This window comes from Triticum aestivum, chromosome 3D (assembly GCF_018294505.1).
Source record: "Triticum aestivum cultivar Chinese Spring chromosome 3D, IWGSC CS RefSeq v2.1, whole genome shotgun sequence".
In the NCBI taxonomy this organism is placed as follows: Eukaryota; Viridiplantae; Streptophyta; class Magnoliopsida; order Poales; family Poaceae; genus Triticum; species Triticum aestivum.
In genome coordinates, this window is record NC_057802.1 from 612,292,286 (window position 1) to 612,364,374 (window position 72,089).

At 48.6% G+C, this 72,089-nt stretch overlaps 2 protein-coding genes across 3 annotated transcripts; one reads left to right on the forward strand and one right to left on the reverse strand.

The window, feature by feature from the left end:
* Positions 1 to 3,830: 3,830 nt before the first annotated feature.
* LOC123075932 (uncharacterized) lies at positions 3,831 to 6,209 on the reverse strand. 2 transcript variants are annotated; one of them, XM_044498430.1, is made up of 3 exons: positions 5,200 to 6,209; positions 4,973 to 5,081; positions 3,831 to 4,605 (listed from the first exon to the last, which is right to left on the reverse strand). In XM_044498430.1, exons 1-3 carry the CDS (start codon positions 6,164 to 6,166, stop codon positions 4,572 to 4,574), a joined length of 1,110 nt encoding a protein of 369 aa, XP_044354365.1. In that variant the 5' UTR covers positions 6,167 to 6,209; the 3' UTR covers positions 3,831 to 4,571. The 2 variants fall into 2 exon arrangements, with proteins under 2 accessions (XP_044354365.1, XP_044354364.1); XM_044498429.1 differs by having other exon boundaries at positions 3,833 to 4,605; positions 4,973 to 6,209.
* Positions 6,210 to 34,465: 28,256 nt separating this feature from the next.
* LOC123075933 (uncharacterized) lies at positions 34,466 to 36,393 on the forward strand. The gene is made up of 2 exons (XM_044498431.1): positions 34,466 to 35,725; positions 35,964 to 36,393. The coding sequence occupies exons 1-2, from the start codon at positions 34,508 to 34,510 to the stop codon at positions 36,339 to 36,341; spliced, it is 1,596 nt and encodes a 531-aa protein (XP_044354366.1). The 5' UTR covers positions 34,466 to 34,507; the 3' UTR covers positions 36,342 to 36,393.
* The last annotated feature ends 35,696 nt before the right edge of the window (positions 36,394 to 72,089 follow it).

Here is a 72,089-nt window from a genome sequence, read left to right on the forward strand (position 1 = left end):
AACTTCCATGTGTTGTTGCTTTCAATGGAGTTCAACTCCTCTTTCATTGTAGACATCCAGCTAGCCTCTTTCTTAGCCTCTTCAAACTTTGTTGGTTCCTCCGCTCCCAACAAGCATAGTCCCGAATACTGGGCTGCTACTTCAACGGTTTCATCGTATATCTCCTCGAGAAGACGCTTCCCTTGCGGCCCTTGAGAAGAACTGCTCGCCGTGGAGTGCACACTGCCTGCTGTCCCGAAGTCTGGCGTGACAGGCGTTTGTGCTGCCATGGCAGCCGTTCGGACTGATGCAACAGGGGTCTGCAGTGAGGCTGTCATGGCAGCATCTTCAGCTGAAGTGGTAGTGTTTTTATGCATGTTCTCTGTCACAGTACTTGCTGGAATCTAAATTATGGTAAATGTCTCACTTGCGGCCTCACCTGCAAGTTGAGCTGGCTTCACCCACTGCCATGACCTCCCCTCATCAAACACTACATCTCTCGAGACATGCAATTTCTTGAGGACTGGATCATACATCCGGTATGCCTTTGATGGTGTATCGTACCCAAGAAACACCATGGGAGTACTCCTGTCTTCTAGCTTTGAGAGATGCCTTCCAACATGCTTCACAAATCCCACACACCCGAATGTCCGCAAATGTGCAGCACTCGGCTTCCTCCCAAACCAGGCTTCATATGGGGTCATGCCAGGAAGGCTCTTCGTCGAAGATTGGTTCAACAAGTACACTGTTGTCGCCACAGCCTCTCCCCAAAATCGGCCAGGTACTGACATGCTCTTCAGCAGGCTCCTGGCCGTGCCCACAATGGTCTGGTTCCTCCGCTCGACCACTCCATTTTGCTGAGGAGAATAAGGTGCCGTCAAGTGTCGCTTCACACCCAGCTCGGCACAGTAAACAGCAAACTCATTTGAGGTGAACTCTCCTCCTCGATCTGTACGAAGTACTTTCAGTTTATGTCCTGATTCATTCTCTGCTGCAGCTCTGAACTTCTTCACAGCTTCAAATGCTTCATCTTTGCACCTGAGAAGTATCACCCACATGAACCTCGTCATGTCATCAACCATGAGGAGGAAGTACTTCTTCCCTCCTGGTGTTGCCGGCGAAATGGGGCCGCACAAATCTCCATGCACTAACTGAAGTGGCTTCTCTGCCCGGAACTTGGCATGTACAGGAAATGGGTTTCGCCGTTGTTTTCCTACCATGCATCCCTCACAAACCTGCTCAATATGATCTAGCAGTGGCAGTCCCCGAACCATGTCTCCACTAGCAAGTTTTCTCAATGAGTGAAAATTCACATGCCCATACCTTGCGTGCCATAGCCACGCTTCGTCGCCGTGTACAGCCTGCAAGCACACTGGCTCTGTCTGCTGCACCTCGAGAATGTACAGACGATTTTTGGCTCTCTTCACATGAGCAAACGGCTTGCGTAGTGGATCAAGAACTGTCATAATTCCAGACTCAACTTCAGTTTTGCATCCAATTTCATCCAGCTGACCAATACTTATGATGTTACTCCTCAATCTCGGAATGAAATAGACATCTGTCAGGATTCGATGTTGTCCATTGTCTCCCTGCAACAGTACAGTACCTCGCCCACATATTTCAACAGCCGAACCATCTCCAAAACGGACTGTTCCCTTCACGGTTTGGTCTAACTCAGCAAACTTGGACACACATCCGGTCATATGGTTACTAGCACCAGTATCTAGGTACCAACTCACATTCTGAGCTCCAATCAGCTTCGGAATAACTCTTTCCTCGTTGAGTAGCACCTCCTCGGTCTGCCCTTCAGCTTCAGTGATCAACTCACACACTTCTGCGACCAGCAGTGCTGGATCGTCATCCCCATCCTGTGTAGCGAGGTGTGCCCTCTCCTTCTTCGGATGAGGACAGTTAGAAGAGAAGTGTCCCTTCTCCTCACAATTCCAGCACCTGACCTTGGTTATATCAAACTTCCGGTGCTTCTTCTGCTTGCCGTTCGTGCTACCCGCTGTGGGCTTCTTGCCGCGATCACCATGCCCACCTTGGTTCTGGCTAGGCTTGCCCTTTGACCCACTGCCACTTGCGCCGCCACTCCCTTTGTTTCTCTGCAGGAATGACTCTAGAGCGCGGGTGACTAGAAGCAGTTGATCGTCCTTCCCGCCGCGATCGTCCGGCCGATCGGATTCACTCTCCTCGAACGTGCGCAGACGCCCGACAGCCTCAGCGACCGTCATCTTCCCAATGTCACCCCACTGCTCAATCGTGCTAATGATCGGCGAGAAACGTCGCGGCATTGCGGCGAACAGGCGCTGCACCACCGTCTTCTCCTGGACCTTCTCTCCAAGGGACCGGATCTCGCCCACCAATGTGGTGAGCCGCCAGGAGAACGCGGTCACATCCTCCCCGTCGGCCATCGTCAGCCGATCAAAGCGCCGTAGCAGCGACTGGATCCGTGCCTGAACGGCACGGTCCTCGCCGATCCGCATCGTGCGGATGGCAGCCCACACCTCTCGCGCAGTGTCAAACTCAGCGATCATCATCATGACATCGTCAGGGATTGACTGCGAGATCGCCGCCATCGCCCCCTGATCCTTCTCCTCGTCGTAGTCGCTGTCGCCGTCGACAGCAGACCACACGCCCATGGGGCGCATGATGATCTTCATCTTCGCTGCCCAGAGCTGGTAGTTGGATTCCGTCAGCTGCGGTTACTGGACAGGGACATTCGTGGCCCTCTGCACCGGACGCACCACAACGGCCCCGCTCTCCTCTGAACTGCCGTCGCTGCCGGCGCGCTTCTTGGGCGGCTGATACTTTGCGCCGCCCGAGAGGTCCTTGACCTCAACCTTGTCCGCCATCAGCTTCACACCGCCGCTGCTGCGCCTCCAATCACCGCTGCCGTATCGCCACCAAACCTCGCGACCTGGCTCTGTATACCAATTGATGGTTTTCAGGCCGGGTCGAACACGCCGACGGTGGACTCACGCACACAGGGAACACACGCGAACACGGAGGCAAGAGAGATTTTGCGACGCATAAAAACCTGCATCTTTTCTGCTCCTTTTTTTTATTCTCAGGTGCACGACGTCTTAGCGATCGTGACCGATTCCTACGCCCTCCACGATCCTTGATTGCCTGTGCCATCCCACAAGACCGGATCGTGCAGCGCTTACAACTGAATAAGCGGAAACTAACTAACCTCCACGTGAACGCAGCACGTGTCAGGGTTATTTGCAACAAGCAAAACATAAAAACAAGTCTTTGACATGATCAGATAATCTGTCCATGTCCTACTGAAAACGAAATTCAGACTAAATGTGACACAACGCCACAACTAGCTTAGTAAGACTGACAGAGACAGCGTCCCTACTGAGCAACCCCTACTGAACATAGGATTAGGGTTCGTCGGGTTTTCATATCCACAGAACTGAAAAGGGGTGGGAAAAGAAACCGTATTTTAACTAGTTATTCATCCATTCATCCCTATCTAAAAAACAGATGATTAGCACAGAAAAAATAACTTAGTAGTCATTGTATATATGATTGTGCAAATAAAAACATTATAATCTAGCACAAAAAATTAATTAGTAATGATCGATTCATGGTATCGGAAAACAAAAAAACACTGCAAAAATCACTGGAAAAAACAGATGGACACATAGAAGAGGTCACCATTTTTAAATCATTTTATCAAAAGAAGAAAAGTTTCAACAAAAGGGGGTTGATATAACCCTGAGCATTGTACAACTTTTGCTGAACATTCACAAGGACTTGTATACTATCCACACAAAACAAGCACAAGTCGTTCACAGATGCCATACTGCCAGGAGAACGCACAACACACAAGTGTACACTAAATACTATCCACACAAAACTAGCACAAGTCGTTCACAGATGCCATACTGCCAGGAGAACGCACAACACACAAGTGTACACTAAATCTCATCTACATGGGAATTAGCAAATCCGTGCTTACTAATATTTATAAATCAACATCATTCTAGTACTCAGGACATACTTTTCAAGACAAATATGTACATATGATTTTCAAATTTCCAATATAAATAATTATTCATAGTTAAAGTTTTAAAAGTTTGACTTGTGACATAAAGGAGTACTAACCTAGCTAGCTTGATCAATCACTCCACTGAAAAATACGAAGGTGAGGCGACCAAGGAGCAGCAACACATGCAGGCATGTGCAATCCATGTATATTCACTTTTATAATGAGAAAAATGAAAATCCAAGATTTTAGATCTATCTCTGCCGACGCCGACGTTGTGGTGGCTGCCCCTCCTTAAGCAAGCTAACCTTGAGATGGCATCCATCCAAAACCAGTTCATTGAGAGCAGCAAGAGCATCTTCCAGATGGGAATGTGTCGTCTCTATGGTCACATGGCCAATACCCTGTGAGGCCCTGGTCTTCTTATAGCAAATCACCTCAGCATTGGACACTTTACCATGCTCGCTGAAAAAGAGCCGTAGCTGAGTGGTCTTCACCGTAAGAGGCAGATTGCGCACCAGCAATGTAAAACTGGGAACATGATGTCTCTCAACGTTAATGTTGTGTCGTCGAAGACTAGAAATTATTGGAGCTATCTGCTGCTTCGGTGACCCCTCACTGATTTCCTGGCGGAGAAAAATCAAAGGCATATTAGCACATGTACGGTTGCATTTGCTTGATGTGATGATATGGTCAACATAAGGATTTTGTTATCGAAAAATAAATGTGAGAAGGCTTATGCAGAGTTCCGGGTTAAACTCTTGTACCGTGTATTAGCTTGATGCGACCATTACATCAATATAGTATATAATACTCCCTCCGTTTCAAATTCTTGTCTTAGATTTGGTCACGTTTTAGTGTTAGATACATTCATATCTAGACAATTCTTAGACAAGAAATTTGGGACGGAGGTAATAGGAGATTTCATATCATAAAATAAATCCAACTTAAGAAATTCAAACACTTTTTAGCAATGTATAGGTAGTTAGGTACCTGAGGAGGAGTAATGATGGACTCGGGGTTGAACCACAGGCACATTTTGTAGTCCCAACATCGAGGCAGCCGCTGTACAAGCTCGGTCTTTCCGTCGATGAGGTTGCACCTGAACACGCCACGCTTCTCTTGTGTCAAGGCGCTATTATGGTGGTAGATAAAGTAGGCACACCCGCCGTGGCCGTTGGGCACCCGGCCTGCATCCACAACAAAGCTATGGCGCTTACCGAGGAACAGCACGCGGTCGGCGAGACTACGGCCATCTCTTCTCACCCATCTCATCTTCTCGAGTGCCGATGATTCGTACAACAGAGGCTCCTCGAGTGCCTGCACTGATACCTTGACGCTGAGAAGGCAGGGGTCAGGCCCCATGCGATACCTGTCATATTCCCGGGTCTTAACCGACACCCATAGAATCTCACCACGAGACTCAAGCACGTAGCTGTAATCGTATTTGTATGTGGATTCACCAAACCACACCTGCACCATAGGCGTCCCCTGGCTCTCAACAAGCTCATCGCGGGCCATATTGCTGTTTGGTGTGACAAGGTGCCATTGATCAGGCTTCATGACGATCAGGATCTTACCATCGTGGTATGTGACACACGACAGAATAGGTGGACGAGGTGACCAGCTCCAGGCGGGATGCTCGAGGGTCCTCTCGATGATTGTCCACTCTGCGTCGCCGGGGCGATGTAGAGCTGCCCTGAACGTGGCATTGGACCCGGCGCTGGAGATGCTGTAGAGAAGGGTTGCGCCGTCTTCGTAGATGACTCCGTGGGGATCGATATCCTTCCCCCACAGACCGAGGGATTGCGGGAGTTGAGGCAGGTGTGCGGCCGCTCCGGTGAGAGGGTCATGGAGACTAGGCCGGAGGCGTTCGATGGTCAGGCACCGGAGGGCGGTGCCGCCGGAGCTGGTCACCCAGTTCCACCAGGCCGGCTCAGCCAGCAGCGGCTGCGAGCGGTAGTTGTAGCCGGAGAGGACGCATCTCATCTCGAGGCGCGTGGCGTCTTCCTCCACCGCTGCGACGAGCCAGGGCAGAAACTGGCCCGCCGCCGTCGTCGTCCGGGAGTCTCGCCATGGCTTACAGACGGCGTGGAAGCGGGCTAAGTCGACGGCGTCGTGCTGCAGGCGGCCAGAGATCTCGCGGGCCAGATCCGGCGGTAGATCAGACCAACCACCTGCGTCCATGGCGGCGTGATCTGGGAGCAGACGGGATGAGCCAGTTATAATAGTCCGGCGTCAATTCCTTTTTTTAGCAGCCTATCGGGTCAGTTCGCCACGTTATAAAATCGCCCATAAGTTTGACCCAGGAACCGACATTTTCAAGGCTCGTACTAAGCGTTCTCATGCTTTGGTTGTTCGAGTTCTTTTTCTTTTTGAGCTTGAAAGATGTTGCGTTCAATCATCTCGGCAAGATCTGAGTTTAAACACGGACGAACACAATCCAGCGGAATACAAAACCAAGTTTTACCCAGTTCATTTGCATGACCCTCTAGCTAGACAATGAGCTACCCTAAACTCCTCACTGGTTCGGAGCAGACCTTTCACTTCTTCCACCATCGGCCCGGGGTCTGGGTAATGATGTGGCAATTTGCGTGCTACCGGATATCCAGAAGAGATATTAATTCGAGATGCTCCTTTTTCATAGACACACCTCGACAATTATCCGGCTGGCTGTTTACGCAGGCGGTTGAAGATGGATCACTGCAAAAAGAAAATGTCGGTTCAAGCGAGTCTCGGACTTCTTGGATGAACCTGGTGGATGGAATGTTCATCGGCTTCAGAAACACTTCTGGGAGGTGTATGTGCCGCAAATACTGAAGATCCCCATGTCGCCTAGGAACCGAGAGGATTTTCTGGCATGGTTCTCAGAGCGACATGGGAAGTTCATTGTCAAGAGCTCTTACCACTTCCCTACTTCATAACATGATGAATCATACAAGGGTGGGGGCGTCGAGCACAAATCCAGAAGGTGAGCGATCTATCTGGAGTTGTATGTAGCGAGCTAAAGTTCCTCTAGAGATGAGGATTACCGCTTGGAAGGCAGCATCGGGTGCCCTTTCAACGAACCAACGTAAGGTGAACTGCCATCTATCAAAACAGGGATGTTGTCTGGTTTGTGGTCTGGAAAGTGAAGGTGCCTTCCACGCGCTAGTATCTTCAGCCAGGTGAGAAGCGTGTGGGAGAGGATGCGGTCCATATGGCCACTGCAACCTAATGATTTGCTTGTTGACAATTGTAAAGAATGGTTATGGCATGTGCTATCGAGTTGTACTGCTTAGATCGGGGATATGTTCAGACTGCTTATAACAAGGATTTACAGTTATATACTGACGTAGTTCATGGCAAGCTTATTCCACCTGTTGAGACTATGGCGGAGTTTTGGTTACTTACTACAAGTCACTAAATCGGCCAGGAACTATAGTGTGGAGGAGATCATCAAGGGGAAAATGGAAGTGGGAGAGGAGAACCCATGTCAGGTTACGAAACATGCTTTGCCATCCCCTTCTTGCCCTCAGCAGCCAGCAAATTGGACAGCCTTGTTTGAAGACAAGTCCTTTTCAGTTCAGGAAAGCAAATGGGTGCTTGGAAGATCCTACGTCGGGAGGATAGCTCGGTAATTTTTGCTGCATACCGAGTCATTTTTAACTGTAACAATGCACTCGAGACGGAGGTACATGCCCTGATGCAAGCCATGGCCATGGCTATTCAGCACATTGATGAACCAATGATGGTTCAATCAAATTCCTCAAAGGCGCTCTGAATTATATCAGCGATAATTTGTATTGTTCATCATATGTGCATTTGGCAACGGAAAAAGACTCTTATGGAGATTAGGGAGTTTATTCCATGGAAGATTATAGTATTGAACAAAAAATAGGGTAGCAGATTGTATGAAAAATTTATAGCCGTACCGAGTCGTGCATTGTGGTATGGATGAGGAGATGTCCTCCATGTTGTGAGAATCTAATGCCTTTCAATTGTAACCATGTTACTTTTGAATAAACTCCCATTTTCTGCGCAATTTTCTTTGCTCCATTATGGCAGGGATGATTGGCACAGCCGATTTCATGAACTGTGTAAGGGAATCTAATGATGAAGCTCATACGTTAGCAAAATTTGCCCATGATAATGACATTTCTTGTAGTTGGGTCAATGAACCCCGGATTTCCGTGTTAGCTCTCTTAAGGCAACTCTAACCGATCCCTTATCCGGTCGTAAGGGAGTAATGGCTTTTTTCTCCTCTAAATCGCACCTAGCCGATCCCTTATAACTGTTAGTTGAGTAAAAAAATTCCCACTCTCTCTTCCTCTCCCCGCCTCCTCTTCTCTCCCCCTCCCCCCACCCCCACCACCACGCCCCGCCGCTAACGCGACCCACGCCTCGATCCGCTGCCCTCCCTCCTCACGATGGCCGGACGCGGTGGCTGCCGGTCCCCTCCGCCGATCCGCAGCGTGGATCCGTGCCGCAACACCCGCGGGTCGTCGTCCGCGGCCGCTTCCTCGAGCCGCCGCGGCCCCACGCAGTTTGAGAACTTCCCGGACCTCCTCCCGCTGTGGCCGCCGAGTAGGACCTACTTGGGCGTTCGACAGCGTTCGTGCAGGACGTGGGTGGCCGAAATCACCGACCGCGAGACCCACAAGTGGATATGGGTCGGCTCATTTCACACTGACAAGCTCGCATCCATGGAATACAACCGGTGGCAGGTCTGGTTGCACGGCCGCAACGCGAGGCTTAATTTTCCCATTGGCACGCGGCCGGTCGACCTCGATCCGCCGAAGCCAGGGGTTGGTGTCCACTCGGATGGCACGGGAGGACCGGGAGGCGAGGGAGCACCTCAAGGCCGAGGCCGCCGCCGAGGCCTACATGGACGAGCTCCGCCGGCAGTACACGGAGCTAGTGGAGGCGGAGCGGGCGATCTGCGCTATCAATGACGGCGAAGATATCGTCATCTCCGACGACGAGGGTGGCAACGCGGGCGGCGAGGTGGGCGGCAACAATGAGATCGACGTCAAGGAGTGGTGGAGTGTCTTCCCTGACGACAACGACGACGACGGCACCGGCCCGGACCCGGCTCTCGTCGACGGTCGCCTCACCCGGAAGGATTGGGTCGACCTCCACTTCGACCGCAAGTAGTTTTAGTTTAGTTTTAGTTTAAATACATGTTTATTGTTCGGTTGCAAGAACTTTATGTGTTGGACTTATGTTCAAATGCATCATCGTACGGTTCAAATTTGATCAAATTTGTGCAAATTTAGTTTTACCGCACTAACTTTAGGGGATCGGCTAGGTGCGGTCAAATTTTAGTGGAGTATATATACTCCACTAAGAGTTTTACTCTGCTAACTTATAATAAGGGATCCGTTAGAGTTGCCCTTAGGAAAGATGTAGGAGTAGTATTTTTCCCAATCGAATAAAGGGCCATGATGGCTTTCCATAATAAAAAAGGAAAATAATGAAAAGGGAAAGCCATAATCTTAGATTGGGCAAGTCCATATGTATGCCGAAGATTTCTGCCAGTTAAAAAGCCTTCCGGTCCAATCGTGTCGAGACTCGCCCATCTCCTTCGCGGCCCTCTGATCTCGTCGACGCATTGCGCCCAGCTGCTCCTCCTCCCTGGCCTACCCGCTTCTAGCAGAGGTAAACTCGCATCTCCTTGTTCACTCTTCTTCCCTGTGCGTGCAACTCGCGTCTATGATGGTGCTCAGGTCGCGTCGACTTGGCAAATGATAGTTCCTTTTTCTCTCCTACGGCGCTATACGCACAGCCGTGACACCGTCGTCCGTCGCCGGAGGGGGTGGCTGCTGCTTTGGTTAGTGTTCTGGTATGGAGTACAGGCGGGCTTAAGGCTTCTTTGGTTATATTCATGGTTGATATGTGTTTTTCAGGCTTTTCAGCTATACACTTGGAACTGAGAATAGGTTGCAGTCTATTGCTTGGATCAAACTTCACAGTTTTAGGCCTAATTTGATACTCTGCGGGAGGCCCATTCTGTGTTGAAGAGGACGCGCGTCTGATCCCTAGCAACGTATCCGACCAGTGCATGGCCGTTTGATCCATTGCTGCTGGAACGTCAGATTAGATGCTTATTAGTTGAGCTTGTGGCCCACCCCTTTAGGTCGTTTCCATATTTACTGGCCGGCTGCATCCAAACTTGATTTTTTGTTTCCTTCAATTCATTAAGAGCATCTCCAATAGACGGTCCAAATGTAAGAATACCTAACTTTTGAACAGTCAGGGGCAAAAAACACTGTTGATGTAAAATACAACACCTCGCGGTGCAAATTTGCAACACGGGATACAACTAGTCCAAATTCGGCGACCGCCCGTCAACACCCAACCGCTCTTCATTTCATTTCATAGCCGCGCCTGTCCGCCCGCCCGAACACCAGTCGGCCGGAATCCGCCGCCGCCAGCGCCAAATCCCCGCCGCCGTCGCCGCCACCGCCCCAAATCGCCAGTGCCGCCCTCCGCCGCCCTCGCCCCCGTCGCCTCCCTCGCCGGAAGCCGTCTCGCAGCCGCCCGGGCGCCGCCGAATCGGGAGGCAGCCGCGGTGGGATTCGGCCCCTCCGGCGGTCCGGTTGCCCATGTAGGCCTCCGTCGGGTCCTTAGGCCGCCGCCTGCCGCTGCTCGCTGGCTCGCCCCGTTACCACCGCCTCCCGGCCCCGCCGCCGCCCCGCACTGACCCTGTCCAGCCGAGCTGCCGTCGCTGCTGGCCCGTGCAGCGTGCTTGTTCCGCTGCTCGTGGTGTTCGCGTCGGCTGCTGCCCGCCTCCATCGCTGCTGGCCGGCAAAGGAGCACGTACAGGGGAGCTCGGGCTCTGGCCATGGCGACCACGGACGAGCACGAGAGCGGTGGCAAACGACACGAAGGGGGAAAATAGGGGGATTGGGGGAGGAGCTCATCACGGGGAGGATGGCGCGCTCGGGGAGGTCGGGGAGAGCTTGATGGCGACGGATTTGACGAAGGCGGCCGACGTCCCGAGGTTGAAGAAGACGATCAAGACGATCAAGACGATTTTACATCTTCGTTTTGGACCATTTGTTGGAGTTGCTCTTTTACATCTCCGATTTGGACCATCTGTTGGAGTTGAGCATTTTTCGAAGCTCCAAAACGCACTTTTTGGCGGTCCATATTTTACATCTCCGGTTTTGGACCGCCAAAATTTGGACCATCTATTGGAGATGCTCTAACTGCTTCAGAAAATCACCCAAGAATATACTCGTTTCTTCTCGGAAATTTTATTGAACGATTTTTTTGGACGATAGTAAAAACTGCTTTCCGATGAACATCATATTTTCTGTACGACGTTTTTTATTCCAATAAACAAAATTTTGCTTCCACTTATGAGACATAACAAGAGACAATAAGGTCAGTGTCTCACTGATGTAGTGCTTCCTCTGACCGGCGGTGGAGGCAATGGTGACGCGTCTCTCCCTATGGGTTAAGAGCATCTATAGGCGCGGCCCCAACAGGTCCTTTCCAGGCGTTTTTGCCGCGCCGACGCCCAAAAATCGGCCCAGTCGTGCCCCAGGAATCCGTTTTTCGCCGGCTTGGGCCGAAATAGGCGCCGGCGGCCCCAGGCCGAACCCGGCGCGCTGGGGGGCGCTCGGGGGCGCCGGGGCGAGTGGTTTTGGCGTGAAAGCGCGGTGGGCCCGCCGAGTCAGCTGCGCGCGCCTCGTCTTCCCCAGAACGCCTCGGTTTCCTGCGGGGAATCAATGGCAAGGCTGCCGCCGGTCAGCCTTGCCATTGATTCCTCACGGGCGGCGCGTCACGGGCTGGCTGGCGCGGCGACGCCTCCCCTTCCGCCACGCATTCACACGGCCTGGGGCTATATAAACAGAGGCTTCCCCTCATCGCTGGCCACACCAGCCCGAGTCCGCCGAGCCCAAACCAGCCGCCATCCCTCCCTTCCACCGGCGAGCTCTGCCGCTCTCCCCTTCCCTCCCCTTCTCCTTCCTCTCTGCATGGCCGAACGCTTCCCCGACGACGCCGCGGCGGCCAACGGCTTCGGCCGCCGCACGCTGCAGGAGTGGGAGGCGTGGCTTCTCTTCGAGGCCAACATCCCGGCGCCGCCGGACATGCGCGCCGGGCCGACGGGGTGGAAGCTCAGCAACGGCGGCGTCCCCATCCCCCCGGTGCCCGACGTCGACACACGCCCCGGCCTCTTCGCCGCCGAGGTCGGCCGCGTGTGGTCGTCCCTGACGGAGGAGCAGCGCGCCCTCCCCCAGTACGCCGCTGACAACCACGCGGCCTGTACGAACTATTTCCAGCGGCGGCAGGCGCAGCGGCTGGTGTCGACGAACGGGGCGCCGGTGGTCGGCGACATAAAGAACAGCGACGGCCGCCGCGTCTGATGGGGCGTCCCCGGCCGCACCCTGCATGAGGTGATTGCACACCTCGAGGGCGGCAACAACCCACCGCTGGCATACCCAGCCACGACGGTCGTGCCGGCCCCCCGCCGGAGCGCCGGGCCGTGGGTGCCCAGGAGATTCGCCGCCTCCTCCTCCTCCCACTCTTCCTCCTCCTCCCACTCCTCCTCCCACTCATCCGGCTTGCCAACGCTCCTCGGCGTCAAGGCCGAGCCCGCCGCGGAGACGCCGCTCGGCCGGTGCACCCGCAGCGCCGGCACCGTCATCATGGGCGGCCGACGTGCCTCCTCCTCGGCTCCTCCGCGTTTCGTCAAGCCGAAGACGTAGCCGGGGCTCGCCGCCGTCAAGCCGGAGCCGGTGCTCCCTGTCGTGAAGATGGAGCCCGGGCTCGCCAGCGGCGTCAAGGAGGAGGCGCTCGACGACGAAGCGGCCCTCAAATGTGCGCGCGACGACTGGGCGCAGGCAGAGATGGAGCGCCAGTGCGCCGCCTTCGCGCGGTTCAAAGCTCGTCGCCGTGGCCCGGACGAGGGAGGCATCGTCGTCCTCGACGATAGTGACGACGACGACGCGCCGCCACCGCCGGTCCGCTATGGAGACGCCGGGCAGGGGTCCAGCACGGGCGGCCGCGCCATAAAAGGAGAAGGCCGCCGACGACGACGAGGACGGCAGCAACGTCGGCGACTTCGCCGCGCTGATCGACTTCTTCGCCCCGTAGATGCCTTTTTTTAAATAATTTATGTAAACACCGAACATGTTGAATATGAATGTCAAGTTTGTCGAATTTTAGACGAACTTTGCCGAATTCAGATTTTTTAAAATAAAAAAACACGTCTGGGGCGTGTTGGGGAACGTAGTAATTTCAAAAAATTTCCTACGCACACGCAAGATCATGGTGATGCATAGCAACGAGAGGGGAGAGTGTTGTCCACGTACCCTCGTAGACCGAAAGCGGAAGCGTTAGCACAACGCGGTTGATGTAGTCGTACGTCTTCACGATCCGACCGATCAAGTACCGAACGCACGGCACCTCCGAGTTCAGCACACGTTCAGCCCGATGACGTTCCTCGAACTCCGATCTAGCCGAGTGTTGAGGGAGAGTTTCGTCAGCACGACGACGTGGTGACGATGATGATGTTCTACCGACGCAGGGCTTCACCTAAGCACCGCTACAGTATTATCGAGGTGGACTATGGTGGAGGGGGGGGGGCACCGCACACGCCTAAAGATCAACAGATCAATTGTTGTGTCTCTAGGGTGCCCCCCTGCCCCCGTATATAAAGGGACAAGGGGGGAGAGGCGGCCGGCCAGGAGGGGCGAGCCAGGAGGAGTCCTACTCCCACCGGGAGTAGGACTCCCTCCCTTTTCCTTGTTGGATTAGGAGTGGAGAGGGAAGGAGAGAGAGGGGGAAAGAAAGGGGGGGGGGGGCGCCACCCCCCCTCCTTGTCCAATTCGGACTTGGGGGGGGGGGGGGAGGGGCGCGCGGCTGCCCCTTGGCCGCCTCTCCTCATCCACCAATTGGGCCCATGAGGCCCACTAACCTCCGGGGGGGTTCCGGTAACCCCCCGGTACTCCGGTATATATCCGATAACCCCCGGAACCATTCCGGTGTCCGAATATAGTCGTCCAATATATCAATCTTCATGTCTCGACCATTTCGAGACTCCTCGTTATGTCTGTGATCACATCCGTGACTCCAAACAACCTTCGGTACAGCAAAACATATAAACTCATAATATAACTGTCATCGAAACTTTAAGCATGCGGACTCTACGGGTTCGAGAACTATGTAGACATGACCGAGACACGTCTCTGGTCAATAACCAATAGCGGAACCAGGATGCTCATATTGGCTCCCACATATTCTACGAAGATCTTTATCGGTCAGACCGCATAACAACATACGTTGTTCCCTTTGTCATCGGTATGTTACTTGCCCGAGATTCGATCATCGGTATCTCAATACCTAGTTCAATCTCGTTACCGGCAAGTCTCTTTACTCGGTCTGTAATACATCATCCCGCAACTAACTCATTAGTTGCAATGCTTGCAAGGCTTAAGTGATGTGCATTACCGAGTGGGCCCAGAGATACCTCTCCGACAATCGGAGTGACAAATCCTAATCTCAAAATACGCCAACCCAACAAGTACCTTCGGAGAAACCTGTAGAGCACCTTTATAATCACCCAGTTATGTTGTGACGTTTGGTAAACGGGAGTTGCATAATCTCATAGTTATAGGAACATTTATAAGTCATGAAGAAAGCAACAGCAGAATACTAAATGATCGTGTGCTAAGCTAACGGAATGGGTCAAGTCAATCACATCATTCTCCTAATGATGTGATCCCGTTAATCTAATGACAACTCATGTCAATGGCTAGGAAACATAACCATCTTTGATCAACGAGCTAGTCAAGTAGAGGCATACTAGTGACACTCTGTTTGTCTATGTATTCACACAAGTATTATGTTTCCGGTTAATACAATTCTACCATGAATAATAAACATTTTATCATGATATAAGGAAATAAATAATAAATTATTATTGCCTCTAGGGCATATTTCCTTCAGTCTCCCACTTGCCTAGAGTCAATAATCTAGATTACACTGTAATGATTCTAACACCCATGGAGCCTTGGTGCTGATCATGTTTTGCTCGTGGAAGAGGCTTAGTCAACGGGTCTGCAACTTTCAGATCCGTATGTATCTTGCAAATTTCTATGTCTCCCACCTGAACTAAATCCCGGATGGAATTGAAGCGTCTCTTGATGTGTTTGGTTCTCTTGTGAAATCTGGATTCCTTGGCCAAGGCAATTGCACCAGTATTGCCACAAAAGATTTTCATTGGACCCGATGGAGTAGGTATGACACCTAGATCGGATATGAACTCCTTCATCCAGACTCCTTCATTTGCTGCTTCCGAAGCAGCTATGTACTCCGCTTCACACGTAGATCCCGCCACGACGCTTTGTTTAGAACTGCACAAACTGACAGCTCCACCGTTCAATGTAAACACGTATCCGGTTTGCGATTTAGAATCGTCCGGATCAGTGTCAAAACTTGCATCAACGTAACCATTTACGATGAGTTCTTTGTCACCTCCATAAACGAGAAACATATCCTTAGTCCTTTTCAGGTATTTCAGGATGTTCTTGACCGCTGTCCAGTGATCCACTCCTGGATTACTTTGGTACCTCCCTGCTAAACTTATAGCAAGGCACACATCAGGTGTGGTACACAGCATTGCATACATGATAGAGTCTATGGCTGAAGCATAGGGAACATCTTTCATCTTCTCTCTATCTTCTGCAGTGGTCGGGCATTGAGTCTTACTCAACTTCACACCTTGTAACACATGCAAGAACCCTTTCTTTGCTTGATCCATTTTGAACTTCTTCAAAACTTTGTCAAGGTATGTGCTTTGTGAAAGTCCAATTAAGCGTCTTGATCTATCTCTATAGATCTTGATGCTCAATATGTAAGCAGCTTCACCGAGGTCCTTCATTGAAAAACTCTTATTCAAATATCCTTTTATGCTATCCAGAAATTCTATATCATTTCCAATCAGCAATATGTCATTCACATATAATATCAGAAATGCTACAGAGCTCCCACTCACTTTCTTGTAAATACAGGCTTCTCCAAAAGTCTGTATAAAACCAAATGATTTGATCACACTATCAAAGCATTTATTCCAACTCCGAGAGGCTTGCACCAGTCCATAAATGGATCGCTGGAGCTTGCACACTTTGTTAGCTCCCTTTGTATCGACAAAACCTTTCGGTTGCATCATATACAACTCTTCTTCCAGAAATCCATTCAGGAATGCAGTTTTTACATGCATTTGCCAAATTTCATAATCATAAAATGCGGCAATTGCTAACATGATTCGGACAGACTTAAGCATCGCTACGGGAGAGAAGGTCTCATCGTAGTCAATCCCTTGAACTTGTCGAAAACCTTTCGCAACCAGTCGAGCTTTATAGACAGTAACATTACCGTCAGCGTCAGTCTTCTTCTTGAAGATCCATTTATTCTCAATGGCATGCCGATCATCGGGCAAGTCAACCAAAGTCCACACTTTGTTCTCATACATGGATCCCATCTCAGATTTCATGGCCCCAAGCCATTTTGCGGAATCTAGGCTCACCATCACTTCTTCATAGTTCGTAGGTTCGTCATGGTCTAGCAACATAACTTCTAGAACAGGATTAGCGTACCACTCTGGTGCGGATCTTACTCTGGTTGACCTACGAGGTTCAGTAACAACTTGATCTGAAATTTCATGATCATCATCATTAACTTCCTCACTAATTGGTGTATGTGTCGCAGAAACCGGTTTCTGTGATGAATTACTTTCCAATAAGGGAGCAGGTACAGTTACCTCATCAAGTTGTACTTTCCTCCCACTCACTTCTTTCGAGAGAAACTCCTTCTCTAGAAAGATTCCAAATTTAGCAACATAAGTCTTGCCTTCAGATCTGTGATAGAAGGTGTACCCAACAGTCTCTTTTGGGTATCCTATGAAGACACATTTTTCCGATTTGGGTTCAAGCTTATCAGGTTGAAGCTTTTTCACATAAGCATCGCAGCCCCAAACTTTAAGAAACGACAACTTTGGTTTCTTGCCAAACCACAGTTCATAAGCCGTCGTCTCAACGGATTTCGATGGTGTCCTATTTAACGTGAATGCAGCCGTCTCTCAAGCATAACTCCAAAACGATAGTGGTAAATCAGTAAGAGACATCATAAATTGTACCATATCAAGTAAAGTACAATTATGACGTTTGGACACACCATTACGCTGTGGTGTTCTCGGTGGCGTGAGTTGCGAAACTATTTCGCATTTTTTCAAATAAAGACCAAACTCGTAACTCAAATATTCTCCTCCACGATCAGATCGTAGAAACTTTATTTTCTTGTTACGATGATTTTCAACTTCACTCCGAAATTCTTTAAACTTTTAAAATGTTTTAGACTTATGTTTCATTAAGTAGATATACCCATATCTGCTCAAATCATCTGTGAAGGTGAGAAAATAACGATATCCGCCTCGAGCCTCAATATTCATCGGACCATATACATCTGTATGTATGATTTCCAACAAATCTGTTGCTCGCTCCATAGTTCCGGAGAACGGCGTTTTAGTCATCTTGCCCATGAGGCACGGTTCGCAAGTACCAAGTGATTCATAATCAAGTGGTTCCAAAAGTCCATCAGTATGGAGTTTCTTCATGCGCTTTACACCGATATGACCTAAACGGCAGTGCCACAAATAAGTTGCACTATCATTATCAACTCTGCATCTTTTGGCTTCAATATTATGAATATGTGTATCACTACTATCGAGATTCAACAAAAATAGACCACTCTTCAAGGGTGCATGACCATAAAAGATATTACTCATATAAATAGAACAACCATTATTCTCTGATTTAAATGAATATAACCGTCTCGCATCAAACAAGATCCAGATATAATGTTCATGCTCAACACTGGCACCAAATAACAATTATTCAGGTCTAAAACTAATCCCGAAGGTAGATGTAGAGGTAGCGTGCCGACCGCGATCACATCGACTTTGGAACCATTTCCCACGCGCATCGTCACCTCGTCCTTAGCCAATCTTCACTTAATCCGTAGTCCCTGTTTCGAGTTGCAAATATTAGCAACAGAACCAGTATCAAATACCCAGGTGCTACTACGAGCATTAGTAAGCTACACATCAATAACGTGTATATCACATATACCTTTGTTCACCTTGCCATCCTTCTTATCCGCCAAATACTTGGGGCAGTTCCGCTTTCAGTGACCAGTCTGCTTGCAGTAGAAGCACTCAGTCTCAGGCTTAGGTCCAGACTTGGGTTTCTTCTCCTGAGCAGCAACTTGCTTGCTGTTCTTCTTGAAGTTCCCCTTCTTCTTCCCTTTGCCCTTTTTCTTGAAACTGGTGGTCTTATTGACCATCAACACTTGATGCTCCTTTTTGATTTCTACCTCCGCAGCCTTTAGCATTGCGAAGAGCTCGGGAATCGTCTTATCCATCCCTTGCATGTTATAGTTCATCACGAAGCTTTTGTAGCTTGGTGGCAGTGATTGAAGAATTCTGTCAATGACGCTATCATCCGAAAGATTAACTCCCAGTTGAATCAAGTGATTGTTATACCCAGACATTTTGAGTATATGCTCACTGACAGAACTATTCTCCTCCATCTTGCAGCTGTAGAACTTATTGGAGACTTCATATCTCTCAATCCGGGCATTTGCTTGAAATATTAACTTCAACTCCTGGAACATCTCATATGCTCCATGACGTTCAAAGCGTCATTGAAGACCCGGTTCTAAGCCGTAAAGCATGGCACACTAAACTATCAAGTAGTCATCAGCTTTGCTCTGCCAGACGTTCATAACATCTGGTGTTGCTCCTGCAGCAGGTCTGGCACCCAACGGTGCTTCCATGACGTAATTCTTCTGTGCAGCAATGAGGATAATCCTCAAGTTACGGACCCAGTCCGTGTAATTGATACCATCATCTTTCAACTTTGCTTTCTCAAGGAACGGATTAAAATTCAACGGAACAACAGCACGGGCCATCTATCTACAATCAACATAGACAAGCAAAATACTATTATGTACTAAGTTCATGATAAATTTAAGTTCAGTTAATCATATTACTTAAGAACTCCCACTTAGATAGACATCCCTCTAATCCTCTAAGTGATCACGTGACCCAAATCAACTAAACCATGTCCGATCATCACGTGAGATGGAGTAGTTTCAATGGTGAACATCACTATGTTGATCATATCTACTACATGATTCACGCTCGACCTTTCGGTCTCCGTGTTCCGAGGCCATATCTGTTATATGCTAGGCTCGTCAAGTTTAACCTGAGTATTCCGCGTGTGCAACTGTTTTGCACCCGTTGTATTTGAACGTAGAGCCTATCACACCCGATCATCACGTGGTGTCTCAGCACGAAGAACTTTCGCAACGGTGCATACTCAGGGAGAACACTTATACTTTGATAATTTAGTGAGAGATCATCTTAAAATGCTACCGTCAATCAAAGCAAGATAAGATGCATAAAAGATAAACATCACATGCAATCAATATAAGTGATATGATATGGCCATCATCATCATCTTGTGCTTGTGATCTCCATCTCCGAAGCACCGTCATGATCATCATCGTCACCGGCGCGACACCTTGATCTCCATCGTAGCATCGTTGTCGTCTCGCCAATCTTATGCTTCTACGACTATCGCTACCGCTTAGTGATAAAGTAAAGCATTACAGGGCGATTGCATTGCATACAATAAAGCGACAACCATATGGCTCCTGCCAGTTGCCGATAACTCGGTTACAAAACATGATCATCTCATACAATAAAATTTAGCATCATGTCTTGACCATATCACATCACAACATGCCCTACAAAGACAAGTTAGACGTCCTCTACTTTGTTGTTGCAAATTTTACGTGGCTGCTACGGGCTTAGCAAGAACCGTTCTTACCTACGCATCAAAACCACAACGATAGTTTGTCAAGTTGGTGCTGTTTTAACCTTCGCAAGGACCGGGCGTAGCCACACTCGGTTCAACTAAAGTTGGAGAAACTGACACCCGCCACCCACCTGTGTGCAAAGCACGTCGGTAGAACCAGTCTCGCGTAAGCGTACGCGTAATGTCGGTCCGGGCCGCTTCATCCAACAATACTGCCGAACCAAAGTATGACATGGTGGTAAGCAGTATGACTTATATCGCCCACAACTCACTTGTGTTCTACTCGTGCATATGACATCTACGCATAAAACATGGATCGGATGCCACTGTTGGGGAACGTAGTAATTTCAAAAAAAAATCCTACGCACACGCAAGATCATGGTGATGCATAGCAACGAGAGGGGAGAGTGTTGTCCACGTACCCTCGTAGACCGAAAGCCGAAGCGTTAGCACAACGCGGTTGATGTAGTCATACGTCTTCACGATCCGACCGTTCAAGTACCGAACGCACGTCACCTCCGAGTTCAGCACACGTTCAGCCCGATGACGTCCCCCGAACTCCGATCCAGCCGAGTGTTGAGGGAGAGTTTCGTCACCACGACAGCGTGGTGACGATGATGATGTTCTACCGACGCAGGGCTTCGCCTAAGCACCGCTACAGTATTATCGAGGTGGACTATGGTGGAGGGGGGCACTGCACACGGCTAAAAGATCAACAGATCAATTGTTGTGTCTCTAGGGTGCCCCCTGTCCCCGTATATAAAGGAGCAAGGTGGGGAGAGGCGGCCGGCCAGGATGGGCGCGCCAGGAGGAGTCCTACTCCCACCGGGAGTAGGACTCCCTCCCTTTTCCTTGTTGGATTAGGAGTGGAGAGGGAAGGAGAGAGAGGGGGAAAGGAAAGGGGGGGCCCCTCCTTGTCCAATTCGGACTTGGGGGGGGGGGAGGGGCGCGCGCCTGCCCCTTGGCCGCCTCTCCTCTTCCACCAATTGGGCCCATGAGGCCCACCAACCTCCGGGGGGGTTCCGGTAACCCCCCGGTACTCCGGTATATATCCAATAACCCCCGGAACCATTCCGGTGTCCGAATATAGTCGTCCAATATATCAATCTTCATGTCTCGACCATTTCGAGACTCCTCGTTATGTCCGTGATCACATCCAGGACTCCGAACAACCTTCGGTACATCAAAACATATAAACTCATAATACAACTGTCATCGAAACTTTAAGCGTGTGGACCCTACGGGTTCGAGAACTATGTAGACATGACCGAGACACGTCTCTGGTCAATAACCAATAGCGGAACCTGGATTCTTATATTGGCTCCCACATATTCTACGAAGATCTTTATCGGCCAGACCGCATAACAACATACGTTGTTCCCTTTGTCATCGGTATGTTACTTGCCCGAGATTCGATCGTCGGTATCTCAATACCTAGTTCAATCTCGTTACCGGCAAGTCTCTTTACTCGTTCTGTAATACATCATCCCGCAACTAACTCATTAGTTGCAATGCTTGCAAGGCTTAAGTGATGTGCATTACCGAGTCGGCCCAGAGATACCTCTCCGACAATCGGAGTGACAAATCCTAATCTCAAAATACGCCAACCCAACAAGTACCTTCGGAGACACCTGTAGAGCACCTTTATAATCACCCAGTTACGTTGTGACGTTTGGTAGCACACAAAGTGTTCCTCCGGTAAAAGGGAGTTGCATAATCTCATAGTCATAGGAACATGTATAAGTCATGAAGAAAGCAATAGCAGAATACTAAACGATCGTGTGCTATGCTAACGGAATGGGTCAAGTCAATCACATCATTCTCCTAATGATGTGATCACGTTAATCAAATGACAACTCATGTCAATGGCTAGGAAACATAACCATCTTTGATCAACGAGCTAGTCAAGTAGAGGCATACTAGTGACACTCTGTTTGTCTATGTATTCACACAAGTATTATGTTTCCGGTTAATATAATTCTACCATGAATAATAAACATTTATCATGGTACAAGGAAATAAATAATAACTTTATTATTGCCTCTAGGGCATATTTCCTTCAGGGCGACCCTGGGGCGAGCGGCTGGGAACCCGCTCGCCCCCGCGCCGATTTTAGCGCCGGCTCGCCCCCAGGGGCGCGTAAAATCGCCGCCTGGGGAGCCAACGGCTGGAGATGCTCTAAGGTCGGATCTGTGGCGGCCCAAACTGCAGCTATGTTTATGGACGAAAAAATAGATGCATTGTGGATTTACTATTATATTGCCCAACCACATGTCATTGTATGCACGATGCACATCAGACAGGTAGACGCTGGTCCCTCAAAAAAAAAAGGTAGACGCTGGTCCGACACATTGTTTAAATCAGATGTCTGGGTAAAAGTGTTTCCCTACAGAATAGCTGCCGTTGCTTTAACATGACCTAGCTAATTAATTATCTTATATTCGTGGGGGTGCAGAGATTCGTAGAATTAATTATATATACACCCAGTCCTTGGTCCGGTGTAATCTGTTCACCCCATGTAACCTCCATCGTATTGGCTGTTAGCAGCGCATGCTGGCAGCAAGACTGCTTGAGCTTTTTTGGTTTTTGCGTTTCATGAAACTTGTGGCACATTTGGATGCCGTGTTCTCTTTGTTTTTGTTCCGTTATCTTATTATTGTAGAACCTGATATATTTTTTCGGACCGTATTGAAAGAAAAACAGTCCTAGTATCATTGTTTGGACATTTAGGAAAGCGTGGAAATAATATACAGTTTTTGTACCAATAAAATTTCATGTATTCTATGTGTCAACTTTTTTTTCTTTCAGGTTACATTACATAATACTTTGAAGAGTTGCCTTGTGACAACCTGAAATCATGGTGCCATCGGATCAGATAGTCAACCCGAAGGGAGACAGGACCGTACCCCGTGCTATTCAGTTGGTAATGAAGATGTAGGGGAGTGGAACAAGAAGTTCAGGGTGAGCCGTGTTGTGACGTGGATACTGGTTGTTTGGATATCATCCCTTTTCACTGCGACCACGGCAGGTTGGTCCTATAGCATGTATAACAAACCCATCTGGGCCGCCGGCTTCCCATGGTGGTTGCCGGTGGTCATCTTGTTGGGCGCCTACATGACAGTGGTGTACCTGGCGATGGGCTACTTGACCCTCTTCTTGCCGCAGGCACCATTCGCGGTGTGGAGAGCTCTTGATGATGTTGGTTTCAGGGAGATTGGCTTTGCCGCCATCTTAACCTCTATCCCTGTTTTGTTGCTGGACCAGGCGTGGCTACACATCACCTTTGCTTGTCTTCTTGCCATCCTCATTGCAGCCGTCCTTGCCTTGTGTGTGTGTCTTGATCGGACGTATGGCCAGTAGCCTCTTGCTACGGACCAGGGCGCCCTTATTAGATGCCTTCTTAGATCCGTACTCAAGGCGAAGTCACTCCTTTTCTGTAAACAGTTTGTGCTACAACTTACAACTTACAACGGGAGGAAAAATAGTAATCAATCAACATGATGAAGCAGAGTGGGTTGAAGGAAATGGAACAATTGTATCATTTCAGGCGCCTTCTCTCTCACCAAAACATGATCGAGCACTCAGTAGGTATAAATAAATTGTCTAACTAAGCGAGATAAGCGCAACTTAGCAACATCGATTGCAACAGGAACTCAGTTCACAAGAGATTTCGGAGCATAAGTTTTGGAAATTTCAGCAAATCTGAAGCATTCTCATGACAGGTAGGAATTTACCCTTATATTTCCTTCTCTTCAGTAAAAAGTACTATTTACTAAGATAAAGCAAAATCTCACCTCACAACCTCTGCATCATGGTTCGCACAACCAAAGTAAATTAGTACTACATGATGATAGCTAACATGCAATTTATGAATCTTTCTTGATAATGAGGATGATCTGAAATCATATGAAGGCAAAATTGATGTGTTATTTCACACAAAGTAGTGATCTTCTCCTGAGTGCCAGATCTACCTCCTTTATCTCCCGAGGTTATGACACCAGTGCCATTGTCAATAACAATGTCCCATTGGAAGCAAACCAAATAAAAACATGTGAAATCACGGAGCCCCTGTTGAGGCGTCGGGAGGGCGACGCCCGACCAACCGAGAGACCGGCCCGCCGGCGGGCAGATCCGACGAAGGGAGGCAAGATTATGGAGGGACTGAAGGGGAAAGAGATCCGGCGATCTGGGTGGACTTGCTGGGCCTGCGGGAGGCATGGCTATGGGCTAGGAAAGCGGTCAAGCAGATCGCCATGGAGGAGAAGAAGATCGGGGATTTACGATCTGGGATCGTGAGGAAAGCACAGACTATTGATGGTGTCGCCATGGAAAGAATCAGAGAGAGAATACATGCCATGCGGAGATCTTGATCTCGGTCTAGGGAGGAATGCTACCAAAGCCACGATCCCGGAGTCGGCCTACCCAAAGGATACAGATCCCCCAGACAAGAAAGGAGGATCAGCGGAACAAGGAGGAGGCGATAATAGTCAATCAAAAGGGAAGGAATCAATCACGATTTCCACAGAATCGCGGATTTCAGATCGAGGGAAGGGGTGCATAAAGAGAGGAGGTGAGATGAGGGCCAGCACACAATCCGGCACTCCATCACCACCCAATTTTCTGTCTGTGAGCGCACAAACACCAGCGATGGTGAGCCAGGATTCCCGGAAGGACAAGGCCCCGATGGAAGCCGAGGCGGCCACCGGCCGTTCCGGCGGCAGGAACATGGCGAGGGTGCTGCTCCGCGGTGACTCCTCCCAAAACAAGGGAGACAGGGCTACCATGAGGAGGCTCGGAGCGGGCAGCGACATTGTGGCGCCAAGGTTCCCGACCCGCTTCGATCCTCGAGGTGAGGATGTGGTGGAGCTGGACCTATCAAAGGAGCGAGCCGCCATGAGATTCCGGTGGGTTGCTGTGGGGCTCTTCTTCTCGCCCCCGCCTTTCAGCTATGAATGGCTCTTCGGAGAGCTCAAAGGCAAGTGGGGCCTCCGAGGAGGCATGGACTACAAACCTCTGAAGAACAGCCGCTTCCTCATCGAGTTCGAGCGGGAGGGAGATCGTCGTTTCATCCTCGACAACGGCCCATGGATTCATCAGGGGGATGCCTTCCTCATGGTTTCTGTGGACGGAGGTGCACCCCCGGGTGAAGTGGAAGTTGCTCACATGCCCATCTGGGTGCGCGTTCACGACGTCCCACCGATCATGCTGGATGAAGGAGTCGCGTGGAAGCTCGGAGCTAAGTTGGGAGAGGTGCTGGAGGTAGACACAGATAGCAAAGGAAAGGTATGGGGGGATTTCATTAGGATTCGTATAAATCATGATGTAGATGAGCCCCTCAGAGATAGGATCAAATCGCGTGACATTCCTAGTGATATTGTGTACTCCCTAGAGGTTAAGTATGAGAGAGTGCCCCGCTTTTGTGGGTACTGTGGTTATCTTGGGCATGGCCAACGCGATTGTAAGTTGCCGGAGGACCTCCATGAGATGAGGTTCACGGCAACAATGCGAGCCTCCCCGTACAAGAAAAGTAACAGTAGAGGGGGCTATGTTGCTCCGGTAGAGAATAGTGCTCGCCGCCTACTAAGCTTTGGAAAAGAAGTCCAGAGAGAGAGGAACTCAACCCAGGGCAGGACGGGCCGAGAGAAGATCCCGGATGATGTGCTGCTCAATCCACAAGTGCACGCTTCCATAGCTACAGTAAGTGCGCTCAGAGTCTCCGATGATGGTGGGTCCATAAGGTATCAGGCGACGCAGAGGTCAACTACATCATCTCGGACTGGAGGGATGAACGGAAAGAGCTGCGAGGGCGTGCAAACTGCAATGAGCATGGCCACGACAGTGCATGAAGCAGACGAAGGCGGCACCAAGCAGAACCTGGCTCCTTATGTCCTCGACGACAAGGCTGCAGTTGGCGCGCCCACACCAGGCCTGAATCAGACTCTTACTATGAACCCTGCACCCTCTGAACCTGGTAAGGGCAGGGACGTGGAGCCTGTAGGTTTGGCAGGGGCGACTGTGCAGGTGGCGGAAAAGGCTGAGAGGAAGATCGGGACAGAGAGCCTGGACCCTGAGGGCGACCCTATGTACCCACCGGGTTTTGGCCCAATCCCGCAGTTCACAAAGCAGGAGGCGGCATGGACTGCGGAAGGCCTTTTCAATAAGAAGGTTGTGAAGAACAAGAGGCCTAGGAAGGAGAGAGCAGGAAAGGTGGCGTCAGTCTTGGGAAAGAGAGGAGGAAACGCAAGGGAGGAGACAATAGATGCAGCAGCGCCTGGACAGGGAGGGGATTCGGAACAGAACAAGAAAGCATGTGCTGCAACTGGTGGTGTGGAAGGAAAAGAGATCAGCAAGGAAGCTACCGGGCCAGGGGCTCCCGGTCAACTGGTAGACGCCGAGAAGGGCGCCCACTAGGAGCCATGACGATCATGGCGTAGAACTGTCGAGGCCTCGGGCAACCTCGCACAGTTCAGGAGCTAGTGTGCTTAGTGCATACCTATAAGCCCAAGCTCGTCTTCCTCTCGGAAACTCGGCAAAATAATAAGTATGTTAGGAACCTGAAATGGAGGCTAGGCCTTTGCCATTGTATCATGCAACCCGGTACTGGAAAAGGTGCCGGCATTGCCCTATTCTATGATGAGAGTGTTGAAATAAAGAAGATTGCCGTGGGGGCGAGGTACATCGACGTGTTGATCCGTTTAAATCCGCAAGGCATACAATGGAGAGGAACCTTTGTCTATGGGGAACCAAAAGCGCACGAACGACACCACATGTGGACGTTGCTAAGAAGGTTAAAGGACAGAAGCAGCTTACCTTGGTTGATGATGGGTGACTTCAACGAAACCATGTGGCAATCAGAACACTACTCAAAAGCGAAGCGGTCTGAAAGAAACATGGAAAATTTTCGTTTGGTTCTGTCGGATTGCAAAGTGTATGACCTGGGCTTCAAGGGACCGGGCTGGACATACAATAATAAACAAGATGGAAGCAACAACGTTAGGGCACGCCTGGATAGATGTGTGGCATCGAGCGAGTGGTCTGACTACTTCAACCAAGCTACTGTTGAGCACATCTGCTCCTCGAGATCGGATCATTTGCCTATCCTACTGAGAGTGGGAGGGAGAAAGGAATGGAGGCCAAAAGAGAAGGGGTCTGCACCTACTTTCAGGTACGAACATATGTGGGAAAGAGTGGAGTCCCTTCAACCAACCATTAAAGCAGCCTGGAAAGAAAAGGGACCGGCGGCGAACCTGAAGGAAGTGTGTTCAAAGCTGAACCAGATGAAGGGGGAGCTACGCAGCTGGGCAAATCGTGACTTTGGCTCGGTTATCAAACAATCAGCGGATATTAGATCAAAATTGAGCAGAATATGGAACTCGACTAGCACACCCGAGACGCAAAAAAGAGCAGATGAACTAGCTCGGAATTTGGATGAATTGCTACCGAGGGAGGAGCTCATGTGGAGGCAGCGCTCACGTGCTACTTATCTCAGAGAGGGGGACAAGAATACCAAATGGTTCCAACAAAAAGCTACATGGAGACGGAAGAAAAATACCATTGGCAGGCTGAAAGATGATTCAGGCAAGTGAGTCGAAGATGACAAAGGAATACATGAAATAACAAATGTTTTCTTCAAGAAGCTATACGAGAAGGAAGAGGGGATCGACCCCAATGAAATTCTAGACCTAATAGGAAACCGGGTGAATGGGGAGATGAACGACGTGTTGACAAAGTAGTTCTCAGCGGAAGAGATAAGTGATGCCCTTTTTCAAATAGGGCCTCTAAAAGCCCCTGGTCCTGACGGCTTCCCGGGTCGTTTTTTCCAAAGGAACTGGGGGGGCTGAAAGAGGATGTCATTAGAGGTGTCCTAGAATTCTTTGAGAGTGGGGTTCTACCAGATGGTATTAATGATACAGTGATCGTCCTCATTCCAAAGGGTGATGATCCGCAGTCAATCAAGGATTATAGGCCGATCAGTCTGTGCAACGTCATTTACAAGGTGGTGCCAAAATGCCTTGTCAACAGACTTAGGCCCATCTTGGATGAGATTATATCCGAGACGCAAAGTGCCTTTATCCCGGGAAGAATGATCACTGACAACGCCATCATTGCATTCGAATGCTTTCACAAGATCCAACATTCCAGGAATGTCAGAGATAATTACTGTGCATATAAGCTAGACCTTGCCAAAGCCTATGACAGAGTGGACTGGGATTTCTTGGAAGGTGTGCTCCGAAAGTTTGGCTTTTGCAAGAAATGGACTGATTGGGTTATGCAGTGTGTCCGTACCGTGAGGTACTCGGTGAGATGCAATGGAGGTCTCTTGGAACCGTTTATCCCATCCAGAGGGCTGAGACAAGGGGACCCCCTTAGCCTTTACCTGTTCGTGTTTGTTGCGGATGGCCTAGTGCACTTGCTAAAAAAGGAAATTGCTGAAAACAACTTGACTCCCATTAAGATTGCGAGAAACAGCCCGGGTATCTCAAATCTCCACTTCGCGGATGATAGCTTGATTTTCTTCAAGGCCACGACTGAGCAAGCCAAAACCATCAAAAGAGTGTTAACAACCTTCCAGAGGTGTACGGGGCAACTGCTCAGTGAGAGCAAATGCTCAATTCTCTTCAGTGAGGCTTGTCCGGAGGCAACTAGGGCGGGCATTAAAAATATCCTGGGAGTACAAGCAGACACCTTTGAAAGCAAGTATCTAGGTTTGCCGACGCCGGAAGGGAGAATGAAGGATGACCAATTTCAGCCGACACTGGACAGATTTGGGAAAAGATGCAACGACTGGTCGGAAAGGTTTATGTCTTATTCAGCTAAAGAAGTCCATGTCAAATCAGTGGTTCAGGGCCTCCCCACGTATACAATGAGTGTGTTTATGCTCTCTAAAGGGTTTTGTGAGAAGTACGAGAGAATGATAAGAGATTTCTGGTGGGGAGACGAGGATGGACACAGGAAGGTTCACTGGATGTCGTGGGACCGTATGACTAAACCGAAAAGGGGTGGGGGTATTGGCTTCAAAGATATGCATCTCTTTAACCAGGCACTCCTCGCAAAGCAAGGGTGGAGACTGATCCAGAACCCTAACAACCTCTGCGCAAGAGTGCTTAAGTCAAAGTACTACCCTAATGGAAATTTCCTAGACACCGTCTATGCATCAGACGTTTCACCGGTGTGGAGGGGCATTGAGTTTGGATTGCAACTTTTGAAGAAGGGGATAATTTGGAGGGTCGGAGATGGAAAAAGTATACAAATCCAGCGAGATCAGTGGCTGCCTAGAAGGGAGGGCCTCATGACGGCTGCATTCATAAGGAGGTCCAGGCTCCGTTGGGTAAATCAACTCATGATCCCGGATAGGAATGAGTGGAACGTTGACCTCATCCGCCAGATCTTCTATCCTTTCGATGCCGACGAGATATGCAAACTCCCGATCCCAAGCTCAAATGTGAGCGACCAACTTGCCTGGCACTATGAAAGGAACAGAGCCTTCACAGTTAAGAGCGCGTACAAGTTAGCCGCAAAACTTGCTCAATAGGAGGCCTCCCCGTCCAGTTCTACAAGGGACGCCGATGATAGGAGCATTTGGGACTTGATATGGAAGGCCAAAGTGCCGGGTAAAGTGCGGATTTTCGGGTGGCGAGTGGCTACCAAGACACTAGCCACTAAAGAAAATAAGCACAAACGAACTCTTGAGACAGACGCAACATGCAGCATTTGCGGACGTGGGGTAGAGAATGAGTACCACGCAATTGTGGAGTGTACCAAAAGTAGAGGTTTGAGAAGGGCCATGAGAGAAGTCTGGGTACTCCCGCCTGAGAAAAAGTTCAGATACACGGGGGAGGATTGGCTGCAAGTACTTCTTGACTCAGAGAACGAGGACACACGAGCAAAAATGCTGCTTCTGATGTGGTGCTGCTGGCATCTCCGGGAGGACTGCGTGCGCAGCGAAGGGAGACAAACAATCAGCTTGTCAGTCCAATTTCTAGAGAAATATGAGGAAGAGTTCAGATTGGCGGGTACAGAGATGGACGTGGGGTCAGAGGGGAAAACCGCCATCGGAGGGAGGGTTCCTGAACAAATTCCTGAAGTGAATTTTAACAGGCGTTGGGTCCCTCCTGTACAAGGTACAGTAAAACTGAACACGGATGCAGCGTTCGAGGGCGAAACTGGAGTGTGTGCTGCAGGAGTGATAGCCAGAGACGAAAGAGGTAGAGTGCTCTTCGCTGAATCCAAGGGACGGCCTCCCAGCAGTGGAGTGGACGAGGCCGAAGCCAGAGCAGCCCTGGTCGGGTTGCACACTCTGGCCGGCCGGTACAATGGTCGGGTGATACTTGAGATGGACAACCAATCGATAGTCAAGGAAGTAGAAGCACAAACCCAACCACGCTCTGCTTGCTATGGACTGATAATGGACATCAGACGGGCAATGAGAAGCTTCTCTGCTTGCAAGATCAGCCACGTGAAGCGATGCAGCAATGCCCTGACACATGGGCTGGCTGCCCTACACAGAAGCTATGGTGATCAGATGCTTGATTCGGACGTCCCACCTAGCCTACAAAATCTGATGTATTTTGAATGTGTCAACCCGTAGAGTAGTTGAGCTGCTCTAGTCCTCAAAAAAAAACATGTGAAACTAAACCAAACCAAGAAGGAATAGTCTACAATGACAAATAAGTTAAGGGAAAGTGGTGGCTGAACCCCAGCTCGGTGCACCCACGCAAGAAAACATACCAAACATTTTGAAAAAAAATCTGAAATTTTGTGGGAATGATTATGAACAAATGTTATGGATGGTTGCAAAATTTGGTGGTCAAATGACATCCGTGGAGCTGTGCATTTTTAAATACAAATTGTGCTCAAACAGTGCACGTACGATTTGGGTAAGTTTCAGTAATTTTGCTTTTTTGTACGGAGCTCCTCGTATGGCATTTGAGCATCCAGCTTTGCAAGCATCTATAACATTTGTTCATCATCATTCCTACAAAATTTCAGATTTTCTTAAAATGTTTTATTATGTTTTCTTGTGTGGGTGTAGCACGGGTCCACTGAGCTGGGTGTAGAACAACCACTCTCTTAAGTTAATGACTACACCTTGTAGTCAAATTGGGATTTTAATTAAAAAAATTATCTAGGAACTGAACCATTTGAGTGAAAAATTGATGCTCTAAATAGTATAAATGATGGAGGTAGTTGAAGGCTTCACGGTGTCCACAACACATTACTCAATGTTACCTATGCATGAGCGTTGCAGCGGGAGAAACGACTTTGAGATATATGCACTCCAAAGTCCAGTCAAGTGCACTGTTGAAGTAAAACTATATATGTGGGTTCCAAATCCTGTAATTTATTATTTATTTTAGCCATATTTATGGTAAATAAAATCAAACCATATAAAACCCATAGTATTACCGGAAGTTGTATAGTTAGGATAAAATTAACTTCCAACTAAAAAAAGGAAAAAAAATCAACTTCGATGGCAATTTCAATGATGAAAAACAGAAACACACATCCCTTCAACATTACTATAAAAAAACAGACACCATCCCTGTTTTGATAAATGCTGCAATTTCAACTTCTCGCCTGGCTGAAGATACTAGCGCGTGGAAGGTACCTACCCTTACCGGACCAAAAACCAGACATCATCCATGTTTTCATAAATGGAGGTACACCTTGCATTAGTTCATTGAAAGAGCAGCCAATGCTGCCTTCCAAGCGGTGGTACTCACCATGAGAGGAACTTTAGCACGCTACACACAACTCCAATTAAATTTCTCACCTTCTCGATTTGTGCTCGATGCCCCACAAGTGTGTTATTCATCATGTTCTGAAGTAGAGCGGTATGGACTCTTGACAATGAACTGCCCATGTTGCTCCGAGAACCATTGTAGAAAATCATTTTGGTTATTAGAGGACATGGGGATCTTTGGTATTTGCTGCACATCCACTTCCCAGAAGTTTTCCTAAACAGATGAACATTCCATCCACCAGGTTCATCCAAGAAGTCCGAGACTCCATTGAACAGGCAATTTCCTTTTGAGGTGATCGATCATAGGTCATGGCTTCTAGGTATCCACGGATCATGGCACATGAGGACCAAAGACCAACCCCGTTTCTCCATATAATCCCTTCTTAAATTCTAACCCATGCACAATGTCTTTCCGAACAGCCGAGGAGGAACCTGAAAACACCATATCTAATATATCCCCGTTTGTATAATACTTTGGTCGAAGGAGATGGGCACACAAGCTATGTGGGGTTTCGATCAAACATCGCGCCTGCATAGCTAGCCAAGCTTGATTGAATGCATGCATATATTTGAATCCCATTCCCGCTTTAGACTTTGAGAGTCGCATTTCTTCCCAACTAAGCCAGGTCAATCTTTACCCTCCCTTTATTAACTCCGCAATCATTCTTAGGCTATCTGGAAGTCTTTCAAAACTCCATTTACACATCCTTCCTTCAGGTGCAAGAGGACCCAAATACTTATGCTCAAAAACTTTTTTTGTAATCTCGAGAGCCACTAGCTCTGAACAGTTATCAGAAAATAGGATGGAACACTTTGAGGGGTTTATGAGTTGACCCATTTCTTCCACATAAATGTTCAACAAACCATTGACAATTCTTGTTTGCTGTTCAGAAGCCCGAAGAAAAACAATGAATCCTCCACAAGTAATAAGTGTGAGATAATCGGTGCATGTCTACAAGTTTTGAATCCTTCTAGACCCTCCTCAACACTGGCTTTGTTTATAAGAGCACACCAAGCATCAACAACATAGAGGAACAAATTGGGGACAAGGGTTCATCTTGGCGGAGACCTCAAGATGGCGTGAAGGAGTCCAATAAGTTCTCATTTTATTTTCACTGTTAACTCACTGAAGAAAAACATGCCATCAACCTAGGAATCCACTAATCTAAAAGACCCCACTTATGAAGGTCCTTCTCCAAATGTTCCAGTCCACCCGGTCATATGCCTTCGAGAGATCAAGTTTATAAGCATAACATGCCGGTGAACTATTCTTCAATTACTGGATGCAATCAATGCACTCAAAAGTGATAACTGAACTATCTTAAATGAGACATACATGAACAAAGGCACACTTGTTTTCCGATATTGAATCCGACATGAATGGAGGTCGCGGAAGCCTCCATCATTTTTCGGGGAACCAAAGTTTCCACCATGCATCCTTTTATTGTTCTCATCATCTCCCCACCAAAATTTGGAGATAACATCAGTAATATTCTTTGAAACACCTTTTGCAATTTTAAAAACCAACATGGAAAATATCGGAATAGGTGCCTTCAACAAATTTCCCTTTCCCTCAATGGATAGTTGTCTCTCATTCCATCCCCCTGTGTGTATGTTGACTCTCTGCTCAAAATGTATAAAGCAATCACTTTTGTTCAGCCAAACAAACGTGGCACACCAAGGTATTTATCAGAGAGAGCTTCCGTATCCACATTTAGACATGCACCAATATCTAACTTCACATTGAGGTCAGTATTGGGGCTGAAAAAGATACTTGATTCATCACACTCAACATCTGTCCAGAATTGGTACAATAGGTCTCAAGAGTCTGCCATAGGGAAGTTGCGTTAGCCGTATCTCTTTTCATGAGTATAATAAAGGAATCAGCAACTATGGTGCATTCTTGCAACCACTAATCTCCCTAATCCCATCCATTGTCCCAACTTCTTCAAACAACAGTAAACTTGATAAAGCTTCTGCGCACATATGAAACAAGGGGAGAGGGGGTCTCATTGCCTAATACCATGTGTTGGAGTGAATCTGTCAGTTTCTCGAGAGTTTTTTTATAAATGGTAACCACATGTTTTAATATTTGTCAAAGTTACAATACACGCAGCCCCTCACTAGACAGAGCGAGGACAGATGTCCTGGTACATTTGCAGAAAACACTCCGAGATGAGATAAATTACAATTGCAGCCTTGGAGGTGCTTGTGCAGCAGATTGCCAACTGTCGCCGATCTCCACCACCACGGCAGCGCCACCGGAGATAAGAGAGACAACAAATCTTCATACCCTGGTCCGAAGAAGCACCATCCCGGACAAAGAGTTAGGATGGCAGAAGAGTTGACTAATCTGTATTTCTTTCTTGCATAACATCAAAACTGTGCCCCTTCTTCCGCCACTAGGGTTTACAGTTTTAACATCCATATTCAACGGCTTGAGCAAACAGTCAACCGATAATCGTCGAGGTGTGTCTGTGACAAAAAAAAACACCTCGGAAATATCCAGATCATTACCCAGACCCCGAACCAACAGTGAGCATATATGGTAGTTTGTGTGCGTCGTTCGGCTAATAACATAGCTCATTGTCTAGCTAGAGGGTGGTGCAAGTGAATTGTGTAAAACCAGGTTTTGTATTCCGCCGGATTGTATTCGTTCGGATATAAACTCAGACCTCACCGAGATGATTAAACGCAACACCTTCAAGCTCAAAATAGATAGAAAAAAGAAGAAGAAAAAAGAACACGAACAACCAAAGCATGAGAACGCTCGGTACGAGCCTTCTAATTCCTGGGTCAAATTAATGGGCGTTTACGTGGTGAACAGAGCCGATAAGTAGTAGTACGTGTATTTAGGCGGATTATTAATAACCGGCTCATCCCGTCTGCTCCAACAGAGCCGATCACGCCGCCATGCACGCAACAGATTGGTCTGATCTCCCGCTGGATCTGGCCCGCGAGATCTCCGGCCGCCTGCAGCACGACGCCGTCGACTTAGTCCGCTTCCACGCCGTCTGCAAGCCATGGCGGAACTCCCGGACGACGACGGCGACGGACCAGTTTCTGCCCTGGCTCGTCCCGGCGGTCAAGGAAGACGTGACGCGCATCGAGATGAGATGCGTCCTCTCCGGCTCCAACTACCGCTCGCAGCCGCTGCTGTCCGAGCCGGTCTCGGGGTACTGGGTCATCAGCTCCAGTGGCACCGCCCTCCGTTGCCTGACCATCGAACGCCTCCGTCCTAGCCTCCATGACCCTCTCACCGGAGCCGCCGCACGCCTGCCTCTACTGCCGCAATCCCTCGGCCTGTGGGGGAAGGAGATCCATCCCCACGGAGTCATCTACGGCGACGGCGCAACCCTTCTCTACAGCATCTCCACGGCTGCTTGCGTAGTTGGACACAGGCCCACGGCCAGGTTCAGGGCGGCTCTACTTCGCCCCGGGGACGCAGAGTGGGCAATCCTCGAGAGGACCCTCGAGCATCAGCTTCGCTACAGGGGCTGGCCACCTCCTCAACCTGTTCTGTCGTCTGTCACATACCACGACGATGGTAAGATCCTGGCCGTCATGGAGGCTGACCAATGGTGGCGCCCTGTCACACCAAACAGCAATATCGCCCCCGATGAGCTTGCCAAGAGCCGGGGGACGCCGGTGGTGCAGGTATGGTTTGGCCAATCCACCTCCAATTACAACTACATCCTTGAGTCCAGTGGCGAGATTCTATGGGTGTCTATTAACACCCGGGAAGTTGACAGGTATCTCATAGGGACAAACCCTTGCCTTCTCAATGTCAAGGTGTCAGTGCACGCACTCCAGGAGCCTCTGTTGTCACAATCGTCGCCATTGGAGAAGATGAGATGGGTGAGAAGGGATGGCCGTAGTCTGGCCGACCGCGTGCTGTTCCTCGGTACACGCCATAGCTTTGTTGTGGATGCGGGGTGGGTGCCCAATGGCAACGGCGGGTGTGCCTACTTCGTGTACCACAATAATAATGCCTTTACATATGGGAGGCGTGCCGTGTTCAGGTGCAACCTCATCAATGGCAGGACTGAGCTTGTACAACGGCTCCCTCGATGTTGGGACTACAAAATGTGTCTCTGGTTCAACCCTGAATCCGTCATTACTCCTCCCCGGGTACCTACATATACACTGATAAAAACTGTTCCGATTTCTTAAGTTGGAATTCTCATATAATAAAATCTCCTGTTATTATGGTCGCATCAAGCTCAGCGTACAAGAGTTTAAGCCGGAACTGTGCATACGCCTTCTCAAATTTGTTTTTCAATATTAAAATCCTTATGTTGACCTTATCGTCACATCAAGCCAATGCAACCATACATGTGCTAATATGCCATTCATTTTGCTGCGCCAGGAAATCATTGAGGAGTCACTGAAGCAGCAACAGCAAATAGCTCCAAGAATTTCTAGTCCACCAAGACACACCATTCACATCGAGAGACATCGTGTGCCTAGTTTTAGGGTGCTGGTGCGCAATCTTCCTCTCACGGTGAAGAACACTCAGCTACGGCTCTTCTTCAGCGAGCACGGTAAAGTGTCCAGCGCTGAGGTGATATGCTATAAGAAGACCAGGGCCTCACAGGGTATTGGCCATGTGACCATAGAGACGACACATTCCCATGAGGAAGATGCTCTTGCTGCTCTCAATGAACTGGTTTTGGATGGATGCCATCTCGAGGTTAGCTTGATTAAGGAGGGGCAGCCACCACAACGTCCGTGTCAGTGCAGATAGATCAAAAAACTTGGATTTTCATTTTGATGATTATAAAAGTGAATGTTTGTCTCTGTTGCTGCTCCTAGATCGCCTTGCGTTTGTATTTTTCAGTGTAGTGATAGATCAAGCTAGCTTTAGTACGTAGTCCTTTATGTGACAAGTCAAACTTTTTAAAATTGACTAGGAATAATTATCTATATTGGAAAATTGAAAATCATATGTACTGATTATTCTTGAGTACTAGGATTATCTCGATTTTATAAATGTATTAATAGAACGGATGTGCTCATTCTCATCAGGATGTGAATAAGTTAGAGCACATCTAACCCTGAACGGCTGAACCGTATGATCATTTTGCTCCAAGATTCACGTTTTGAGAAGCAGTTGGGATTGCTTTGCGCACGCGCTGTCGCCCATGTGCATTTGTTTCGTCGGCCTTTTTTTAGTTTTGTTTGGGTCGCGTGGGCTGCGTGTGTCACGCGGGCATGTTATAAATCTCCTGAGGATTCCCTAATCCTTATCCACTCCTCTAGGCGTCAGATTTGTGGACAGGGGAGAGCGACCGGTGGTGGGTACAGGGGAAAACGTCCAACGAGGGACGGGGGGCAGGAGGTCGCCGACAATATCGCATTGGTGAATGCCCTTGCACACTATCTTTCCCCCTTGCTTGTGATCTTGTGTGTTGTATGTTCTCTTAGTAGTATGACATCAGTGAACAACTTATGCTAGATTTATGTGTGTGAATGTTTCTTTGTGGTAATCAAGATTCCATTGGGCTTTTTGTCCATGTTCAGCAAAATTTGTACGATGCTCAGGGAGGGTGTAGGGACACCCGGGAATAGAAAAACCACTCTCTTAGAATTTTCTCCAGCCTCTACTCTGTTATGCATCACACAACGATGAGATGTCCCTCTTTAAGAACATCAAGCAAATACACTTTACATAAATGTTAGAATTCGAGAGCTAGAATCCGGGGCATTTTCATGTCAATGATTGATCACATGATACAGTGTAGTGATGTGCAAATCTCGTTTATCCTTTCTACGGGAACATGCCTCGTGGTTTTTTAACCTAGCTACTACAAGCGATTGATATAGCATTTCATCTTGTAACCAACCTATATACCGAGCAGAGCGAACAGACAAATTCACTACATATTAGACAAATTAAGAAAAAAGAGATAATCCTAATCAATAACTGGAGCATGATAACTATGACAGTCAATCTATTTGGACAATTAGTCGAGCACTCGAACTACCTGCGGTCCTCGACCTTCGGGGGCGCGGGGATGAAGTCGATGTAGCCCATCTCCAGGGTCTAGCAGAGGATCACTAGTACAAAACAGGGCTTTCGTCACACGGCAATATTCACATTAGTCCCGGTTCAGTCACGAACCGGGACTAATGTGAGCATTGGTCCCGGTTCGTGCGGCTAAGGCATTAGTCCCGGTTCACCTGGGCCCTTTAGTCCCGGTTGGTGCCATGAACAGGGACTAAAGGGTGCGATGCCCATTAGTACCGGTTGGTGGCACCAACCGGGACTAAAGGGCTTTGAGGCATTAGTACCGGTTCATGGCACGAACCGGTACTAAAGGGCCCATTTCCAAACTCTACCCCCCCCCCCCCCCCGGTGGACTGCCTTTTCAGTTTTAGAAAAAACAAAAGAAAATGATGGAAATGTCAAAAAAATAAAGTAAAATAAGTTTCCCATGTGATATGTGGTCTAGTTGTTGGGAAAATTTACAAATATGAATTTCGACTTTATTTGCAAAATCTCTCTGGAATTTGTAAAATGGGCATAACTTTTGCATACGAACTCGGATTACAAAGTTTTTTATATGAAAAATCATCTACTCCGAAAGTTACATCCGATTTTAACCGGGGAACCCCGTTAAACATTTTCAAAATCCTCAAAAACCTAACAGAAAAAAAGTTACGGGGCTTTTAAGATCTGGAGAGGCAAAAAAATTCAAAAAAATTCAAACTGTGGTCAAACTAATTATTCTAGAATATTAGTGTTACTAAATAATTATTTCAGTTTTTTTTGAATTTTGGTCAAATCTGGTCAAACTGTGGTCAAACAGTGGTCAAATAATGGTCAAACTAATTATTCCAGAAATATTAGTGTTACTAAATAATTATTGTTTTTTAAAACAATAGTTTCAAAATCAAACAGTGAAATGTGTCAGTTCATGCTCAAGCTAAATTCCTGAGGGTTAATAGGATTGACATCTTACTATTGTCAGGAAAACAACAAGTGCAGACTTGGAAACGAGGGAGAATAGAACCCGGAAGTTAAGCGTGCTCAGGCTGGAGTAGTGAGAGGATGGGTGACCGTCCGGGAAGTTAGATGATTTGGAATGATGAGGGGTGATTAGAGATTAGGGGATAAATTGAGCAGTGATGAGGGGTGGTGATTAGATTAGAGGTCAAAATAATTCAGAAATTTGAAAATCAAAAAAAAATTCACAAATTTTTTTTTCAAAAAAAATCATAAAATTTCCTTTAGTCCCGGTTGGTAACACCAACCGGGACTAAAGGTGGAGCTCCACGTGGCCGCGGCCTTTAGTCCCGGTTCGTGTAAGAACCGGGACTAAAGGGGGGAGGCATTAGTAACGACCCTTTAGTCCCGGTTCAAAAACCGAGACTAAAGGCCCTTACCAACCGGGACAAAAGCCCCCTTTTCTACTAGTGGATGTGGCTGATGGTGGTGCGCCAGAAGGCACATCCCCGCGCGCTGACGCCGGACTGGGCGACGTAGTAGAAGCACATGGCACAGCCTCTCTCTCTCGGGAGAAGGCAGAGCCATATAAGTATAAAATGCGTTGGTTCTGCATGCTCTCTCTCTCTCTCTCCAAAGTATGCCCCGGAATGTTTAAAATTCAATTTGTTCATAAGTGTTTCTGGGGCATTCATTTTCTATAGTCTTAAACAGAAGGCTTTAGTACAAATAGTTATTAAAATCATTTCCTTGTTGCTCTGATTCCCTTCCTCGAGCAGCTCTCTTCTTACAAGGCTATAACTACACTTCTATATATGTAAAAATTTGGCCAATCCGCCTATCTTCTGTAGTTGTTTCACCGCTGTCCGCCAATCTCAAATAAAGAGCATGCGTGTTGTTTCACCGCTATCAAGGTAAACTAGAACTGACCAATCATTCTAGTATTCACCCACTCAACTTAGCTTGCAATTGGTTCAAACCACCGTAGGCCTTGATTTTGAAGAGAAGAGGCCAAGAAAGATATATGTCTTCTATTGGGAGATGGTGGGATTACTTGAATAATAAAAATGAGTTATGTATCTGTCTGCAAAATTTATACTTTCTTTCTTTCGTTTATGCATGTCTGTATGTGATAAAGGTGTGATATGTGTACAACAATACCAAAACTGAGGAAGGTTAACAGATTTTTCGAACATGTATGTTTGCTCTACATCTGGCCGTTTCTCCTACCTACCCCTCTACATTGTGCACCCAACGGACCCCTGTCGTTGCCGGCATGGGTGGCACACGAACATCGACACAAAGCTCATTTTGGGCACAGGAATCAAACCAACCAAGAATTCCCCCTCCAAGATTTTAGAAAATACACAGAAAGATGCATTGAAAGCTAAAAGTAGCGCAAACCACAAGACAATAACGCTATTGACAGATCTGGAACCGTAGAAGAAATGCTCAAGCAAAGGACTAGAGAAAGATTGGAAATGCCATGGAAGCGTTGAAGAAATCGCCATGGCATTTCGCGAGAGTAATGCATCTTTACCAACAAAAGGAAGCATCAATCGAATGTTGATGCATATATATTTTCCTAATCTTTGCTTGAATTGAAACGTGTGAAGCTTGTAAATCAAACACCTATCCTGCACAACACAACTTTCCCATCTCCTTTTACAGGAGCATATCACCATAGCTGACGCGACACTTCATTTTTTTTTTTTTGGTATGATGCTTGTTGCCTGCATTACATTTACTGGGTGACATATAGTAAAGATCAAACTTCATACTGAACTAATATTTCTACATCTCCATATAGCATTAATTGTCAGTCCATCACTCAATATAAAAGGTGAAGGAAAACGCACCTAAATACCATGCTATCTACTGAAATTATGGGACTGTGTATTTTACAATCGACTGAAATACAATTGAGCTTCATTCAAATTTGAAACAAATAGAAAACTGACACATGTATGTACGTGTTTCTCTTGTATGTCTATGGATGAAAAATACTTCCATGTGTGTACTTCCCCCGGCATCCCTATAGTGGCATAGCAGGTTGCACTGGACCGATAGCGAGTAATTTGCTAGAGAATGGACTGAACCAGATATCACTATGAAACGAATTTGACTGGACCTTAGAAAACAAGAAATAAGGCTGAGAACCTGGACCGCAGAAAGCATACATTGAGCCAATAAAGTCCTCTATGTGAGTAATAAAGGCATGTACATGATTCTTTCTTTTCCATCTAAATTTTCACAACTATCTGCATCTCCTGCAATGATTAATTCCTATCTGCTCCATCTGCAAATCAAGGTTCCAATGTAAGTTACAGTCAATTAAACGAATAATACAGAGCTGAACTAGCATAGACACTCAATATGTAAGTCATGGATAAGTTCATCTGAAGAACTAGCATAGACACTAGAGAGATATAACTAAAAGTCCAAGTTACAAACCTGAGCAAACACTACAACACTGGATTTCATTAAAAAAAGAACAAGAATTAGAGCACTACACTTGAAAATCAATGATGCAGTAAAATACATAGGGAAAGAAGTGATATGGACACAATATGTACATCATAGGATACTCCAGTTTTACATCAGAGATCACTACACCATAAACAACTCTACAAAGGATGAACTAGAACCGGAACTACAAATTAGTTATGTAGTAAATCCTAAAGCAAAACGTAAACTGCAGCACTTGGGTTTACAATGAAGGTACAATGGCGTACAACTAAAATTACAAACATAAATGTACAGTAAATTATATACAAAGCAAACTATAAGCTACAACGCTTTGGTTTCCATTGAAACTATAACATGAAGAAGTTATGAACAATGGCGACACATAATTAGAGATTAGCGTACATGAGCTAATATAAGCCATCTCTCTCTCTCTCTCTCTCTCTCTCTCTCTCTCTCTCCCTCTCTCTCTCCCTCTCTCCCTCCCTCTCTCTCTCCCTCTCTCTGGTACCCGGATGACCCGTTCGAAGGAATATGGTATATCCTGTGTGTGTGGGCGGGGGGGGGGGGGGGGGCATTGCCCCCTTCCTTAATTAAAACATTGGTATATCCTAGATTAGTACATTATATTCCCGACAATATAGGAGCACTCAGGTGCCAGACCCCCCTTATATTCAAAAATAATTTAGTAATTCAAAAGGTTCAAAAAGTCGCGGAACTTTTTATGGAATCAAACTTGACCAAGTATTGCACTCATATAAAAAAATTAAACAGGGAATCAAACATGACAATTTCAGAAACTCTGCAAGCCAATAATGAAGAAACAATACTTGTGAACCTCCAATTTTAGTACCCATTAAACCAGAGATGGAACAAAATAACAAGTTGGAACCTATCATCAAATAATATGTTAACCAGTCGTCAGCAGTCATGAGGAATAACACTGTCCAGTTACTTTGCAATGCAGTGAATTTTTAATGTCGGCAGGAAACATGCCTTGAAATAGACTAGCAAAAGAGCCCGTGCGTCGCAACTGGAGAAGAAAATACCGCATGTTGATCTCTCTCTCACACACTTTTATTGAGCTGTGTTATATAAGCTACCATGTGGATCAAAATTGTAAATATTATTTTCAATGTATGTGGCCATATGGATAAAATCAATACATACTTTTGCCATACATCCATCGCTTAGTAGGAAATATAAAATTCACAAAGAGGTATAGTTGCCAGAATGTGAGGAATGATCCATTCAGACCAATAATGGCAGCCTGCACAACATAAAGGGGAAATGAATACACTCTGTATAACCTTGAGAGCCTATAAATACATGTGTATATTTTCCGTTAGCATTGTTTGAATAACAAATCATTTATCGGCTAGTACAATATCCATAATTAATACTCTTGCATTTTTAAATGTTACTACAATTGTTTCTGTAATTATGCATCCCTATAATATCTAGACCGTGCAGATGCACGAGATGATGGCTAGTGTAACTAAACAAAATAGTAGCATATTAAGTAAGTGGCGGCAGCAAGATTCTTCGTTTCGTACAACATAAATTCTAAGTTGGATCATAATTAAGTGTGTCTATCTCAGCAAAGACACTCTTCTACCAAAATATGCCCCACGAGGTCTTCAAATGTCGATTTATTCAGTCTTGTAAACAGAACGCTGCAATAGAAATAGTTGTTAAAATCATGTTATCAACTAATGGAATAATGGTCCCTTTTGTTGTGTTTTGTTTGCCACTCAATTGTAACAATGTTGTAACAAAGTAGGTATAGAGTCATTCTAGCTAATAATTAACATGCTGATATAATGAGTATGGGATTAAACGCTAGCACATCGCATGTGTGTCTCATAATACAAACACTTACTCATCTCTAAACATACTGAAGGAAGGCATCAAACATGTTGGCAATAAGCCATGCACATGGCAATGGCGACCGGCGTGATGACGACCAGGTCTTGTCCGTAGCGTGTGTCCCCCGGCATGAGCCTGCTTGCGTTCGTGGAGTGGAGGAGCTGCATGCGCAGGGCCGTTGCCATCTGTTGGAGTCAGGTGCGGCGTGCGCGCGGCCGGAGGGAGTTAGTTGCATGCTAGCTAGATGGTTGGCCGGGTCATGCTAGTGCATGCATGGGCTAGCCGGCGGGTCATGCGGTAGTAGCCGGTGTGGTGCATGCGTGCGTGAGTTAGGTGTGTGGCCATGGGCCTGTGTGCGTGGGTGTGGCTATATAAAGTGTACTCGGCTGCAAGGCCAAGTGTGAGGAGCCGGAGTGTAGCCATGTAGCCACTGTAAACAAGAAAAAGATTGGGGCGTTTGTGCGCCCGTGGCGGCGTTCGTGCACCGGCCGGAAAACCTTGTGTCCACTGTTCTTCTTCTTCCACCTCCGTTCGAGTGAGAGGAGAGGTAGCTAGAGGGCTGCGGTTCTAACAATTGGTATCATGAGCTGGTTCATCTTGGGTGTCGTCCCCTTGTCGGAGGCGTGCCGGCGGTGGCGGAGTTCGCCGGCGGCTGTGCGATGCTCCGGGCCATGTGTCGGTCTATGGAGGTGCGCGGCGCGGCGAGGAGGCCGCGGAGGACCTGCATGGTGGCGGCTTCAATGACACACAGCGGCATGGCGACATGGAGGTGCTGCGCCGCGGTTGAGGCCGCATCGGTGCAGGGAAATAAGCCGTGGCGGCGAGCTGGGCGCGACCGGTGCGTGTTATGGGTGCGCACTGGACGCGTCGGGCGCGTCGGGTGCGCGCGGGACGTGCGGGACGCAATGGTGTGGTCGGGCTCGTCGGGCGCGTCGGGTGCGCGCGAGACGTGCAGGGCGCAGAGGGACGCCAGGCGTGTGTCGCCGGCAAAGAAGGAGCTCGGCGTGTGTCGCCGGGGTCGTGACGGAGCACGGTGCGCAGGGCCGGTCCTGAGGGGGGGCAGGGGGGCGGCCGCCCTGGGCCCCCGAGTAAGAAGGGCCCCCGATTGATTGGTTGCCACATATACGTGTGTAATTGTTTAGCCTGTACCTGTAATAGATCGACTGATTCTCCAAAAGGAAACAAAAGTTAATTGATCAATTAGCACGCCGCGCAATCTTCTCGGCCTATACTCCTCCCCGATTGGCAACAAATCGGCCATACCATGGATGACGGCGCCCCGCCCACTCATCTAATACTAGTAATTTTCGGCTGCTGGGCGTCATTAGTGGAAGGAGGTAATGCGGTTTCCAGATTCCCATCAATCTTCTCTTCAACGCAAATTTTTCTCTATCTTTATTCTTGTTAGATCGTTTGTTCGTTTCCTGAAGATTATTCTCTTGTACATATCTCTTTTTCACACTCCAATTTCTTGTATTGAGATTGGGATTAGAAAAGAGAAACTTGGACTTTTGTTCGTGACGCAGCAGCAAAATCTTGCGATTTCGAATTTTCTAGCCATCCAGGTACCTTGTTCCATGCCTTTCTTAGCACTTCTATTTAATTAGCAGTACTCTTAATTTCTTGTATCATATGTTGTGTGCTGATTAGCAGGATTGCTATTCATTTAGCAAGATGCTATCTAAAAAGAATCCATCTGATAATGGGGAAAACATGCATATGAGTTGGTTGAGTCCCACATGAGTTGTTGGCATTTTTTTAGAGCAGATACAAGTGCTCTACTGATCCCTGCAAAAAGCAGTATTTCTATGAGTTGGTTTTCTTTAATAGTTGTTAGCTTTAGTTGTTGTCAAGAACAACTAGTGAAAACTGTAGGAACATAAAAAAAATATTAGTAAGCATGAAAGTGCTAATAATTCACATAACAATACAAATTATAGTCTGTTTATGATCGAACAAACTTTTACTTTGAATATTTATCATCCCTGTTTTTTAATATTCAAGAAGACAGGGCACCATAAATTATAGTCTACCAAATATTTATTTGCGGTTGAAATAGAAAGAAAAATATGAGTATATATGTTTATGTGGTTTTAGGGCCCCTCTGTGTTGTCTCGCCCCGGGCCCCGGAAATCTCAGGACCGGCCCTGACAGTGCGTCGGGCATCAGTGCGCCAGGTCGGGTCCGTGGTGCTGCGACCGGCATCGATGCGCCGGGTCGGGTCCGCGGACTGGGTCACGACCGTGACGACGACAACGACAGGAGCTGCAACAACTCCTGCCGCGGTGATGTCATGGCTTAGGAGGTGAGTCTTGGCAATAAGCCATGCACATGGCGATGGCGACCGGAGTGATGACGACCAGGTCTTGCCCGTAGCGTGTGCCCCCCGGCGTGAGCCTGTTTGCGTTCGTGGAGTGGAGGAACTGCATGCGCAGGGCCTTTGCGATCTGTTGGAGTCAGGTGCAGCGTGCGTGCGGCCGGAGGGAGTTAGTTGCATGCTAGCTTGATGGTTGGCCGGGTCATGCTTGCATGGGCTAGCCGGCGGGTCATGCGGTAGTAGCCGGTGTGGTGCATGCATGCGTGAGTTAGGTGTGTGTGGCCACCGGCCTGTGTGTGTGGGTGTGGCTATATAAAGTGTACTCGGCTGCGAGGCCAAGTGTGAGGAGCCGGAGTGTAGCCATGTAGGCACTGTAAAGAAGAAAAAGATTGAGGCGTTTGTGCGCCCGTGGCGGCATTCGTGCGCCGGCCGAAAAACTTTGTGTCCACGGTTCTTCTTCTTCCACCTCCGTTCGAGTGAGAGGAGTAGTAGGTAGAGGGCTGCGGTTCCAACAAAACATAATCAAAATGCCAAGTGCATCATATAGTACAGAAGCAACAGAGCAAAGGAAGTTTGGTAATGAAGGGATCAGGATTCAGGAAGAACCTGCTAGGTCGTGCAGTGAGACTTTCTTATAAACAACTTTCTTTTAATATTAGGAGATAAAAACAGAAACACTGTTTGCAAATATCGCATTTACTAGGAAGCAAGTGACTTTAACCTGTTTTTAGAGACATCTGATCGTAAATCCCATGGCTTGTAAACTTATTTCCTGAATGACGGAATGAGTAAAGTGGGCAAGGCATGAATCATATACTGGTGATGAAATAGAACAAATTTTCTCAAAAGTAGCCAGTGCCTATGAAACTAACCAAAGCCATTTTCTCCAACGAAACTCTATGAAGAATGGCGACACATAATTAGAGATTAGTGTACATGAGCTGTCAAATATATACATGTGTCAGTTACAACAAAGAATGACGATAATAAGCCATATCTGTCAATTTTTTTACTTAATGGGATTCATAGTGCTTACCTAGGACACACCATGAGAATATGAACTGCATCTTTACTACTGCGAACAAAAGGGACTAAGTGAGACAATGGACATGGGACTGAGACGGATCGCAGAGATGCCATCATGAGTGGCAGTAGCAGGCGATGTATTTCAAGAATGGGGTGAAATCTGGCCATTCTCATGGAGGGCCGTTGGCAGGAAGTTGTGGAGACGATGTGTATCTGCTTCTTAAAGGAAGGCAACGACAACAGTGGGGAAGGTGAAGAGGGCGAGGGGAATCAAAAGATGGGAGAGTAATTGCCCCAAAGAAGATTGGAAGCCTTGCTGCAAATAAGATGAGGAGTAGTATAATTCATGGACAGGATTCGATCCGTCAATAATTGTGAAGATGAGGCCGTCAATACCAAACATTGGTACATTAACATCACAATGAAGTTTGCACAATGTTCCCTGTGAGAACTGATAGCGTCGTCTGCTTATATAATATGCATCGAATATTAATATGAAGAATTAACCTATGAATATACTATATCAATCTAACAGGGAGAGGTTGAGGATGTGTGTGTGTGTGTGTGTGCACGCGCTCGTGGCGCGCGTGTTTGCTTGTGTTGGGGTGGGGGGATGATGGACAAATACAACATGAAAATCAAATCAAGCACATACATGTCAAGAAAGAAACCACCTTTGGCGGCTTTGGTACAAGTGCACGGAAATCATCGTAATGAATGTAAGTGCATAGAACACCAACACAACAGCCATTAAGCAAAGCTTGGAATGGTAGGAAATGATCAGCAATGCAGATTTATTAGGATAAAAGAGCAATGGCTAATGGCAATACAGATACAACATGATAAATGAGATAAAAAGGTCCGAAGCTAAACCATACAATTAACCATTAACTACTCACAACTCGGCCACAAATTAAACATCCACCAAAAAACAAGTGACACTGCCATGCCATAATCACTGACAACAATGTCCATTCATAACAAATGTTTTTTCCTTGCGCATAAAGAGTCCAAGAATAATACTACATCTTTTTGTGAGACGGATTGCAGCACAGAAGTAATAGAAGTTAAAAACAATTACTGGATGACATATAGTGTTGGGGAACGTAGTATGCAATTTCAAAAAAATTCCTACGCTCACGCAAGATTTATCTAGGAGATGCATAGCAACAAGAAGGGGAGAGTGTGTCCACGTACCCTCGTAGACCGAAAGCGGAAGCGTTTGTTAACGCGGTTGATGTAGTTGAACTTCTTCTCGTACCGACCGATCAAGTACTAAACGTACGGCACCTCCGAGTCTACACACGTTCAGTTCAATGACGTCCCTCGAACTCTTGATCCAGCAAAGTGTCGTGGGAGAGTTCCGTCAGCACGACGGCGTGGTGAAGTGATCCGCGCAGGGCTTCGCCTAAGCACTACGTGAATATGACCGGAGGCGTAAACTGTGAAGGGGGGCGCCGCACACGGCTAGGAACAATTGATGTGTCTGGTAGGCGCCCCCCTCCCCACGTATATAAAGGAGGGAGGGGGAGGAGGCCGGCCCTAGGCCCGCCCCAAGTAGGAGGAGTCCTACTTGGGCTCCTAGTAGGATTCGGCCCCCCTTTTCTTTTACCGGAGGGGGAAAGGGGGGAAGAGAGAGAGAGGAGGAGAAGGAAAGGGGGGCGCCGCCCCCTTCCCTAGTCAAATTCGGACTCCTTCCCTGTGGGGGGCGCACCACCCCCTTGTGGGCTGGTGTTCCTCCCTCCTATGGCCCATATGGCCCATATCTTCCCCCGGGGGGTTTCGGTAACCCCCCCGGTACTCCGATATGTTCCCGATACACTCCGGAACACTTCCGGTGTCCGAATACTATCATCCAACATATCAATCTTTAACTCTCAACCATTTCGAGACTCTTCGTCATGTCTGTGATCTCATCCGGGACTCCGAACAACATTCGGTCACCAAATCACATAACTCATATAATAACAAATCGTCATCGAACGTTAAGCGTGCGGACCCTACGGGTTCGAGAACTATGTAGACATGACCGAGGCACCTCTCCGGTCAATAACCAATAGCAGAACCTGGATGCTCATATTGGCTCCTACATATTCTTTATCAGTCGTACCGTAATGACAACATACGGTATTCCCTTTGTCATCGGTATGTTACTTGCCCGACATTCGATCGTCGTTATCTTCATACCTAGTTCAATCTCGTTACCGGCAAGTCTCTTTACTCGTTCTCTAATACATCATCCCGCAACTAACTCATTAGTCACATTGCTTGCAAGGCTTATTATGATGTGTATTACCGAGAGGGCCCAGAGATACCTCTCCGATACTCGGAGTGACAAATCCTAATCTCGATCTGTGCCAACCCAACAAACACCTTCGGAGATACCTTTAGAGCATCTTTATAATCACCCATTTACGTTGTGACGTTTGATTGCACACAAGGTATTCCTCCAGTATCCGAGAGTTGCATAATCTCATAGTCAAAGGAATGTATATAAGTCATGAAGAAAGCAATATCAATAAAACTTAACGATCATTATGCTAAGCTAACGAATGGATCTTGTCCATCACATCATTCTCCTAATGATGTGATCCCGTTCATCAAATGACAACACATGTCTATGGTTAGGAAACTTAACCATCTTTGATTAACGACCTAGTTTAGTAGAGGCTTACTAGGGACACTGTATTCTGTCTATGTATCCACACATGTATCAACTTTCCGGTTAATACAATTCTAGCATGAATAATAAACATTTATCATGATATAAGGAAATATAAAATAACAACTTTATTATTGCCTCTAGGGCATATTTCCTTCGGTCTCCCACTTGCAGTAGAGTCAATAATATAGTTCACATCGCCATGTGATTAAACATTAATAGTTTACATCGTCATGTGATTAACACCCATAGTTCACATCGCCATGTGACCAACACCCAAAGGGTTTACTAGAGTCAATAATCTATTTCACATCGCCATGTGATTAACACCCAAGAGTATTAAGGTGTGATCATGTTTTGCTTGTGAGAGAAGTTTAGTCAACGGGTCTGCCACATTCAGATCCGTATGTATTTTGCAAATTTATATGTCTACAACGCTCTGCATGGAGCTACTCTAGCTAATTGCTCCTACTTTCAATATGTATCCAGATTGAGACTCAGAGTTATCCGGATCAGTGTCAAACTTGCATCGACGTAACTCTTTACGATGAACTCTTTATGACCTCCATAACCGAGAAATATTTCTTTAGTCCTCTTAGGTAGCCAAGGATAACTTTGACCGCTGTCCAGTGATCCACTCCTGGATCATTATCGTACCTCCTTGCCAAACTCATGGCAAGGTACACAATAGGTCTGGTATACAGGATGGCATACTTTATAGAACCTATGGCTGAGGCATAGGAAATGACTTTCATTCTCTCTATATATTCTGCCGTGGTCGGGTTTTGAGTCTTACTCAACTTCATACCTTACAACTCAGGCAAGAACTTCTTCTTTGACGGATCCATTTTGAACTCCTTCAAAATGTTATCCAGGTATGTACTCATCGAAAGTCTTATCAAGCGTCTTGATCTATCTCTGTAGATCTTGATACCCAATATGTAAGCAGCTTCACCGAGGTCTTTCTTTGAAAAAACTCCTTTCAAACACTCCTTTATGCTATCCAGAAAATTCTACATCATTTCCGATCAACAATATGTCATTCACATATACTTATCAGAAAGGTTGTAGTGCTCCCACTCTCTTTCTTGTAAATACAGGCCTCACCGCAAGTCTGTATAAAACTTTATGCTTTCATCACCTCATCAAAGCATATATTCCAACTCCGAGATGCTTGCACCAGTCCATAAATGGATCGCTGGAGCTTGTGCACTTTGTCAGCACCTTTAGGATCGACAAAACCTTCTGGTTGCATCATATACAACTCTTCTTTAAGAAATCCATTAAGGGATGCAGTTTTGACATCCATTTGTCAGATTTCATAATCATAAAATGCGGCAATTGCTAACATGATTCGAACAGACTTAAGCATCGCTACGGGTGAGAAGGTCTCATCATAGTCAACTCCTTGAAGTTGTCGAAAACCTTTCGCGACAAGTTGAGATTTGTAGACAGTAACATTACCATCAGTGCCAGTTTTCTTCTTGAAGATCCATTTATTCTCTATGGCTTGCCAATCGTCGGGCAAGTCAACAAAAGTCCATACTTTGTTCTCATACATGGATCCCATCTCATATTTCATGGTCTCAAGCCATTATGCGGAATCTGGGCTCATCATCGCTTCCTCATAGTTCGAAGGTTCGTCATGGTCCAGTAACATGACTCTAGAACAGGATTACCGTACCACTCTGGTGCGGAACATGCTCTGGTTGACCTACGAGGTTTGGTAGTAACTTGATCCGAAGTTTCATGATCATTATCATTAGCTTCCGCACTAGTTGGTGTAGGCATCACGGAAACGGTTTTCTGTGGCGACCTACTTTCGAATTCGAGAGAAGGTACAATTACCTCATCAAGTTCTACTTTCCTCCCACTCACTTCTTTCGAGAGAAACTCCTTCTCTAGAAAGGATCCATTCTTAGCAACAAAGATCTTGCCTTCGGATCTGTGATACAAGGTGTACCCAACAGTTTTTTTTGGGTATCCTATGAAGACACACTTCTTTTGGGTGCCCGACAGTAACTCCCCCAGATAACCACTAACCCTATGATACAAGACACAACATAAACAAAAAATACACAACTCTTAAGCTACCCCTTCAAGAAGGAATCGCCGCACGTGCGCCGATGATGGCGAGTCCACCATAGGTTGAACTTCGGATTCTCATCCCCAAAGCAAAGCTTCAATCCACCACCTTCAGCAAGGACACGACGCAGGCGAGTGACGACATAGTCCGATCAGAGATCTTGTGTTTCCACCGGAGTGCATAAGCTCGTCGTTGAAGCTGTCAGTACCATCCGCCTTTATCCGTCTACCGACGCCTCGATAGCTGGATACCTCTGGAGGAGACAAAGACGTCCCATACCGCCTGCCTCCCACTACTGTCGCATCACTTTCGATCCAACAACAACAGGCTAAACTTGACACCTCTGCCAGAGCCGCCGTGCATCACCTGCCGGTAGCAGGCATGACTTGACGTCTCCGTATAAGACATCGTGTGTAGCATCCGCCGATAGCACATCCACCAGTGGCTTCACCTGCCGACGACAGGCATGCCCAACAACTCCGAGAGAGGCTCATGTGTCACCTGCCGAGCCGCATCGAACCCGGCCTGTTGATGGAAGGGATGTCCCATACTGCCACCAGCCTCAGAAAGTTGTCACCATCTCGAGATCCGGACTCTGAGTCGCCCACACGACCCCGGAGTCCACCGCCGTAGATGAAGAGGGGCCGCTGCCCCGATTCCGGGCGCTACAGGGAGCACCCACCGTCGCGCCAGCCGTTATCGTCGCCCATACAATGATGACCGCCACCGCGATCCCGCATCAAGCGCCGTCGACGCCGGAGGAAGCTCCGTCGGCTACGCGCGTCCTGCGACGAGCCCGGACACGGGATCCCAAGATCTGCCGCCACAAGGACCCACCACCTGGCCCATCATCCCCGGCGAAGGGGACACCGCCACCACCATGGTCGGATCCAGGTCAGCCGTCGCCACCGCCAAGACCGGAACCGGTTTCTTTGTAAAGCCGGTTTTGCTAAAATTCTGCTAAAAGTTAGTTTTCTATAAACTCGTCGCTAATTCTCTATATCCAAACAGCCAGTAAAAATGACCGGCCAAGTACTGTGGCGCGTAGCGAAAAGCTTCAAGCCCGATGTTAGATTCTCTCGCTGTAAGCGAGATATAGTGTTTGCGGGTTGACAGCGGTACTGATCGTGACTTGACACATGGGTTGGGACATGTCGTGATGGGCTACCTAAACGTCACGTATGCGTGGGTAATCACCAGACGGGTCTGATTTTGTTTCCGTTACAAACTTGCCGGTTACGATTCCGCTCCAACCATTTGAAGTGCCAACATCTCCGGCATCAAAGTCTCATCAAGGATCAAGGAAGAGGGAACGGATCCGAACAAACAAACAGGCATAACATCGGAGACCTGACCTGGGAGCCGCCGCGGTTGCGATGGAGGACATCCCCACGGAGCTTGTGGTGGAGATCCTGTCGCGGCTCCCATGGACCTCGCGCCGGCGGCTGCGCCTCGTCTGCCGGTCCTGCCGTGACCTAGTCCACCAGCGCACGCCGGAGATGCAGCAGTGCCGCGACGCGGTGCCGCTCGTCACCACCACGGAGTCCGCGTACGTCCTCGACGACCTAGACCCCGAGACGGGCATACCTCGACCTCGAGATCTCTGGGCCTGCAATGGAGGTGGTGGGCGTCTGCAATGGCGTGCTCTGCCTGTGCGATGACGCCAAGCCCGGCGGTGCCATCACTCTTGTCAACCCGGCCACCAGAGACACGCTCGTGCTCCCGCCGATCCCACGCCACGGCCTGTTCAGGCGCCAAAACTCGCGGCGCACTGACAGGAGCTGGCACCAGGCATACAGGGCAGTACAAGGTGGTGCACGTCCCGTGCTTCTTCAAGACAAAGGAGACGTTGCAGGTTTTCACGGTGGGGGAGGCGTCCTGGAGGGAGGTTCCAGCACCTAACGCCAAATGCAAACTGGACGCCGGTCTCGTCAGCGTAAATGGGGCCTCATACTGGGTCACAGAGGGGTCGCAGGAGAAAATAATGTCTTTCGACCTCAAGAGTGAGCGGGTAAAACCCACAAAGCCATTGCCCATGCCGGCCATGCCCATCTGCCACTTGACCGAGGTGCAGCGCAGGCTGAGCACCGTAACTGGCGGCACAGACATGATCAAGGTATCGTTGCGGTCCCTTTCTAAATCCAAAGATTCACGCAAACTTTGCAAAACCGTTCATAATACTATTTAAATATATCTCTCGCTCCTATGGGCTATGGCCACACATATATATGTGCATGTAAATAAAGTATTTAATCCGTAAGAGTTGTCTTTACTCAATTATGGTTGTTTATAGGTGTGGATTCTCGACAGCACCGCGAAGGACCAGACCTGGATCTATCAATATAGGTCGAGTGTTTGTTATCCTTCACCCGGGGCGAGGCAACAACTGACATGGCCAAACTTCATTATTGGCGAGTATGTCCTAACTGTTGGTGGACAAGGCCAAAATTTGTTCCGCTACCGTCATAGGCCGGTCAATTATGAGCCAATCTCGGAGTTTAAGGCGGTCCACACCCACTATTGTTTTCAAAGTGTACAAGTTCCCAATATCGGAGGACATATTTGCCGGACATTCGCATACATCAAGACCACGGAGGCGTTGAGTATTTATAAGCGTTGGTGACCAAATATATTAATGGGTTTTCAGGTCATAAGAATAGCACATATGTTAACGTCTGCCTACTAGTTGTTCTTTATCTGTACAGATTCTCTATCCATTGTGTTGCCGTTAGTTTGAGACTGAATTAATCTCGAACCACCAACTATGAAGATTGAGTTCTCTCTTGAATGGCTTTTTCTGTTGTTGTTGACAATCTCTTGCATATAGATAAAAAAATGCCCTCAAACAATTTCGGGGATGTAAAATAGAGAGAACTCTTGAATTGATATGGTAAATTCTCTCTTTCTTTAAATCCAAATTTTCACCTTGAAGTGTTATATTCATTTGTTCACTCGTGAAGTTATGTTTCTATTTTTTTTCAAGTATGTCCACACAAATGTGCATGGCATGAAAATAAACAAAACCAAATTCCTGATGCACAAAACTGTTAGTTTTTATATTATTGGACTTTTTAGCACGGATGCATGTGTTATAGAGAGTGGATCGGAAGTCCTATTTGATTTGAAAGCGCTAGCGACCTCGCTGTTTCTTTAGATTCAAGGAAAGAAACATAAGCTTCTTTACAACACCTCTAGGTTAAAATATGAATGTAAAGTTGGTTAATTGGGAAAGCACCCATTCGTTCACGACCAGCGGCGCGAGCGGGCGATAGATTTATGTGCGTCCCGTCGGCTCCACCGCCGATGTGCTTCATCTCGTGTGACCTTAGGGCCATGGAGGCGCGGTGAATCCCAACCATTGCCGGCCGGAGGGCTCCGTTTTTAGGTTTTTTGTTGCTTTTATTGTCAGGGTTTGTGTCCTTCTCAGGAAGGCGAGGCGGCAACGGCTCCCGGAAGATGGGATAAGGTTCTCCCCGCCTATCCCCCGTCCCGACAGTATGCTAGCTTCATTTGAGGGCATGTGGAGGAGTGTCCCGGATGGATCTCATAGGATTCATACAGTGTTTGTATTCGATGGATCCGCTTGGATCCGGTCTACGTTCGTCTGCGTTCATGTGCCTACAGGTTGGACCCTTTCGATACACGCTTCTGTTCAACGGCAGTGATTGCTATTCTGATGCGCTGATCCTGTGAGGCCTTAGTAGGACGACTTCCCATGTATCTGCTACAATAAATTTGGCCCAACCTCGGACCCCCATATAAATGCTTCCTTCTAGTCTATCTCTTGTTCCCAGAGAAGAGTGGCATACGCCTTCTGAGTGGAGAAGTCCTTGTCCTGATCCTGTTTTGATGAGGGCATAAAATCCTGCAAGACAGACAAAATTAAAACGAGTTCCTGTTTAACAACAAGTGTAAGACGATTACGCGGATTATATTCTAAACCGGAGTGCACAATAGTTGCCACCGTAACAAGCTGCACTGAGCAATGGGAGACTAGGTGTGGGTATGTGGTGGCAAGGGGTAAAGGTGTTAACCAAGTATCAAGCTAGGAATAGGTTTGATACGTCTTCAACGTATCTACTTTTTTAAACACTTTTGCTCTTGTTTAGACCATAATTTGCATTATTTGTATGAAACTAATCCAGACTAACATTGTTTTCAGTAGAACTACTTTGATGTTAATTTTGTGCAGAAATAAAAAGTTCTCGAAATCAGATGAAACTTTACAGAGAATTGTTTTAAAATACATAAAAAATACTGGCGTGAAGAGTTACCAAAGGGGGGCCACCAGAGAGCCACAAGCTCAGGGGGCACCCCCTGAGGCCCGCCGTTTGAGCTTGTGGGTCCCACAGGCCTCTGTTTGCCGCATATGTTTGGAGTTCAATTGAAAATGGCATGGCAACTTCTTGTGCCAACTGGGGTGGCAAGTATCACTAGAATGACATGGCAACTTGTGGGGATTTTTTCGCTGGCTTCTTGGGTGGCAACTACAGATTAAATGTCAATGCAATTAACTACAAATAGACATGGCAAATTAACTGCAACGTGGGTGGTAAGTATCACTAGAATGACAAGGCAAATAAAAGCATCAACCCATGGAAAATTTTCCTTCATGGCTCCCAGGGTGGCAACTGCAGCTTAAATCTTACGGCAATTAACTGCAAATATACATGGCAATTTTGTTTTCCCCAACTTTATAACTAGTGTTTGTGCGGGTATCCTGTTTTTCCTTGCTGAATGCACTGTTTCTCATCTTTTCTTTTGTACCAAAATACATGGAAGCAACTAAAATTCGTGGCAACCATTTGAGTGTGGCGTTCTCCTCACTAGTGCCGAAAGCGCTAGTGCCGGCATTCAAAAAAACAACATTGGTGACGTCAGGGGTCGATGCCATAAATATGGCGCCATTGTTAACAAAATACCAATGGTGTCAGCACCATGCCATTGGTATTTTACATACTGATGGCGAGACACTGTTCACTCATGCCGCCACTACTTATAGTATCAATGACATGGCATGTTGTCACACGCCAGCACTATATCCATGGTACTAGTTAGGTGCACGCTCACACTAATGCCACCACTAAAAATTTCAGAAAACAAAAAAAAGGTCTGACATGATTACAAATTATGCAAATACAAGCATACATGCATATATATGTTTCATCCATACATCTAGCTCAAACAATTAGTGTATATACATTGCTAAGATCCATGAGTCTAATGTATGGCCGCGCGTATAGGTTGTGGTCGTCGCTGCTGCAACCTCTCATGTGGATGTCGTTGTCATTGTCATCGTCGTTGTTGTAACCCCTTGTCGATGTTTCCGTCACCGTCACCGCTGCAAGCCCGTGTTGATGTCGTCGCCATCGTCGTGGACCAAGATAACACTTTCTTCTAGTCACTCCATGTTTATTTTTCTACAATCGGCACCCCGGCCAGATTACAGTATGATAGCAATAAGAAAATAACAAGGTCACAAATGTCTGGGCACACACCAAGAAAGAAAAAACTATGCTAGGTATGGTCAACCGCAAAATCTTAGCCAAGAACTAACCCAACTATACTACCCAACCAGAATAGGATAGTCAGAGTTGGAGTTCCATAACGAAAGTGTATGAAGAGATGTAACTCACCAAGGTAGTAATGGTGCAGAACTAGATTGAAATATTGCACGCATCCACACCTGACACCAGGGCAGTTACCAGATTTAAGCCACCTCTTATGTTCAGTAAACCTACGAACACCAAAACAAACAAGTGTCAGGGCACTAATGAATAAAACGAGTATAGGGATGGTGTAACCTTATAGAAGAAGTCGAAGATGAATCAGAAACACCCCCCTCTATCTGAAGGGCCCCCAAAATTCTAAACCAACAGCAGAGGAGGACTATCAAACACTTGGTGTGCACTATCAAATTCACTCAATGTTAGACTAATATGTCACGTACCGTGACATATCTCCTAATCTCCTAAATGGAGGAGTATCGATATTATTGTGACCTCCCATTTATGGTTAGGATTGTAATTCTGTGTATATATTGACATGCAATGGAAAAGCCCAAGTGTGGCAAGTATTCCTAAATCTTTCATGGTATCAGCCTAAGAATCCTCTCGCTTCCGCTCCCTCCAACCCTAGCGCCGCCGGCTTCTGATCCCACGCCGCAGGTCACCTCCCTCCCCTCCCTCCCATGGCGCCGGGCACCTCCGAACCGCCCGCACCTCACCCCAACGCCGCCCTCTGGGCGCAGGCCACCGCGAGTCCCAGCGTCCGCTCCCTCGTCCCCATCGTCCTCGAGTTCAAGAGCGCTGTCTTCCCCAAGTGGAGGACCTTCTTCAACATCGCCGTCACCACCTACGCCCTCGAGGATCACCTCACCTCCGAGAAACCCTCCACCGACCCAACGTGGCTCCGCCTCGACGTCCTCGTGCTTCGCTGGCTCTATGGCTCCATGGTCATGGATATCGTCGACCTCGTCATGCCCACCGACTCCGCCACCGCCACCGCGTACAAGGTCTGGACCGCCGTCCTCGCGCTCTTCAACGACAACCAAAAGAGCCGCGAGATTTATCTCGCCGAGGAGTCCCACAACATCAAGCAGGAGGATCGGTCCATCACCGAGTAACTTCACCTGCAAAAGACGGCGGCTGACGCCCTCGCCGAGGTCGGTGCGCCCGTCTCTGATCCCGAGCTCGTCACCAACGTCATCAAGGGTCTCCACGAGCGCTTTGACAGCGTCGCCGACATCGCCCCCCTCCTCACACCGTTCCCCACCTTCCTCAATTTCCGCAACATGCTGCTGCTTCACGAGATGAAGGCCTCTCGGTGCTCCAACAACACCTCGGCCTCTGCCTTCTACGCCGCCAAAGGACCAGTCCCCGCTCCTCCCAGCGGTGGCGGTGCGTCCTCCGGGGGCGGCGGTGGTGCTCCTTCCGGGGCGGCCGGCGGCCAGCCAAGGCGGGCTCCCTCCCACAACCCTCATGCCACCGGCTATGGCAAGGGGAAGGGCAAGAACAAGGGCTACAAGTCTGCCGGTGGCGCTCCTCCAATGCCGACTCCTTTCAACCCTTGGACAGGAGCCATCCAGATGTGGCCCATGCAGTCCCGCCCCAACAGCACCGGCAGCAGTGGCATCCTTGGACGGGGTCCGGGCTCACGCGCCCACGCCTACATGGCCGCTCCCCCGGCTGCCTCCGGCGCGCCCTACGGCGGCTATCACGCAGCTCCGTACGGCGCCGTGCTGCCCTATGCCGCACCACCGACACCGGCACCATCATGGGACACCGCTTCTCTCGCCCAACACTTCACCAACATGACGTTGCAGCAGCCCGCTCCCGAGTGGGTCATGGACAGCGGCGCGACAGCCCACCTTTCCTCCGATGCCGGTATCTTATCCTCCCTTTCTCCTCATCCTATATATCGTCACGTGGTGGTCGGCGACGGTTCCACCGTTCCCGTCACCACATCCGGTCATTCTTCCCTTCCCTCTCTTTTTCCTAATAGACCTCTTCACTTACGTCATGTCTTAGTAACACCTAGCATTATCAAGAATCTTATTTCTGTTCGTCAATTCACTACTGACAATCACTGCATCGTCGCTTTTGACCCTTTTGGCTTCTCTGTGAAGGACCTTCATTCCCGGCGCGAGATTCTTCGGTGCAATAGTACGGGGGAGCTCTACACGTTCACATGCCCTCCGCCTCCTCGCGCCCTCGCCACGCTCACGGCCCCTCAGGACGTGTGGCACCGTCGCCTCGGTCATCCCGGCCATGATGCTTACCGTCGCCTCTCGCAGCATATTTCCCTTCCTTGTATTAGACTAAGGAACCACTTTACTTTATGTCATGCTTGTCAACTAGGATGTCATGTACGTTTGCCTTTTTCTGCTTCTACTACTCATACCACTCGTCCATTCGAGTTAGTGCATTGTAATCTTTGGACTTTACCAATCTTGAGTGTTTCTCGCAATAAATATTTTTTAGACATTCTTGATGATTTCACACATTTTCTATGGACCGTTCCGCTTCGCCAAAAATCTGAAGCTTACGCCTCGCTCTCCGCTTTTCGAGCGTTCGCTCATACTCAGTTTGGCTTACCTCTCGTGTCCATACAATGTGACAATGGTCGTGAGTTCGACAACAACAAACTCCACTCTCTTGCCGCTACGCACGGTATCCATATTCGCTTTTCTTGCCCATACACATCCCAACAAAACGGTAAAGCTGAACGCATAATACGCACTGTCAATGACATTGTGCATTCTCTCTTATTTCAGGCTAGCTTACCACCTCGTTTTTGGGCCGAAGCACTTCACACCGCCACTCACGTTCTCAACCGTCTTCCCACCAAAACCATTAGCGCTCCCTCTCCCTACTTTGCCCTTCACAACAACCATCCCGATTACTCGTCACTACGCGTCTTCGGCTGCCTATGCTATCCCAACACCGCCTCCACTATGCCACATAAACTGTCGCCACGTTCGAGTGCTTGCGTCTTTCTTGGCTATTCTCCTCATCATAAGGGATATCGGTGCATGGATCTCACTACCCACCGCATCATCATCTCTCGTCACGCCGTCTTCGATGAGATGACCTTCCCTTTTGCCTCACTACAGCCCACTCACGCCGCCACATACGACTTTCTCGCCGACGACGACACACTACCCATAGTTGTCCCGCCTCTTCTGATCGCTACCCCTACCCCTACCCCGCCACCCTCCCCTCCTCCTGCCCCTCCCTCCCCACCCGCACTACCCTCACCGCCCGCCCCTCCCTCACCGGGCGCCCCTCCTGCACCCACTCATCGCACGCGCAGCACCTCCGGCGGCATCCACAAGGGCCCTCGCGAGCGGCTTAACCTGCATGTTTCATCTGTCAGCAGGTACTCGCCGGTTCCCACCTCAGCCCGTGCAGCTCTCAAGGATCCCAACTGGCTCGATGCTATGACTGCAGAGTACCGCGCTCTCCTCAGCAACAACACTTGGGATCTTGTGCCCCCTCCTCGGGATGCTAACATCGTCTCCGGCAAGTGGGTTTTTCGCCACAAGCTCAAACCCGATGGCTCCCTCGATCGCTATAAAGCTCGTTGGGTGCTTCGGGGTTTCTCGCAGGAGCCCGGTGTCGACTTCGACGAGACATTCAGCCTGGTTGTCAAACCGGCCACCGTGCATGTCATCCTCTCCATCGCGCTCTCTCTTAATTGGGAGACTCGTCAGCTCAACGTCAAGAATGCCTTTCTGCATGGCACTCTTGCTGAGGTTGTCTACTGTCGTCAACCCACCGGCTTCATCGACTCCACTCGCCCCGAGCACGTCTGTCGGCTGAACCGTTCACTCTACGGTCTCAAGCAGGCTCCTCGTGCATGGTACCAGCGCTTCGCGGCTTTCATCACTTTGACCGGCTTCGTGTGCTCCCGCTCGGACACCTCGTTGTTTGTCCTCCGGTGTGCGGAAGGCACGGCCTTCCTCCTGCTCTATGTGGACGACATCGTCCTCACCGCCTCATCGACCCGCTTGCTGGACAGGATCACGGCCTCTCTCCGAGCCGAGTTTGCCATGACGGACATGGGCAGCCTCCACTGCTTCCTCGGCATCGCGGTCACCCGCGACTCCTCCGGCATGCATGTTTCGCAAGCCTAGTACGCCGTGGAGATTCTGGACAGGGCCGGCATGACTTCTTGCAAGTCGGCCTCGACACCCGTTGACACATCGCCGAATCTCGCTGCTACTGCCGGTCCTTCCGTGGCCGATCCCACTGCGTATCGGAGTCTTGCCGGAGCTTCCAGTACCTCACTTTTACGCGCCCCGACATCGCGTATGCCGTTCAGCAGGTTTGCCTTCATATGCACAACCCGCGTGAGCAGCACCTCGCGGCTATCAAGCACATCTTGCGCTACATCAAGGGCACGCTTTCTCACGGTCTTCAACTCTACTCGACTTCACCGTACTCCATGATTGCCTACACCGACACCGACTGGGCCGGCTGCCCTAACACTCGGCGCTCAACGTCGGGCTTCTGTGTTTACCTCGGAGATAACCTCGTCTCTTGGTCCTCCAAGCGGCAACACACGGTCTCGCGCTCGAGCACTGAAGCCGAGTACCGCGCCGTGGCCGACGCCGTGGCTGAGGCGAGTTGGCTTCGGCAACTTCTCCAGGAGCTTCATCGACCATCTCCTCCTGCGACGATCGTCTTCTGCGACAACGTCAGCGCCGTCTACATGTCCACGAACCCAGTACAGCATCAGCGTACCAAACACATCGAGATCGATCTCCACTTCGTTCGCGATCGTGCTGCCATGGGTCAGGTCTGTGTGCTGCATGTTCCCTCGTCACGCCAGTTCGCCGACATCTTGACGAAGGGACTCCCGTCGCCGTTGTTTCTGGATTTTCGGTCCAGTCTCAACGTCCGCTCTCCTCCCGTTGTGACTGCGGGGGAGTGTTAGACTAATATGTCACGTATCATGACATATCTCCTAATCCCCTAAATCGAGAAGTATCGATATTATTGTGATCTCCCATTTATGATTAGGATTGTAATTCTGTGTATATATTAACATGCAATGGAAAAGCCCAAGTGTGGCAAGTATTCCTAAATCTTTCACTCAAGAGAAGAGTAAGTAGAAGGCATAGAAGGGACAGATCTGAACCAAGAAGGGAGGAGGAGGCAAAATCTTCAAGTCGTACTAGTATTTAATTTGTGTTTCTATGAAGGCGGGTGATGCGTGCCGGTCCGTCGGCCGAAATTTCGGCCGGTCAAACCGCGCACGTACGATTCGGCCTATAACAGCGGCACGATTCCTTATTCCCCAACTGCTTTGCTACTAAAAAAACATGGCGCCTGTTCATCCCGAGCAGCCTTGTAATCCCCAATACGTTAGCTAGCTCGCCGGTCGTCCACGTCGCCGACAGCCACCGGCCGACTCCCGTCGGTTCCACAGGATGCCATCGCTGGTGGTCGTCATCGCATCCCCGACGCCGGCAATTTGTGGAAAGCAGAGACCACGCCAATGACGAAACTCGCCCTTATGCATATGACTTGTGCTACTCTCTTTCTTATGCCCCAGTTTGTTAGCATATGCTGAGAACCCCGCGTGCTCAACCCCATCTGCTTTTGCTTTCCTCTCCCCTTGATGCCATCAGGGGTTGCTCGATCGATCAATAATTGGGATAGCGAATTTGGGCCCGGAAAAAAAAGCCCATTGCCCCCGCGCCGTCCGCCCCCCCTCCCCCCCCCCCCACCCCCCCCCCCCCCCCGTGGGCGGCTTGGGCGGCGGCGCCTGATCATGCCGCAGGCGCCCTCCCCTTCCTCCTCCCGCCGCCCGGGACCGCCAGGGCGAAGCCCCACGCGGTGGCTGGCGGCGGGGGATCTCTCCTCCACATCTTGGTGCTGGTGGGCGCAGGGCTCCCTCCCTGGGCGGTGGCGTCGGGCGTGCACAGGGCGCGGCGGCGAGGCGGCTCCTTCTGCTGTCGGTGGCGCGCTCCGGTGCTGCGGCAGTGGATGGGTGCTTGGCCCGCGGCGGCTGTGCCCCGTGGTGGAGGCGGGGGCCCGACTTCGGTCCTCCGGTGGTGCTGCGGGTGGTCTTCCTTCCCCATCGCGGGTGTGCGGTGGTGTTCCTCGGGCAGCGGTGGTTCCGGCGGCGGCGCTGCGCCGGATGGTGAGGAGGCGGCGGCGCAGCCACTTGGCTGTGGGCTGGCGCGCCGACAGGCGGCCGCGCAGCCACTTGGCTGTGGGCTGGCACGCCGACAGGCGGCGGTGCCCTTCTGGCCCAGATCTGGGCCCTTTTGGGCCAGGTGTGCTCTCCTTGCTGCGTCTGGTCGGTGACCGCCATGGGCGGTGGAGGTTGTCCCCTCCCGCGTGGCTGCCGATTCTGCCGCTCTTCGTTCCCAGTTGTCTCCTCTTGGCCTCATAGGTTTCGCTTCGCCGCTTGGTCGTCTGCGACGGCTTCGACGGACGGAGGTGCGACTCGTGCGGGGGGTTGCGGAGACGGTGGCGCGCTAACTGCAGCGTGGTGACGGGAGCTTCACATGTCCTTTCTGGCTCGGCCGGGCCGTGGGCCTGGTGTGCTCCTATTGCTGCGTCCAACCGGTGACCGCCAAGGGCGGTGGAGGTTGTCCCCGCCCGCGTGGCTGCTGATTTTTGCTGCTCCTTGTTCCCGGTTGTCCCCTCTCGGATCCGTCGGTCTCGCTTCTCTTTCCATGGTGAGACGGTGGTGGTGATCTAAAGACCGTGGTGGCGCATGTTGGTGTTCGGCAAGATTGGTGGAGTGCGACGGAGCGGCCGGGGCTGTGGTTGTGTGGCGGACGGGAGAAATCCCTGTCGGCTTGGCCGGCACCGACGCGGTGACGCCCGCGGGCGCCACTGTACCTTCCTGAAGGGCGTCGGGCTTACCTCTTCCACACGCCCCTCCGTGTACCGGGGGAAACCCTAGGACCAGTCCGGGCAACAGCGTCAGCATCGTCGCGTTCCTTCCTGAAGGTGTTGCTTGGTATGCGGCGGTCCGAAGTGCTAGGAGCGTGGTGGAAATTCTCCGGCGGGCGCAGCGGTTGCGGGTCACCATCGTTTTCGTCGACCCGACTCTGTTGTCATTAGTTTCTTTTTCTTTCTCTGTTATTTCTTTTGGGCTTGCTTGTGCTGTCTGCCCCAACATCGGACTATCAGTTGTATCGTGTGGTTGCTATATCTATATAGCGGGGCGAAAGCCTATTTCGAGGGGTTGCTCGATACATTGGTTCTGAACTGTGTTATGCAGATCCAACGTGCTTCATCTAGTCCTCAATATGAAGGATACTGGACTTCCTAAAAAAGGACCCAAGGCACCTGGTGATAATGGCAAAGGACCATCTGGGCAGTCTGACGGTAATGACCAAGAACCAAAGACGACACTTGGACCATCCGATTGTTATGGAAACCAGGGGAATGGTCGTGATGGTGGAACAGACAACGAGCAGAATGATCATGATAGCAGCCCCGGACCAAGTGTCGTTAGCAAAATAACTGCTAGTTTCATGTTAGGGTTGACCATCGCCAAGAGATGCGTGCAACCTTTGATCAACCATCCTTCTGTTCCTCTTTTTGGACCTCGTTTGGGTGAGGTGCCACAACTGGTCAGTGGGAATGAAACTAGTTGCGTCGGTTTGGTCGACGACCATCCTCCGATTCCTTTACTTCTAGCTGGTTTGGGCGAGGTGACAGAACTGATCAGAGGGAGCGAAACTGGTTTGGTTGAGAATTTGGTTGAGCGATGTCGGATTAATTTGATCAGCAAACCTATCCCTGAAAAACCAATTCGGGCGTCGGATTTGGAAGGCCAGCCCCTCCTTGAAATTTTCACAGTTCACACCAACTTATGCATGGTCAACACCATTGGAATCCATGATGATCGGGGTGGTGTTCTTATCTACAAGCACAGGACCAGAGAAAAGGAGAGATTTATTGAGACCCTTATGATTTTATAGTACGTATGACATTTTCTGGTTAAGTGGATTTCCTTTTTCTCTTTAGCGATTGTGCAGACTTTTTCATTGATCTTTTCATAATATATATGCAGGTTAAACTTATTCTCACTGGCCCGAGCCGTGTCTTGTCTGCTCATGCGGAGGGCTGGCTCATTGAAGCTGATGTGCCCCCTGAATCCTCTTTGCAGCCTAGAACCTCTGCAACTAAGGAAATACCTGGGGGAGTATTCCCTATGTATTTAGATTTGGATGAAGACTTGCTTGACAAACCAAAGACTACAATCATCTTTGCCAGAGGGGGATTTGTCCATGTCACCTATGTGGTTTTCAGTAATGCAGTCCGAGCTTCAGTTCAATTTTTACTCCATGCTTGTCCCCAAGAAAATCTCCAGTTTCTTTCTAACAGTAAAGTGCAGGGTGAGCTGACATTGTATGTAGGAAAATTTCCCGTCGGATGCACTATTTTCATAAAGCAACTCGAGGATGATGCTGTGTATTTCACACCATGCGAGGGCTTGAGAAACAATTGTCTAGCATTCAAGCTCCCTTTAACTCGACGTGTTCTTGCCTTACCTATTGGATCTCTTGTGACTGTTAAGGGGACTTTGATGGTAGGGAGTGATATGGAAATGGTTGTAGACCAGTCTATTCCGCTCGAAGGTAGTACTGCCAAGGCTGTATGGTCAGTGGGTCAGTTTTTCGATGCTACTATATGCATCACCTCAAGTTCTTACTACCACTACTACTACTAGTCTACACGCTGCACATCAGGTAAGAGCACATGCATGTTTGTTGTACTTTTAATTTTTATATTTTTTGTTTAGTAACGGTTGCATGACTGCTGCTGGATTCAATTGCATTGTCAAGTAACGGTTGTGTCCAACTGTTGAATTGTGCATGCTTATCTTTGATTAATTTTGGTGATATGAAACAATTGATGGATGCCATTTTTCTTCATGATTGCAGATTTTGGGTGGATGCATCCTAGAAGTGAGCTTGGTAAAGATGATGTGGCAGCCAGGACAACATGTGATTCTGTGGGATGGAAGCAGTATGGTCTTGGCCATCGTATAAATCTTGGTTTGATGATATTACTAATTTGTTTAGTGATGTTGTGGATGATTGTTTAACTATATGAATTGTACTCTTAGAACTCGCTGTCAGGAACGACTGTACGAGAGTACCCATAGCCTCAACTTCGCCTTCCTTTGAGATATCCCTTATGTATCACCCTCCATGTCCCCTAGATCTTATCACAGACAACAAGGAAAACAATTTCTCATTGTTTGAGCCATCTGTGATGGTGGTTTATTTAGTAGTCCTTCTGATCCGTAATAAGTGTCGCAGTTTTTAACTAAGGTTGAACTAATCTTAGTTCAAAACTGCAACACTTATTTTGGATCGGAGGGAGTAGTAGTGAGGAAAGAACACGTTATAAGTTTTGGGCTAGGAGTTTGAGTAGAATTTGAGCACTTTTGGGGAAGAAGCCAAACCTTTACTACAAATGGAAATTAGATTCAATTTGTTTTCCGATAAGGAAGGATAAACATCTCGGACCCTACATCTTCAGATGCACGGAATCATATTTATGAAAGTTGATGCAAAGCAACGAGGCCAAAGTCATGAAGACGCAAAGTACATCCCGGCCCTACATCTTCAGATGCAAGGTACCATATTTTACAATATATAAAGTAAACATGCATGACTAAGTTGACTTCTACCGCAGTGACGCCTTCTAGATGGGATAATGCCTTCACGTCGCCGCCATGGCAGTGCTAGGAGGAGCAGAGTCCCGACGGCGCCCTCTACGTGATGGTGCAATCCTTTTCTGTAGCATCTCATGCGTCGGGTCATACATGGCCAAGCTCAGGTGACGCTGAGTGGACGGTAGACCCTCATGCATGCCGCTCCCAAGGCAAGGCGTTGAACTTTGTATTGTGTATCGCGCCGGCAGGATCCTTGCACCGTGATGCTTTACTTCTAGCGTGTCATCACACCCAATGGCGACTAGGAAGACGTCGTCCACATCGAAGAAGATGTACCGAGTGAGAAAGGACATATGTAGCATGGTGGACCGTGTGCTATTCATGTGGCTGCCCAACAACTTGGATGCCACGACGCTGGGCAGTGGCCATGGATGATGCATCTACTTTGCCTACCATGGCAGTGGGGCCTCACCGTGTGATTAGCAGGCGGTGTTCCAGTACAACCTCGTTGTCGACAAGGGTGAATTCGTCGAGTGACTACGTTGAGGTTGGGACGACAAGGCATCCACCCCATATCTGTCATTACTCCCATTTGGCCAAAGGAGGATTATCCTCGTACTCTCTTATCGTAACTCAATGGACCCTCTTTCCATTCTCACTTCTGCACCACATCCTCCATCTACCAGACGTCAACAAGGCTATAGTGATTCCCGACCCCCATCTCTTTAATTAGGTACTCCCCCTTTTCTAAATATAAGTCATTTTAGAGATTTCAATAGGGACTACATACGGATATATATAGACATATTATAAGTGTAGATTCACTCATTTTCCTCTGTATGTAGTCCGTAGTGGAATCTCTAAAAAGACAAAAGGGACTACATACGGAGGGAGTATGAGGGATGTGTTCCCCCTTTCCAACAAAAGGGAGCACATTTCCCTCTCACCCTGCTATTTTTATTACCTTTTTTGAGTAGCCATTTTACATTTATGTATGATTTTGAAATGTACTTAGAACTCTAAGTTATGAGTTTATATGTTTTTAACTTTATTTAGGCTAAGCAAGTAAACCACGGTAACTATGACTCTATGAGGAGAACCAAGACGGTTGAGCTATCATGCTGATGCAGTCAAAGATGTATGCCGCCTTTGGCACCGCCGGCGCTTCTTTACAAAGCTCACCTGGAGACTACATCCTTCCAAAACCTGCATGGATGATTATTTTCAGTGAATAAGAATGGATTCATGAATACCTGACAGTTAGGTGACTGATTACTGAATTAATCTAGCATATATGCATGCATGCACTAACCAGCCCCCTGAGAGAAGCCAGAGCATCTGCACGGTGGGCATGCGTCGTCGCCATGGTTACGAGGCCAATACCCTGTGACGTCTTGGTCTTCTTGTAGTAGATAACCTCGGCGCAGGATACTTTACCATGTTTGCTGAAGAAATATTGTAGACGATTGCTGTTCATTTCGTGAGGTAGGTTGCACACCAACACCCTGAAACAAGGATTGTAATATCTCTCGGTGTGATCCATGATTCTTTCATCTGTCTGCTCTTGCCGAGGCTTCAACATTTCACTAATTCCCTGACCGAGCAAAATATATCAAAGTTATGAAAGTTAAGCATGGCTAAATGTAATCTTTAAGTTTTTCATTATTTATTGGCGGCAACCGAACGCCACCTCCAACGACTTAACTAATCAGCTCCAATGCTCCAAAATAATAGACAACGAACGAACTTAAACCTTTACATGACCACTGCCCCGATCCAAGCTCATCCACGTGAGCACCTCTGGCTAGGTCTAAGTGAACACCCCTAATCCTAACACCCGCAATTGCTCCAATGGGCGCATTCTTCTTCCAATGATCCGCCTCCATCACCGCGTCCACCTTATCATACCGTAGCCAGTGCGGTGACCTCTCCGACTCCGTCCTTGCCTCTGTCACCATTGCCAGTCTTGTGTCACCCAACAACTCCGCCCCATAATACTAGCCTACCACGGAACTACTTGGACCATTGCCATAAGAGATTGCCATATATAAAGGTCAGAAGGAACATAGTAATCTAGCGTTGATTTGATTTATTGCATAGTGACGAGCATATATATATTCTTAGAAAGTTGATCTGAGATATTGACTACTAGTGCATACCTGTATAGGAGAAATTGTAGGCTGGGGGATGATCCACGTGCACAATTCCTTGTTCCATGATGGCGGCAGCCACTCGAGAAACTCCACCCTAAAGACTCCACACCACTCACGTGGAACGATGTCGTCCCCATCATAAGTAGGCGCAGCCGCCATTGGCAATGGCACCCAACCGCCCAAGGAACCCGACACGGTCGACTAGGCTTTGGCCGTCCTTGCTCACACATCGCGGCAGCTCCTCCCAACACAGAGAGCGCGCGGAGCAGGTCGCAGACGCCCTTCCCTCCCTTGTCAATGTACTAATTCATACTGATTTGCACCGACACCCATATATAGAAGCTCGCCGTGGGACTTGAGGACGTGGACATAAGTAGTCATCGCACTCGCGCGGCATCCACAACCTTGGGAGCAGTAAGTCGTCATGCGCGGCGGTCCCTGGCGTGATGACGTGCCAGAGGCTTTTCTCCATGGTGACCAGTATCTTGTTGAGGTGATAGATACACGGCCAGAAGTCGCCATACTCCCTGGATTCAAAGTTCCTCTCGACGAGTGTCCAAGCCGTGTCGCCGGGACGTAGGAGCGCTGCCCTGAACCTATCCATGTGGATGTGGAGATTATTGCCAGAGTGGGACTTGATGTTGGAGGCACTGTACAGAAGAATTGTGCCGTCGCTGCACGTGATGCCAGTTGGGCTCTGGTTCCAAATCCAAGTGAAGCGAGGCAAGTCGGTGAGGGCTCCGGTGAGAGCGTCGTGGAGGGCAGGGCGAGGGAGATCGGTGTAGTAGCAGACGGAGGTGTCCTCGGCGCTGGCAACCCAGTCCTCGACGTCTGATAATGGCGGCGCCCGTAATTGCACTTGGAGAAGACGCATCTCAGGTTGAGGGAGTCGTGGTCGTGGCCCTTTTTGCTCGGCGCCAGGAGGCACGGCACCAAGGACTGTTTCTTCGTCGTCCTCGTGTCGTGTGAGTCGCGCGCGCCATGGCTTGCACACGGCATGGAGGCGGACGAAGTCCACGGCGTGGGGCAGTCTGCCAGACATTTCCCGGAGCAGGTCCGGTTGGAGGTCCCGCCAACGAGACCAGCGAACCTGGTACATGGCGGCGGCCGCGATCGAGATGGAGCCCCAAGGCGCTGCGTACGTGTGTTGATGCCTATTTTTCTTATCTTTTCGTTTTGATTGATGAGATGTGTTTGACGTCTCGTACCTAGTACTACTACTATTTACGATAAGAAAAGAACAGCAAAGCCAGATTTGGTGCACGCGCGCGCGACTGGTCCAAGTCTTGATATTTTTTTCTCATTTCATTTCATGGCGGGCGACCCGAACCATCAGGCTGGTCACAATGGGCAGGAATTTAGGAGTAACATCACACACTCCAATGCAACTTTGCTTACGTGGCACATATTTAATGAAGAGAGAGCTGCTTGTGGTAACTAGCTAATACCGGAACATCACACCCTCCAAGAAACAATGAGTCTATGACCTAATAAATACATCGTTGAATGACACAACGTACATGTTCCTATCCATCATAGAGGTAGTAATATAGTCTAGGGAAGTGTGTAGGTTACTAGCTTATGTTCCTGCCCATTGTGACCAGCCTCACGGTTGCTTCCATTAATTACCTCCCAACAGCAAGGCATGCGCACGTCGCGCCTTTACTTTACCTAATCCATCCCTCCCAGGGAAGAAAACCAGTAGCCAATCGATCCATCCGTTTCCATTGAAAAGAACTCGTGCACGTGCACATCTAAGGACCTTTTTTTTCTTTCGTTATTTCTTTTTTCATCGATCGAGTGACATTTGTTTTTTTTTCTTTTTCATTGATCCATCGAACGACTTTGCCCAGTACATATTATTTATCGACGCTCAAGGTATTTTTGGATTCGGCTGCATGCAAAGACGTAGTACGTACATGCACCAGCAGTCTTAGGCACGGTGCAATGACTCGTCCATATGACCATATCACATCAATTTCACCTGCCAACCAACCTATTGTTGCATGGTTAGGTTAGGAGGACAGTGATATATATCTTCAATCCGTCAGTTTTCAAGTTCTGGTACTCGCATACTTCGCCATTCTTAACATGATATGCCGCCTCAATCTCTCAGAGATGCTCATAGGAGTTAAGGTGTGCGCGTGCACATTCTCATATGGGTAAGGTGTATGCGCGTATATACGAGCGTACGTACGTACCTATGCTCTCCGTCTTTCACCTACCTTCATCTGCTCCATGTGCGCTGCCCCACCACCGGGGATTGATTGAAACCGTACGCCACGTTCCTTGGACCTCAAAGTCGTCATGACTCAACCAAAGAGAGATTGCGGTACAAAATGTTGATGACGGCACCTGCCGCCAATCAACCTTCTTTCCGGTCCATGAATATACAAGCGAGCAAGGGACCTAATCAAGGTGACATTGGACCCTAGCCTGGAAAAAGAGTCCCCCCACCTCACAACGTACCCCTAATTATTCCTAGCACAACTAACCCTATCTTTCGTTGGATCCGAGCGGACAGTTAGGACAGGCTAGAAAAGAGGTGGATCCATGGGAGCTTGTGGATGACCAATCCATGCCTCAATCAGTGGCGAGGGTTGGAAGCGACGATGGAGTTGGGGAGTTTGCGATAGTGGAGGGTCACCTAAGATGCCCGGCTCCTTGACCCACAAGCACGCATGCAACCCAATGGAGGCGCCGGCGAATCCTTGTCGTAAAAATTCCCCTCTTGACAACATCGTCTATCCCGCCGATACATTTTGGGCCCACCAACTCCCCACGCAATATTCCAAGCCCAACCCGCTCTCTCGTTCGTTGGATATGAGCGAACGGTCAGGATTAATTGAAGAGGGGGTCGATCCGTGGGTGATGATGATCCACCAATGAGCATCTAGCAATCAATCCAGCCGTGGTTGCCGAAATAAAAATCCTATTTGGGGTGTCCCGCCCGCACACTCGGAAACTACTTCATTTCATTCATTCAAAGGAAATCGAAAATCCCAAACACCAAACCCCAAAACAGCCCACGCCACTTCACTTCTCTCTTAGTCTGAGCGCGCTCCTCCCCAAACCACCGCCGCCGCCGCCCTCTGCTCCTCCCCAATCGAATCCAGCCGCCGGCGACGGGCGACCTCCTCTATCCCACCCCCATACCCACCCCGGCGACCTTCCTCCCTCCCTCCTCGCGCGGGAAACCCTAGCCCCTTTCTTTCCACCCATGGATATGGATGGGGCGACAGAGGTGGCCACCTGTTCCGGCCACGAACGCCGCCGGATCAGCACCCACCCACGGAGGTTCTTCACTAGCATTGCCATGGAGGTCCACCCCCTTCTCTTCTCTCAGCGGGGCAGGGGCATCGCACATGGGGGAGCTCTCTGCTGCTGTTGCAGCGGGCCTCGACGACGGCGAGGTAGGGGTCTTCTCTGACCCACGGCCTGCAGATTCTAGACCCCAAGCGATGGTATGCCTCCTCTCCTTCCCCCCCCCCCCCCCCCCCCTTCCTCTCATGCTGTCCCGATTAGATTAGATTAGATTCGATTACATAAATTCCTGCAGTGTGATTCGATCCTGGTGTTCATGTGATGCTTTCTCTGTCTGCTACGTACTACTCTAGTTTATAGATGTGGATTGATGCTTCTTCAGACTTGAGTAATATTCCTCGCTTGAGAAGGAAGAAGAATAACACAGGGAGAGGAGAGGAATTCAGAGACGTTTTGTTTCTTCAGACTCGAGTAACATTCAGTTACAGCCGCGTCTTTTAATTCAACCCAAGAAAAAAGCTGTGTCTTTTAATGACCAGCACTC

Coding starts and splice junctions, on each gene's coding strand:
- LOC123075932 (XM_044498429.1), bottom strand. CDS start 6,166: ATGGACGCAGGTGGTTGGTCTGATCTACCGCCGGATCTGGCCCGCGAG. Junction 4,606..4,972: donor CCATCATTACTCCTCCTCAG/GTACCTAACTAC, acceptor TTTCTCCGCCAG/GAAATCAGTGAGGGGTCACC.
- LOC123075933 (XM_044498431.1), top strand. CDS start 34,508: ATGCACGCAACAGATTGGTCTGATCTCCCGCTGGATCTGGCCCGCGAG. Junction 35,726..35,963: donor CCGTCATTACTCCTCCCCGG/GTACCTACATAT, acceptor TTGCTGCGCCAG/GAAATCATTGAGGAGTCACT.